A 72,089-nucleotide genomic window follows, 5' to 3' on the forward strand; every position below is an offset into this window, starting at 1 on the left:
GCTCTTAGTGATTCCAAATCGGAAGGGCGGGAGCAAATTAAAAACATTAGTTTGGAGATTTATAGCCAGATTTTTTTTGGAAATGAGAGTTCAGGATCCAATTCAGTTTACAGGTATGTAACAAGACCTCAAAGACAATTAACAGAATTAGAATCTAATATTGACAAAGCAGCAAACATAATTTTCTCCCTACAATTATCCCCATTTTTTTCCCAAGGATAATCACTGTAAAACTAATTTGTTTTCATTAGACTTGGCCTGATTATTTACATAAATACAACAAGAATAGTGATTAACTATATAAATAAGCTCTTTTTAAGACAGCTTTGTTGTCACTTGTAAACAATGCAGTAGGTTGATATTTTAGAGGATTGTTACAAGACTAACAGATTTTTATTGAATTTATGCAAATAACTAATTGTATTGCCATAAAAAGAATACACAAAAGTTTCTGAATTCTGGAAGGATCAGGTAGGGAGAAAAAGTAAATATTCATCCTTGTTTAAGAAGGTATGCTTTACCAAATTGTTGTATGTCATAGACAGTTTAAGAGAAAAGGTTTTCTTAAATCTGTAAAAATAAAACATTAAAGAATGAGCAAAGCTTCATAAAAATTATAATCATTCTTCATAGTTTATTTAGTTACATTTCATTAATTCTTGTTCTGACTGAATCCAGTTTTTCCATTACTCCTAGAAATTCCTACCCAGTTCAGTTTTCTTATCTTGAAGTTATCAGAAACCTTTATCAGAGTCCTTTCCATCAGTGGCTTGAAGATGAAGTACTTTGTAAGAACACCTTTGCAAAGCATCAGAGTAAAACAGTAACTCTGTAAATGACTAAAGACTTAAAAATGCCCATTATTAAAGATCTGATGAGAGTTCATTATAATGAAATTTACAAAGAAGTTTGGTTATTTTTGTGGCACACATTTTAAAGCAATAATATGACTGACAACATTACACCGGGACATATCAGATTTACAGGAATTTCACACAATTTCTGGAATACTTATAACATATACACCTATATCAAACAATATAAAAAAGACTTAAGTAAATTACTTCTTTGTTGACAATGCTTCCCATATAATTTAATTTAATATATCCAATATGCTTAATTAGTTTAACATATTTTTTTATAAGGAAGAACAAATCTTTTGAGATGTTTTAGGGTCCCTCTGGAAAATTCCAAAGTTGGTTTGAGATTAAAAAGACTTCATTTAGAATTTGATTTGGGGAAGTTTGTCAAAAATAACAAAAGGTTTTAAAACACTTGGCCAAATAGTCTCATAGGTCACTGTGAAACAATAGTTATCAATTTGTTATAGTGACAAAGTTTTGCAGGCAAATACAGAAAATTAAATAGTTGTAAAAAACACTTAGCTCTTTTAATAGAGAAGATTCAGCTTGCTTAAATAATCAAAGACCTGAAAAACATAGAAAATTATTTTGACAAAATATACAATCTTCATTTTCTAGTCAGACTATTTTAAAAGGTAAAGAAAAACATTTTACAATCTCTTATCAAGAGCAGATCAATAGTCCAGGATAACTTTGTGCTTTTAATAGAGAAAAAAACAAATTTTAATTTTGCACTAGCTTACCTCTGATATTAAAACTCATTGACTTAATTAACAGATTTAAACATAGATTTTATAAATTTTTAAGAAGCATATGCTTTTTCATAGTACATTTCTCAAGGTGACACAAAATGTTTACTAACAGACCCAAATATTTTAAGTTTCTTGGCAGCAAAAAGTGAAAAATAGATAAATCTATGTTCAGTAATTAATGTTTCAGTATTTTATCTTATCTTAGAAGTAATCTAGCTAATCAATGAATTTTCATCATTTAACTTAACTTTAAACCCTTAACACTTCAGGTTACCAAAAATGTTTGTGGGGAAACTTTTTGAAAAGTTCACCTAAATCTTTTATCTTACTTACTTATACCTATTTAATTTACTTGTTCTTAACAATTATGTTTAGACTATCCACAAAAGCTTTTTGAGACATTCAATAAGCCATCCAGCATCTCAAGCTATTTTTCTTGCTGAAAAATTTTGTAACAGAGATAACATAAACTTACTGGACTTTTAATAAACTTAGGTAGGTAGAAGAAAAGTTTTAAATGAAGGTCGGACAATTAAGTTCATGAACTTATCCTAGAAAAAGTGCTACATACCTCATTGCTGAATATCACTACGGTCACCTGCGAAGTACTCCCCTTGGGAAGCTGTGCACCGATGCCAGAGCTTAGTCCATCCTTCAAAGTAAATTTGGAACTCTTTTTCTGGAATGGCCATCAGAGCTGTCATCGTATTGCCGTTGATGTACTGAATGTCATCAAAATGTCTTCCTTTCAGTATTTCCTTTATTTTCCGGTAAAGAAAGAAGTCATTGGAGGCCAGATCAAGGGACTAGGGAGGGTGTTCCAACACAGTTATGTTTTTAGTGGATAAAAACTCCCTCACAGACAGTGCCGTGTGAGCTGGTGCATTGTCCTGATGCAAGAGCGATGAGTTGTTGGCGAAAAGTTCAGGTCATTTAACTTTTTCATGCAGCCTTTTCAGCACTTCCAAATAGTAAACTTGGTTAACTGTTTATCCAGTTGGTACAAATTCATAATGAATACTCCCTGTGATATCAAACAAGGTTAGCAACATCTTTGCAACAAGTTCGTGAACTTAATTGTCAGAACTTGTACGTCTGAGTTATTTTTATGTTGATAATCCTGAAGATATACCTACTTTAATTAAACCAAAAACCTTAAAATAGCTTTTATTTACTAAGACGTGTTTTCAATGACATGACCTTGAAAAACATTTCTGTAAGTTTCTGTTATACTTCCAAGAATTTAGTTAATATAAGCATTTAATTTTCTTTAAGCTAATTAGAGTGATCTTACAGACTAATTTTGGCAATACCATCCAGAGTAGAATATCACACAGCTAATACACACACACACACACACACACACACACACACACACTTGGGCAAGGTCTGACAATTCAATTTGAGACTTGTTGCCTTAATGTTGCTAACCTTTTTTTGATAGCAGAGGGATTATTCATTATGAATTTATACCAACTGGACAAACAGTTAACCAAGTTTACTATTTGGAAATGCTGAAAAGGCTGCATGAAAAAGTTAGACAACCTGAACTTTTTGCCAACAATTCATGGCTCTTGCATCAGGACAATGCACCAGCTCACAGGGCACTGTCTGTGAGGGAGTTTTTAACCAATAAACAAATAGCTGTGTTGGAACACCCTCCCTAGTCCCCTGATCTGGCCCCCAATGACTTCTTTCTTTACCCGAAGATAAAGGAAATATTGAAAGGAGGACATTTTGATGACATTCAGGACGTCAAGGATAATAGGATGACAGCTCTGATGGCCATTCCAAAAAAAGAGTTCCAAAATTGCTTCGAAGGGTGGACTAGGTGCTGGCATCCGTGCACAGCTTCCCCAGGGGAGTACTTCGAAAGTGACTGTAGTGATATTCAGCAATGAGGTATGTAGCACTTTTTCTAGGATGAATTCAGGAACTTAATTGTTCAAACTTGTGTGTGTGTGTGTGTGTGTGTGTGTATGTGTGTGTGTGTGTGTGTATGCAAAAACATACAGATTGTCGACTGAACAAAAATAATTTTCCAGGTAGTCTGCCAGAAAGAGGGTTTATTAGGGTAAAAGAAAAAGGAAAACCATTGCAGCAGTGTTAGAACTGCACCTCTGGCTTGCCACCCACAGGCAGCCTTACACTCCCCATCTAAAATGGCTACTACATACATTGACCACCTCCCCCACCCTTTTTGCAGGAAGTTAGAAACATAGAGTTTTAACAGGAATTCAAGACTAGAGAGTAGCAGGAAGCCCAACTCTGTCCATAGGCCTCCCAACTCCTGGATCAGTTCTCTTAAAGTGCCAGTTCATTTTTATCAAGATGGATGCAGAAATCTTTATAGCTTTTATTCTAAAATTTTAACCATGAGCAAGGTCCAGTAATACAAAATTCACTAGCTTATAAAAGGAACAGTTGGATCCAATTTTTTTTTCTTCAGTTTTTGGAATAAGTTAAGTTTACCTGCTCAGATGGTTAAAACTTTTTACTAATATTTGTGGAGAAAACACATGATTTTTCATTTGCCTAAATTTCAAATGACTTTTCTCCCCATTCATTCTCTTTCTGATAAAATTACCTCCCTGAAGTTTGTAGAACATTTACATCTCAAAGGCACAGAGAAAGAAAGAATGCAGTTTCCTCCAAGAAGAACTTTGGTTTCCTAAAGCAAGAATATTTACAATACTTACAAGACTTGTGAGATAAATAGGGGAAGTTTGGGGGCTGGTGAAAAGTATAGGTGGACTTTGAACTGTGTCTGGAATCACCACACTGCATTTCTGGGTTTGCAAAGATTTTAAGATAAGGGCAATTGCTTTTAATTCCTCAAATAATTGGGTTGCACATTAAATGACATCATAGTTTGGTCCACCCCTAAATCCTTTTACAAGGACTTTAGAAAGTTTTTCTTTCCCTCTGGGTACATTTAACTTAGGGGACGAGCCCTAAAAAAAATTCTATTGGGCTCTGATAGGCAGCTTCCAATTTGACCAAATTTCTGATCAGGAAAGTTGTTAAATCCTTTCAAATATCTTGTCAGGTTTCAGCTGGGAGAAGCAGTATGCCAATATTGAACAAATTCTTGGACTCAAAAGGTGTCCCCAAAGAGGATGCAAAGGATATTTTATTTTCTCCTCTCTTTATTTGGGTGATACAGAGATCTGGGAGAGCTGACTCTGGTAAAAGTTCTCTCCCTTAGCCATCTTCTCCCACTTTTCTCAGGAACTCATCACTACCATCAACTTTGCTAAAAAACAAAATTCAAAGGATTTTCAATCAGGAAGCATCCCGTCTAGCATATAGAAAGGAGATTCAAGGAGTTGTATAAAATGGAAGGCTTTCATAGGCAGAAGGGGGTGAATAAAAAGAGTTTCTAGAAAAGAGTATATTAGTTCAGGCAAGGTCATCTTTCTTTGGGGAAAGGAGGGGGGGGTCTGTATCAGGCAGATGACCTCACTAGTGCTGATCAGGAAACTCCAGATTAACTGATTAAGATTACATTTCTGGGAGAGACTAAAACTGCAATTAGCTTAGATAGTAAACCTCAGTTTGGTGATGTGGACATGGCACAAGTGACTCCATTTGGGGAAGGTTGTCTCTTTTCTAACAACCTAGTAATTCAAATTCTCCTTTTCCTACTATGTGTATGGATCTCTTTGTCCTTCCAGAAAATATGGTTATTTGTTGGTGTTTTGTGAATTTTCTTGATCCATAATTGAGTACTCCAGGCACAGAGAAAACACTGGAGATTTGATTTTTAAACATTAGTGATATTCCTCACAGACCATCAATTACAGCCTAATCCTTTAATGTTGGCTCACATCTATCCTCAGACCTTAAAAGAGATAAGGCAATTAGCATAGGATCCACTTTTTTCTTTATCAGGCTGAAGTTTAAACTAGTATCCTCAAGCCTGCCAATATCCCCTCAAAACAAAACCCAGGAAGGAGGGTCTATGAAAGCTTGGCATCTAGATGCCATGTTCATAGCACATGTTTTGTGAATCTGTCATTCTTTCTAACAATGCAAAGTTATCCCCCTTTTAATTGATTTATTTATTCAATTTGTTCATTTATTCAAGATTTCCTTCTATGAGCCAGATACTTACTGTATTGTGCTGGGGATACAAGTCTAAAAAAAATTGACATAGTTTCTATCCTTATAAAGTTGAGAGTCCTGTAAAGGAGACAATCCAAAAAATAGTCAAACGCAATGTAGAGTCTAGTAATAGGGTAATATTCAGTGATTGCAAGAATGTAAGAGGGGCCTATAGCCTAGAATTCTCCATATTAATAAGTTAAAGAATCATGGAGAAGAATATTCCATTTATTGAAAACAAAGGGCAAATTTTCAGAGGTAAGAAAAACATTTTACTTTCAAGGAATTTGAGAGAGAAAGAATCATAGGGTTGGACTGCAGGCTGGAGACCCTGGGAAGAATTGATGTTGCAACTCAAGTTCAAAGGCAGTCTGGAGGCCCCCCTTTTCCTCAGGAACCTGTCTTTTTCTCTTAAGACCTTCAATTGTTTAAATGAGGCCCACCCACTTTTTAAAATAAAGCAGTCTCCTTTAAGTCTGTTAATGTACGTGTTAATCTCATCTAATAAATACTTTCACAGTGACATCTAGACTGGTGTAAAATTACCCATCACAGGTAGCAAACAATTTCCAAAGCACCTTGTTAAGCCTTATTAAGGACTTTTACATTTATCCTAACAGTAGTAGAGGGCTATTTGGGATGGGGTTGAGGTAATTTCACAGTGATGATAGAGTAAGAGCTGCTATTTAGGAAGATGACTCTGGCCACATCATGCAGAAGAGAACACCAAAAAAGAGAGTCAGGAATGGAGAATAAAAGACCAGAGAGGAGGCTGTTGTCATAATTCCGTTGAAAGGAAATGATTTCTTGAACTAGAGAAGTATCAATAAGGATGGAAGAAAATAGATTCAAGATATTCAAAAGATTATTTTTATTTATTTATTTATTTATTTATTTATTTATTTATTTATTTATTTATTTTTAAGGAAGGGAGTAGAATCACTAAGACTTTATAATGGGTTAGCAGGGCAAGCTATTATACATAATCTGTGGGGTCCAGTTCAAGATAAAAATGGTGGGTCCCATGTTCAAAAAGCAGGGGTCTGGGCCGTCTCTCTCAACTTGTGATAGTATGTGTTACCTGCTATTTAATACCATTCTCCCTCAAACATGAGAATATTTGCAAAGCATGTGGAGACCCAGACAACCCCATTGTTCTATCAAACTTCTTTAACAAAACACAGATTCAAAGAAAATATTATTAAGAATTTCAGGACAGCAATTGCAGAGCATGAAACCCCAAGCATGAGGTCCTTCTGAGTATAGAACCCTGTATAACTGCACTGGTCACATGCCCAAGAAGCTGATCCTTCCCGTAAGATATAAAGGGTGAACTGAGGGGCAGGACAGAATAAAGACAACACCAGTTTTCTGTCTTGAGAAAGTTGGTGGATCATAGTGCCATTAACCAAAAGGAAAGCAGATGGACAGGTTTGGGGCTCAGCTCTGGGGAATGGATGCTTGCAGCTTTGGACTCATTGACTATATAGGAAACAAGTCCAGGATATAACTAGATATATGCTTTTGAATATCAAGAAAAGGAATTGGGGCTAAAGATATAAATGTGGACATCATCAGTGTATAGGTTATGTGAACCATTTATTCTAGAAGCAGGGAGAGGTTTGTGCTCATCCATGTCCACATAACCATTTTATAAAAACAGAGATCTAGAACTACCGTCATCTGTGGGCCTAGAAACTGGAAGCCCACTGGCTGCCATGGGAACAAACCTCCTCACCTCCTCACCTCCTCACCACTCTTACGCCACATGCTAAATAAACAAGAGCCATGAGCCTCTCTCACAGCTTGAGGAAAGCAAGAGAGCATATGGGAGACATCCTGGCTTTGAGTTCAGAAGGACCTGGCTGAGGACTTAGCATTTCCTAGCTGTGTGACTTTACGCAAATCATTTATTCTCTCTAAGCCTTTGCAATTTTCCTTTGTCAAAATCAAGATAATGAAATATCTCCCACTTTGTGTGTGTGTGAGGGGGCAAAACAGAATAGTGAACGTGAATGCTGCAAAATAACTACAAATGTAAAACTATGTTGTTACTGTGCTAGACCTGAGCAGCTGGGAAAACTATGTTAGCTCTTTCATGCCATCACACCCTAAAAGGTATATGAAAGCTGAAGAATGCCAAATGGCATACGAGTGCCTGCCTGCGGAGTACGTGATCGTGAGCAGCCATTTCTGGCACAACTTTATAAATGATGGTTGTTTTGCTGTGAGCCAAGCAAGGTGGCCGTAGATAGCTCCTAGTACCCTGTTTCCCCGAAAATAAAACCTAGCAGTACAATCAGCTCTAATGCGTCTTTTGGAGCAAAAATGTATATCAGACCCCATCTTATATGATATTATATTATATTATATAAGACCCGACCTTATAGTAAAATAAGACCGGGTCTTGTGTTAATTTTTGCTCCAAAAGATGCATTAAAGCTGATTGTCCCGCTAGGTCTTATTTTCGGGAAAACATGGTACCACTTCTCCCAGTCTAATTGTTTGATGGGGCCCACCCTCTTCTCTGCACACTGATTGCATTGTCTTTCCATTTCCACTTCTCCAGCCAGCCTCTGGCTTCAGCTGTCCAGGGCCTCATTTATTAGAGCCATCCCTCATCATTCCTGCCATGCTCTGTGTTCCCTGCAAGAGGCACTAGGTTGAGGAAAAATAATTAGTAATCCAGGCACCGCAGTCCTGATGAGACACCTGCAGCATAATCATCCAAATCAAATATTTGGCTCGGCTTCTTCAGATGATATATCTCTTCCTGCAACTGCTGAATGGCAGCTTAGCCGAGCTTGTACTAAAAATGAAGAACATATCGGAGGAAGAAGGGATCCTTCCTATTCTGTTATGCCACAGTCCGTCCCAGTGCAGCTGAATCCCAGTGTAGCTCAAACTCCACCTAGCGTGTTAAGAAACCTTCCAATCCCATCATCCAGAAGGGACAGTTGTGGGGAGGGAGGGGCGTGATGGGAAGAGACTAGTTAATTTACACAGTGATTCCAGAATGAATAATTATACCCAATTGCATTCTCTGAAAATCATCATTCTTTGACATAGGCGCTGGCAACTTTCTGAGTCCCTGGGAATATATTTGAGTTTGCAAAGCACTAGTTTATCCTTATTATTCTGCAATTGAGAAAACTGAGGCCCAAACCTCAGGTTTTCCCGGTAGATTCAGGACTAGAAGCCTGGGCTCATAATATTTAATTTAGTGTCTCCTCCACTAAGCTACACTGCATTTTGAAGGCAGGCCACATCCCTATCCCATAGAATTAAATACAGTAGCTCTGTCACTGCTACATTTATTCAGTATAGTTTCTAGATTGTTTGATGCATTCAAAGCTCTTTTCACTTAGAAAGGCACATTAGGGTTAAGAATTAGAGAAGATGCTAGTCTAGCCCATTTCTATAGCCTATCAAGTTAGCTGATTTTCTCAGCTTGTAATTTTTCTGCACCCATTGAAATATATTCTAAGAACCACATACAAAAATCTAATAATTTTTTTTCTTTGTTTTGGGTGTATGAAGTATCAATGCAAATAATGTCAGGAGAGCTTGGGTTCTCTAAATGTGTTAATTTCCCTTTTTATATAAGCCATAACACCATTTATATCCTTTAATAGGGATGTATCCAGTTGAAAATAAGTTGGTTTTTGTTTAAGAAGTTGTTTATTCTCTCTCTCTCTCTCTCTCTCTCTCTCTCTCTCTCTCTCTCTCTCTCTCTCTCTCTCTCTCTCTGTCTCTCTCTCTCATCAGATTGAAAAGGCCACAAGGGCAGGGTCTATGGCCATTTTCTTGTTTACAGCCATATGCCCAGCACTCAGTATTTGCTCAATAAATATTTTTTTAAAATTTTAAATAATTTGGAATTATCTGAAAAGAAATAAATTTGGTAGAGAGGAGGCAGATAGAGATTTATGTAATCCACCCCCCTCATTGTACAAATGAGTAGAGAGTCAAAGAAGTTGCTGTTACTTTACCAGTGTCACAATTAGTTGACACATTCCTTCAAGATGTATTTATTGAGCACATACTCTATGCTTGATAAGCAGGACTATGGTTACAGAGACTATTCAGACATATCACTGCTATCAGAAAACTCATAGTTTAGGGAAAGAATATACAGTTAAACAGATATTTAAATACAATGATGTAAGTGATAGGATAGAGCTGCAAGAAATACTGTACTTAAAGAAGTTAGGATAAGTTTCACAGACGAGGAAATCTGAGCCGTGAGTTGAAGAATAAATTGAGTATGTCAATCAAAGAAGGGTGAAAATCAGTCCAGGCAGAGGGAACAGCATTAAGACCTCAGCACCATAAGAGCATGGAAAGATCAAGAAAGAATAGACTAGTATGTTAGAGACATAGATGTCTTCAGAGAGTTAGGTATGGAGCCAGATATTAAAGAGCATTGTTTATTGTGTTAAGACCAGTGTTCCTTAAACTTTACTGAGAATAGAAATCACTCAGAGGTCTTGTTAAAATGCAGGTTTTGACTTAGTAGGTCTGCGAGGACACTAAAATTCTGAAACTCTAACAAGTTCCCTGGTGACATCAACGCTGTTGGGTTCAGACCTCACCACAAGAGAAAACGCACCCCCCAAAAAAGAAGCCTGCAGAGATGTATACATAAGGCAGTAGTTCTCGCATAGTGTTCCCCAAATTTTTCACCGCCTACACTAACATACAAAATGAGAAATTGTATGGGAGAACTAGCACTCTGTTTGCACCGTCACCTAGATGATGCTAAAAATCTGTACTGAAATTTGAGCACCACCAAACTAGGACAATAACATGATCCTATTTACTTTGTAGGAAGGTGACTCTGGTAGGAACCACTGGACCCCCAGTCCAGTGCTCCTTGCATTGCAACCCTAAAAAATTATGCACAGATCTCTTAAGTACAATACTTCAGATCCAAGAATATTCTGAGATTTCAAAATGACAGAGTTGTGAATGAATAGATTTACTTCCACTGCATTCAGAATCATCTTTATGATTACAAATAGTATGAATTTTCCTGTGTTTGATGACAGCTTTACGTGATTGTAATTGAATTACACATTTAATGAATATGAATAGAGAATTAACACAATCCTACACTCAGAAGTCAAAGTTGACCCCAACCAATTGATTTTTTAAACTGTTTAGAAACAACTTATGCAGATTTTTTTTATTATATTACCCTCAGGTACATCTGAGATAGAAGATGAGGAAGTGAAATATTTTAATAAAGTTTAGGCTTAGACTCAGGGAACATTTATGATTATGATTTATCCTGGAATCATATCACCAGATCTGATCATTTTAAAAGAATCCCAAGTTTTTTTAAAAAAACCTTATCCCCAGGTTTCCTCTGCTTTTGTTGTAAGTTGTATTGTACAATGCCTGAAATAATCAAGAGCAATAAATGAATGAGTGGATCAATGAATCAATTAATTTATAGAAAGGCAATAAGCAGATATGAACAAACGAAGGAAGGAACAAATAAATAAGACTTAGTTAGGGAATATAAAAGACTTATTATATAAAAGTCTAAAGCACATTAGAATCAACTGAAAAGCTTGTAAAAAATTTTATGCCAAGGCCTCACTTTAGGTTAATCAAATCAGAATCTGTGGCATCGAACCCAGGCATTATTTTATCAAACTTCCCTGCTGTTTCTCAGATACTAACCACGTTTGATATCTATTGGCCTAAAAGGTCTTAAATGTCTATTGATAGTATATTTTCATAGTTAAAATTGTAAATGACACTACATTTTTAAAAATCTTTTGGAGTTTTCGAAAGCCCGGCCTCTCACATTCTAAGCAGTCACCCTGGTGTGAGAAACAAGAATATTGACACACTTCTCTGTTGCTAGAACCCAGGATTGTATTAAAGCTATAAGAAGATAAGAACCAGACACAAACACAGTAAATTAGAGGATCTTTGGGTGGAAAATTCCTCCTTGACAATACAGAAAGTGACAGTTCTATAAAGGAAACTTTGAATCCCTTATTAAGATGCTGGTGACCGCAAAAGCATGCCTTGCCAAAGCATTTGTTTGCTCTCACACAAACCCACACTAAAAGTAATTTTCCAGACCATGAGGACAGGGTGCTGACTGTTTGCAGAAGCAGCAAGTGTGTATGACAAACACCTGTTTTAATTGTTTCATGAAGCATTGTAAAGGTTTTGCCTGAATCTAGAAATGACACAGAAGCTTCCATTTTGGCTCTGGATATTACAGATAGGCCAGATGGAATCCTGTCGACTATGTGATTGAGCTTATTTTTCATTTGAAAGTAGAAACCGTTGGGTACATCATCTGTAGGGTAATCTGGGAGGACATTTTTCTCTATTCTGTCCAGCAGACCATGCAGAAACACCTGTTTCATATCTTGGAATCGTTTGCAACTGCTATCGAAGAAATAAGTGTTGAAACAATATCATTAAGTCACTTTTTAAAATTCATATACTTGGGCATTGAAGACAATAGTAAATCTCAGAGCTTCTTTTGCCGTTTCTACCAACATAATGCTCAGAGCTTTGTATAAGTAAACATTTCTGTTCTCACTCGTACGCCAGGCTGATCAACTCTCCCAGTTTTCCCAGGGCTGTGAGGCTTCCTAGGATGAAGGAATTCCAGTACAAAACTCGGAAAGGCCAGGGAAAATGGGGACAAGTTGGTCACCTTATTATAGACACATGACCTTATGCATTTAGAGGCTAATTGATTTTTCAGGCACATCACTAGGTAGTAGAGTTATTTCTGGGTTTTCACTCAGCCATTTAATATATATTCACTTGAGCAAGTCAGGACTGTCAGGTATAGTGGTCCCCATTTGCTGAAAGTCGTTCTGAACCCAAAGACCATCCCAAAAGGCATGCCATTCTGTCACTTGGCAGTGACATCAGGAAACATAGCCATGTGCACCAGGAGGGCCCAGGCCCATTGGGGACAGAAGCTGCTCTGAAAGAGCCCAGAATGATATCTCTCGTATTCCCAATCATGGCCACCAGCTCCTAAGGTTGGATACAATATCATTTCTCACTATTTCAAAGTATGCCAAAGAAAAGCGAAGCTTAATTTTCAAAGTAGACAAGCATAATATCACGTTTTGGAACTGGTTTTGGAGAAACCAAATAAAAACATTTGACTCTAATCTGTCCTTATGAGACCATTGAGATGAGCCCTGGACCAGTGTTTTCTAACAGTGCTTTCTGAAATGTTAGCCTATAGTTCCTCAAACCTTAATGTGCATTAAAATAACCTGGGATCTTGTGAAACTGCAGACTATAATACTAGTGGGTAGACGTGGGGCCCAAGATTCTGTATCTCTAACAAGATCCAGAGTGGTTCAGAGCTTCTCAGAGGTGACCCATGAGGCTCAGGAGAGGATCAGAGGCGAGCTCTACCTCTTCCTCCTCTGCCCTTTTCAACAAGACCAACAGAAATATCACATAGAGTTTATTTGAAAATGCATTCCAAAGAAAGGAAAGAAAGAAGGAAGAAGGAAGGAAGGAAGGAAGGAAGGAAAGAAGGAAGGGTGGGAGGGAGGAAGAAAGGAAGGGAGTGTGGGGGGGGAGAGAGAGAAACAAAGTTTCAACATTAAAAAATGCACACCAGTGAAAAAACAAACAATTCTGCAGAAGCATGACAATACCTCCTCACAAACTCTTCTGCCATACACTGAGGTTCCCTTCAGGATGGTTAGGGTCTAGCTGGAAATCTAGTGTCTCATCACCTGTTCCCCGACATAACACGGCATGGACCCTATGGCAATAATGCCAAACCTATAGTTTCATTAAAAACGAAAGGGAAAAACAAACCTCTCTCCAACACATAGAGCAACCAAAGAAAAGCCCCGTAGAGGATGACACCATAGTCCCCGACTAAATGATGATTTTCATTTGTAGAACCTTCCACTTGACCCATGTAAACAGGAACAAAAACAGATGTTCAGCAGTCTGGTGCCTAGGGCCAATTTCAGGAGGGAGCAACTGGTACATGTAAGCTGTAGGTGGATGGGACCCAACTTAATTAGGGAATGTTTCAAAACGGAAACAGAATAGAACTGTTCCTGCCGAAGGGTCTCTTTGGAGCATGGTGCCTGTGAAAAGCCTTTCGTGAAAGTTTAAAGCGTCTTTTATATAATCAAAAAACTTATTAAACTTGGGCACAAACCCACTATGGGTTCAAAGACACCTAAGTATCTCTCTCTAGAGCAATATTCTCTAAGATTTTATTCAATTTAATTATTCATAGTGGAACTTAATGTTTTTTTGTATGTGTTGTTTTGGGGCTACAGTAATATTTTTAAAGGGCTCCGCAAGGTCGACTCTGAGACCAGAAGCTAAGGACTCCAGAATGCATTTTGCTAACTCATAGTTAAAAGTTGCCTGCATTCTTTGCCTCCCAGACATGGGACAGAGGCAGTTCAGATGGAAATAAAGTGGTTAATGAAAGAAGATATGTATAGACCGGCAGGAACTGAGAGAATTATGAAAATTAATTTTACATGAGATCTGGAAATGAAACCTCCTCTCATAATTCTAGATTGGTGTCTGCTTGGGGAGGCAAATGAACTCGGCCACACATAATGTGAAGAGAATTGAGGTTTGAAAGAAAGGCTTATCCTGGTGAGAAGGCAGGTTCTCTGAGCCTTGCGGAAACCAAGGACAGGTGCTGTGGCCTAATTTATCATTTAAATCAGTTCTTGTGGCTACGAAGGTGAACTCGGGTCATTGCTTAGAGCTCAGATCATGTGTTGAAAGGCCACTGATGAGTAGAGTTTGTGCCCATGGACAAGATGTGTATGAAAAAGTAGAATTCGTTGTTGATAATTTAAAATAAAACTTTAGACTCAAAAATATATATTAGGAAATAACGAGAGACAGAAAATCTGAGAGCAACGGGCCTTTACCCTTTGCTCTCAGTGGGTAGTCAGAGCTGAGTAACCACTCCCTTTATTACATCCATGCTTCACTCCGCGGCAGGGCAGTTTTGAATTCGATCACTTCAGTCAGTTGGCTTGCCTGCCTGGCCCCCATAAGCAGGTGAATTTCCAACCTTTGAATTGGAATTTCTCTTCAGAAACCCACGCTAGGATCAAGAAAAGAGAAAAGATAGTTATCAAGGGAATAATTTTTCTCCCCAAGATGACCCTTGTGCTTTCCAGGTGATAGGGACAGCAGAACAGAGCACTCACTAATGAAGTCCCATAAACAAGAAGAAAGCCACATGTAGAGATGGCACTTTCTTGGAGGCACTTAATTTATTAAACAAATGTTTAATGGTAAACTATACGGTGGTTGATACTGTGTTTTATATTTTCACTGTGGCATGTTCAAAAAATCCTGATATATGGCGTAGGCTGGATTCCTCAGACTTTCTTGCTGGTTCTCCCATCGATGAGGGAGAGGTGAAGTGAGACAGTGAATGGAGAATGCCAGTGCAGAAGGTGCCATGAGCAAGTTACCAGGAGACCTCTGGGGCATGGTCTACAACATCCCTCACACTTGTTCACCTGAGAGGCCAGGAAAATAAGACATATATCCACCACTCCCCATTGTCATTTGGTGAGGGCTGCTCCCAGGGCATCAGCTCCCCAGCCTACCCTGCATGTGGTCTGGGCACACATTAAAGACCAGAGAAAGCCATCAGGCAGAGCCATCTGAAGCTGCCAACATGCAGGGGAGCAGCAAGTGCTAAGGGGATCCGGGCAGGGCACCCATTGCCTCCACCATAATAATGATCACTGACTTTAAGAGAATGCAGTCTCATTGGGAAGACGATCGCAAGTAACATTTATTGAGCAAAAGTCTACATTCAAGGCATTGTATTAGGTTTTTTCTATTAGATCTTCACAAGTCTATGAAATTAGGTAATATAATTATATCCATTATATGGATAAGGAAACTGAGTCATAGAAGTATTAAATAACTTGACTAAGTTTGCCCCAGCTAGTAAGTGGTAATATTAGTAGTCATCCAGACAGGCTGGCTCCAGAGCCTGCGTTTGTAACAACTTTTCTCTATTGCTTCTCTCTATGACTCATGAACAAATAAAAAGAATAATATGAGACAACATAAAGGGATATCCTTGCATCTAAATGTACTCTTAGGAGATGCTTTCTTAATGGGGTAATCTCATTTCATGCAAAACAAAGACTTAATCCAAAGGAATGTGTGTCTAATTATAGAGCCACCAGAACTGGCAACAGTGATAGAGACTTGGAGGGACAGGAGGACCCTCAGCAGTTAGAGGCCAGGGGTGGAACTGACTGAGGGAACATCACTCTTCTTGGCCAGATGGCTTTGGACTAAAAATCTTCTGATCCCTACACTGAACTCTATAGTCCAACAATGCTGACTCCGAATAATCAGTAAATGAGCAAAGGCATATGAAGAAGGGTGTCCATCCTAGAATTATTCATGATCACAAAACATCCAACAGCAGGGAACTGTTCAAACTACAATATATCCATGAGATAGAATAAAATGCAGCCTATAAGGGATGGGAGAACATTCTAGAGATACCATTTCATGTGTGAACTCATTGGTTTCCAAAAACCTGTTTGTTTACCAACCCAGATGGACACTATAAAGTTACTGCTAATGCTTCCTACTTGTTGACATGCTTTAGCTCCAATACTTCGTTTTCTTCCATTCTTTGAACTTTGTAAATCAAAAATTTGTCACAGAAAAATGTCTGCATTTATGGACATGAGGAAAGATATGTATGAAACAGCTTTAAGTGAAAAGCAAGTTAAAAACAGTATTTCTGGTATGACACCAATTTTGAAATTATGTGTACACAGACACAATGTCAGGCATATACATCAAAATACTAACGGGTTATAACTGCCTGCTGTCTCACCCTGCTGTCTCAGGGTGATTTTTCTCCTTCTGTGTTTCTAATTTTTCTATCATAAGCATGCTTTCTCTCTCTCTCTCTCAATCTGTGTTTATATTTTCCTTAAACAAGAATTTAAGAATTTGGTAAATAGGCTGTAGCATGAGAAATTGGGGAATCTTCTCCCCAACCTGCAATCAATAACAGCAGTAGTATAGAGGAGTTTGGTACGAAGAGAATCTGAGGACCTGACTTGCTTCTGCCATTTGTTAGCTTAATATCTTGGCCGCTTGACCCCTCCTCTCTTTTATCTACAAAATGAGGATGACAAGATCTCCCACAGGGTAAATTATAATGCACTACCCTCGCTTGGAGTATTATTATCAAACTCTCTGGGACTGGTCTTCGTTCAGGCATAGTGGGACAATAAGGGAACAGGCTCTGAAAACTAAAACAAATGGAACACGTTGATGTCAGAGAAGATACTGTCAGGCCTGCTTAGAGCAGGGGGAAATGTGAGTGCCTGAAGATAGCAGTCAGCCAGCTGAGACAGGACACAGAGGAGCAGGCAGATGACACATCCCAATCAGCCAGACCAATAGCTTGACTTTCAATAGCCCCAGATATACTGGCTTGGATTGGTCATCCAACCTTTCATAGGGGAAATTCTCAGAGGCTAAGATCTTCCTGGCGAATTCATTTCTGAAGAATTATGAAATAATGGGTTAGTATCTGTTGTCGTAATTATGTGGGAAGCTAACTACTATTTTTCTTGATGAAGCTGACTCTCTGAGGCGTCTGATGGAAAAATGCAGCCTTTCACTGGATGATGTGAGTGGGGGAGGCCTTTGTCTTGCTCGGTGCCTTTTTTATCCCTGGTTTTTTGTTTTGTTTTTTTGTTTGTTTGTTTGTTTGTTTTTCTGCAGCTATGACTGCTGCTGTTGCTGCTGCTATTTGTTTGTATAATTGTTCTTTGACGGCCTTGGGCGAGAGAGTTGTTCTAATTATAAAAATCACAGCGCAGCTGAATCACAGGAACAGTCCCAAGTAATCTGTGTAACCATTTGACTGAACTTTCAAGCTAGCTGGGGGCACTTCCCCTACTCCCAGGAGGTCGGCGTCTGACAATGGACATAAAGCAGCCGCCAAATAAGATGTGGGAATGGTTGTGTGTCACAAGCGTCAGTTCAATTCTGGGCAGTCAGAAGTCAGGCTGCCCTCAGCCACATGTGATTGGCAGTGTGCTAATGCAGGCTGCCAAGCCGCACCCCGTCTTGTTAAAATAGGGTCCCAGATGCAGCCTGGCATAATGAAAGTGGATGTCTCATGGAACCAGTCAGGGCTAGGTTCAAATTACTCTCTGCTACTATAAGCTGCATGAACTAGGCAAGTTACGTGGAACATACTGTATGTAACTTTGCCTGTTGTCTTAGAATTCTAGCTAAAGCCCAAAGATGGGACCTGTCCCCTTTCCACTGCTCATCCATGCAGGATCAAGAGATGGTTTAAGTTTCCCTATGACTCACAAAATGACTCTTTGGAGCTCATCACTCCAAAATAAGATAAATCTAGGGATGCATTGAGGAAACTGATTGGGGAGGAAGGGTCTTTGAAGAACATTGTGTCCTAGTAAGAAATTCCCCAGGAGGAGAAGGTAAGAGGATGCTTTCCACTCCTTTAGTCATTTAACAAATTTGAATTGAGTCTCCATTAGGTTGCAAATACAATTCAAGCTACTAGGGATATAGCAGTGAAGAGAAACTGCTCACTTTCAAGGAAATGAGGAGGGCTCCCTGAGATGCATAGGGGAGATCTGGTTGTCAGTGAGAAGGGAGACTGAGATCTCATTTCTAGGTTCACCCATATAACTGGGATCATATAGGACTAAAGATCTTCTTGGGAACAACCCACAAGAACGTGATGTATGGGTTTTTCCATAGGCTGAGTGAATTCTGTGGAAGGTAGGTGGGTGTGAATCATCTTGAAAGGCCTATTCTCAAGGGCAGTAGCACCCATAGACCAGAGCAAGGAAGATTCTTTCCTGACCCCTGCACTTTAGCAGACTCCTCTATTCTTTTTCCAGCCTTGCTCCTCTCTTCAGAAGAACAGTTATTGAGGCCAAGGAGATATGCCTACCTTAGGAACACCTCAAGATCATGTCCTCTTCTAGACTGTGACCTGGGTAACTGGGACTGCCAAATTACCTTCCCAAATGGCCCCAGGTCAAACCTACTTCCAAAGGTAGACCCTCATTGTGTGCACATGCCTAGGCCCATGGGCTATTTAAGGGCTAGCTTTTTGCTTGTGGATGTGAGAGCAAGTGTGTCCACACACATATGTACAAGACTTCTTGGGATAACCAAGGGTGAGAGATGGGAGAGGTCAACAATAGGCTGGGGACTCAGGCTTGGAGCCAGTTCCTAGGTTGGAATTTCAAGGAGTGTGAGAATTCTAGATACAAACATGCCTGGTCCTCCAGGTTATGGTTAGTGTGGTTAGTATGGAAGGTTAGTATGGAAGGTGTGGTTAGTAGAGAATAAGAATAGCACATATTCTACTAAATAATCTGTAGCTTGACTTATAATTTTAAATATATCTAAATATTGAAAAGTGGGCTTCTCTTTGTACTTCTGTCTAGGGGCTCACAAATGTCAGGAGTGGCTTGTCTAAAAGGGTTCTCTGCCAGATAAGTCAAGTCCCATGGAAATAAGCTAAGAGGGAGAGTCATAAGTGGACAGTAGGAGGATCCCTCTCCAAAGTCAAAGAGCAAAGGTCAGAAGTCCCCAGAGGCAAGAGGAGGGAAGAGGGAAGTTTGGGGGAAGGATAGGGATGGCAAAGTAGGAGGAAATAAAGTGGTTAAGGGGTGTCAGGGATGAGGCCATAAAGAATCCTACAAAGCCTTCCACATATAGTTGGAATTTAGATATAGGCCTTTACAGAGGGCACTTAAAAGCCGAGAGAATCACAAACACAGCCCTGTAAAATGCTCTCACAAAATGCCCCTCATTCCTCTTCCCTGCCTTGATTCTAGCGAAAAGGGGAGCATGTACTAAAAGAGCAAGCCAGAATTAGTTCCCCATCATAATTTCCAGAGTCTGGGTTCACCATGGGTTTGAGTAAAGAGGAGAAGTTTTTATTTGGTGGGGGGAAATTGCAGTTTGGTTTAGATTTAATTGGACTTTTGAAAAACCTTTTTTTAAAAAAAGGCTTTTTGAATATCTGAAAAGGACTTGGAAAACTATTGGATCGGCCAAGATATTTTCCGGGAGTGAGAAAGCCAGGTTTGACAGAGGGGGTTGAACAGCAGTAGTGGGCAGGAAGGAAATAGCACTATTAATTGACTGTACCCCCTTCAGTTTAAAGTACTGTGGCCTTCAGTTTCCTCATCCCCAGTGATATACACCTACTGTGAAAAGATGTTCTGAAAAATAAAGATAACACAAGTAAAGTTTGTGGCATATTTCATGCATCTAGTGAGGTAGCTATTATAATTGCTATTGTTGTTATGAATAGAACTATTGTTAAAATTGTGTGCTGACAATATAGAGCTTCACTTCAGACCCACTCATCCTTTCCTGAGTGGCTCTGAAACTCTAGGTAAGTAGAAATTTCTAGAAGGCCCCCTCTTTGGATTCTGTGGGCATAAACCTGTCAGCCATCTACTAGGTAGTGATTGTTTCTTGATGTAAGAATTTCATCACTGAATCAGTCAACAGCAAGAGCAGTGCTAAGATTCATGGAGAACCTACTGAGTGTCAGGTATCATACTGGGGACTTTACATATGTTTTCACCATCAGCCAGTTCCCTGAGAAAAGTGAGAGAAACCCCCCAAAATGTGCCTGAAACCTAAAATCTACTATCTTAAGAGCTAGGAAGTTACTGCTTTATAGAGCCTGCCTGGGAAGGCTTTCAGGTTTCTGCAGCCAAGACCGGTAAGAGCTCTTTGGAGAGCACTTGTGATGACAGGGAGGGAGGGGGAGACAATGCAGGGAGGATGCTCAGCGACACCACCTTCTTCAGCAGCATTTATCCTGAGCCTGTGAGTCAGGCCCACTTTAAAGCTGTGAGAACTAGGGAATCTTCCATGATGAGGAGAATGGCTATTCACCTCCTCCTTGAAAGTCCACTATTTCAGTCAAACTTGCACATTAAGTTAGTGCTTCATTCAAGAGTCAGTAATGAATTTCAGAGCAAGAACCCAAAGCCAGAGAGCTGGAATACAGGTACAGACAACTGACAGAGTGGGTCAGAGATTTAATAAATCCGTGAAACACCCCTATCTGCCAGGGGTGTCCTTTAGGAAAAAGATTCTCCTGGTTTGCCTCGGTTGGTGGCCGAGGTGGCACTGACCTGGAATGGTAATTCACAGAGAAGGATTTGAGCAAGCAGCTTTTTATTTGAGGGCTACAGACCGTGTTCACCAGTGAGGACTGAAACCCTTGTGACCCCGTGTGTAGCACTCCTACTGCATGGTGTCTTGTCACCACAGGAAAAGAGAAAGCAAATATTAAAATGGCCTGGAAGACCATCCACAGGAAAAAAAAAAAAAGTATACATCTGAAAAATAAAAAGGGGAAAGTATTCAACCACCCCAGTAATCAAGAAAACATAAATTCCAATAGCAATTTTTTCAACAAACATTTCATAAACACCTACCACGTGCCAGGTTTTAAGTCCTAACAATTCAAAGATGAAAAGACGGGCCTAACCCTCAAGGAGGCCATAGTCTGATTGGTGAGAAAGACTAATAGACTCTAATAGCACAGAGCCACAAGGCATGAGAGAGATGGATTGGTACAATGTGCTACGAGATGTCATAAGAAGCCAAAAGAAGTTCTTCCAGATGTCCCCATTTGGAGTGACAATGGAGTGACATCCGATTAGAGATCTGAAAGACAAGTGAAGGTTAAATAACAAAGAGGGGTTAGAGGATGCCAGAAAGAGAGAAAGGATGCCAGAAATTCACTCTGAACAGAGGGAACATCTTGTGCAAAGGCCCTTAAGGAAAAGAATAGGGCTAGTAGTTCAATGCATCTGGAGCCAAAGATGGGAAGAGAGAGGTGTTGAGTAAGGAGCCTGGGGGTACAGAGTAGACAGATCATGGAGGGCCTTTGACACTCAGCTAATTCCAAGTTGTTTCCTGGGAACAGATGCGTATCAATGAAAAATTCTAAGTCTGGGAATGCCAAAAGCAGACTTGCATTTGAGAAGGATCACTCTCTTGCAGGGTGGAGAAAAGTTGTGGGAGGTCTGAACTAGCAATGGGAAAAACGGGAATGAGCCAGAATCACCCATGATTAAGAAGGAGGTCTTATCTTGAGACTTCTGTCTCCAGCTCCCATGCACAACGTGAGACACATTTTCTTGCAAGTGGTTTATTTGGGAGGTGAGCCCTGAAGTACAATGAGGGAGTAGAAAAGAGAGACAAGTAAGGGAGAAAGCCAAGGAATGGTATATTAATAATCAATCCGTGGCTAGGTGCAATTGACTTTATAGAAGATGCCCAGGAAACTGGGCAGTTTATCCACCAACCCTTGCCTTTAATTGGTTAATTTCTTGGCCTTTCTCAGGCCAGAGAGAAATCCACAACAGTGAGATAGAGGAGCTTGAGGTAGGAAGACACTAGGGAACTGTCCACACAAGCTACAGGGAACCTCCAGGGTGGGCCAAGTGGATATGGATGACAGCATGATCTCCCAGCACTTCTACATTTCTGTGGAAATTTACACAAGCCTGGGGTGTAAGCAGACAGTGAGTTAGACCCAAGGAAAGTGACAGATTCCCTCGGGGCTAAGCCTCCTTCACTGTGTCCACCAAACTGCCTGGCTTTGGGCTGGGTTAATAGCCCCTCATCTCCATAGGTGTCAAATATCTCACGATAATTACTATTATGATTATTTATTGAGCAGTGACAAGGTTCACATAAAAAATGTTTTGTAAAATAACGTTGTAAAAATGCAATTACTAGAATTTATTTCTTGAAACCGATTCAAAAGTCCTAGAAATTATTACTGATAACAGAAGGAATGTGCAATAGCCAACCAGCCACAGGTCATGTGCAAGCAAAATGTGTATTTCTCCCTTGGTTTTCACCCAGAAGAAGCTATAGGCACAAGAAATTATGGCTCAAAGCTAGATACTGCCTCCTCATTTAAAAATAGTTGGTAACTCTAGAAGATTGGTGCACATGTGAAATGGTTTAAATTATGGATTTGGGCATCATAAGACCAGAACTTTGGTCTTGTTTCTGTGCCTTACTGGCAGTGTGACTTTGGGGATATCATTTAACTTTCTGTTGAGTCTCAGATTATGCAACTATAAAATGCCTCAAATAATTCCTGCCTCCCTGCACAACGTCTGGGTCATAGAAAGCACTCATATTGGTCAAATGAATGAATGGAGAAATATATGCATAAAGCACTTAGCAAATAGTAAGAGTGGAAAAAAAAGTTAGCAACTATTATTGCTTCTGTATTTACAATAACCCAAAGCTGTTTAACAAAGTAGTTTCACTATAATTTGTATTGCTATTGCTAGCATTACTTTATAGATCATAGGAAAGTAAATTAAGCTAACTTGCAGAGATTGCTGAATTAGGAGTGGGAAAGACCTGGACCCAGGCCTTAGCTCCATCTCTAGCTGGCTGTTTGATCTTGAGCAAGTCACTTAACTTTTCTGAGCTTGGGAGCTCCATTGTCTGTAAAACAGGATGACAATGCCTAGCCTTCCTACCTTCGGGATAGGGTCAAAATTAAAATAAATTCCCTGAAAGCACTTATAAACTATGAAGTGCAAGGAGAGTAAAAACTTTTGTTGTTTTTCTTATGGTAGCTGGGGAATCTGCAAATGCCCATTCAGGGTAAGGCTCAAGGTGAAATTCTACAGAACAGAGAGGGTGGATTGGTCTCAGCCACACTAACATAATGTATGCTCGACCTGGGGGGCACATTAAAGTCTCCACTTCCTAGTCTTCCTACAATCATAAAATGAAAAGAGCTTAGCAATGACTTTTATTCCCATCTAACAGGTGAAGCTGTGTTGGCAGTCCAAGAGCCAAAGGAAACAAGCACATTAGACTTACTCATGCATCTATGAGGCCATATTTTGGTAGACAATTGAAGGAATTGCAACTTTTATTTGGCTGGATTTCACACATCTTCAAAACCTCAAATCTTTTGTTTTCCCAAGTACAAAGTAGGATGAACTAGAAAGACAATCTTACTAGGAGTAAAAGTGATAGAGATCAAAAGACAGGAAGCAAATTCTTAGCTCTCGGAAGCCGGTGCAAGGTTTAGCTAAGGAAAGCAGATAAGCAGCAGAACGTAGTGAGAGCTCTCACTGGGTTGTGGGATCCACGAAAGTTGAGGACACGTCTGAGCCTGGCACTTCCTAGCTGTGACTCATCCATCAAGTCACTTAACCTCTCTGAACTTCTGAGTCTTGTTTCTAAATTGTGGATACGAATACTTGATAACGTTGTTCTGGGAATTAAACAAGGTAGCTACCATGTTTCCCTGAAAATAAGACCCGGTCTTATGTTAAGTTTTGTTCCAAAAGACGCATTAGGGCTTACGTTTAGGGGATGTCCTCCTGAAAAATCATGCCAGGGCTTATTTTCCGGTTAGGTCTTATTTTCGGGGCAACACGGTCTAAAGGGTCAAGCACATCACCTAGCATGGACATATTATCCCTCTCTTCCACCCTCTCTTCTTGCCCTACCCTCTCAAAAATTAATAATCCGGGTGAGGGGGTGAGGGGAGAATGGAGAATCTGATTAGATTAAAAAAAAAAAAAAGCTTTCATTAGTATGTCAGGCAGCAGAGCATAGTGGTTAAGAACATGGACTCGAGGCAGATTGTCAGTGCTCGAATCCTGGCTCTGACCATTACAATCCACATCCCATGTTGGGCTCAGTCTCCACATCTGTGTCAGAGGGAGAATAAGACATAAGGTATGAAGGTATGAAGATTAAATAAGTCCGTATTTGTGATGTGCTTAATGCCTGGCACATAGTAAGTGCCACATATATACACTTGTGAACTGAAGTCCAAGCCTGTCTGCCAGTCAGAGCAATGACACTAGGCAGCTGCTTATCTGCCTAGAACTCAGGCGGAGAAGTACCAGTACTTCAAAAGGATCATTTGGCCTCATTTCTTGACTGACAGCTTCAAAATCATATGTGCTACATTTTCGACCATCCCCCAATGCTTCATAAATCTTTACAGAATTGGATTGTAAAGAACCAAGTATTGGAAAACTGAAAACCCTAATGTCCCAATCGATCACCTGTGAGTAGTTCAATGGCATTTCTTTAAGCCCTCTACCATCATCCAGGCCCTGTTGTAACAGTCCTCCACCTTAGACCCAGAAGGCAGAGGGCAATGCCATCTTGTGGTTTGTCCCTGTGCTTCTCTGGCTGCTGTCAGGTGGAAAAAAATAAATGTTCAAAGGAGTCAGATTATTCTCATTTAGTGCCAGGGTACGGAATCCAACTGTTGGCATTTACTTCCTTTAGCATAATCCCCACATTGACTACATCTAATTCTATGTTAGAGGGAGGGAGAGGAGGAGGTAAGGAAGCACGGTGCTGAAGGATGGGACATGCCACATTTTAGCCATACTACGGTCTCGATCTGGGTCAAAAAGGTAAATAGACACCTTTTAAGAAAGAAAACATGCTTAGAAATAGGCTGGTGTTCTTTTTCTTTCCTTGCATTCTGTGAATAAGATTCAAAGCCTCATCTCTCCTTGACCAACCACAGATAAAAACTGTTGGGTAAAATCTCCTCTAAGGATAGCAGTTGTCCCTAGTCACAGTCTGTGTCTGTGCCTTCCAACTCAGGCAGACACAGGCAGAGAAGGCTGAGTCCTAAAGGTCCTAACCAAGAGGGGGCCACCATGCCCAAAGAAAAGAGCACTTTGGAGTCTGAGCCACCTGGGCCATGAAAGAGGAACCATATCCTCAGTGCTGTTTCAAGCAGGTCATTATCCTCACACTGTCTTTTATTTCCTCTCTTCATGATCCTGAGCCAGTTTTGAGTAAGGCAGTCATAAGGCTTGTTTGGATTCCTGTGCACTCAGCTCTCTGAGACCATTAAAAGCTTGAGAGGAAACATTTAAAGCATGATTAAGACCAGCTGTGCTATACCCCAGCCAAGCCACGCGAGCCACCCTTCTGCGTGATCAATTCCGATGGCTGAGGCGAAAGGCATCCTATCATGGTCAGCAAACATGGCTAAGGTGGCTGGAAGGAATGAAGTGTTTGGGCCGCCGTCCATACAGTCACGCCAGCTCAGGAAGTGTTTCTCCCGCAAAGTACCTCTCGTGCCGACATCTTCCTGATGTTTTCCAAAATGACAAAATCACCTCAAAAGAAAGAGAAGAAGGAATGTTTAAAAATGCCATCTGAATCCTCTTTATGTGATACATTTGCTTCTTAGGCTGAATCTCACTCCTCATTCCAGCGGCCCCCACACCAGTTGCGATTTGGAACTCCCATGGTGTGGGAGATTATGAAAATGGCTACACTCCTTCATCCCTCCCTACGTCAATAACTGCACAGTGACTTTGTAGTTTGTCCCATGAAGAGGAAGAATTTTGTTACCCACCTCTTGAATCTGGATTTGCCTTGGACTTGCTTTGGCCAATAAGTAGATGGCTGCAGGCATGATAGGTTGACATTTCCGAACTCTTCGCCTCAAAGAATACTTCTGCTTTCTTTCCCTACCCAACTGCCTCATTCACAAGCCCAGGCTGGCCTGTTGGATGACAAAAGAGCATGTGGAACAGCAACAAACCATCCTAACTGATGCTGTCCTAGATCAGCCATCCCCTAGCTAACCCACCAGCTAACTGGAGATGCCTAAGTGAGCCCTGCTGGGAAGAAAAGGAGGCCCATCTCAAGCTTCTAACTCCCAGAATCATAAACCAAATACTGTAAATGTTTATTATTTTAAGCCACTAAATTTTGAGGTTATTTGTTATACAGCAAAAGCCCCAGACGCAGCTGATATTTTTCAAAATGACAAAATCACCTTAAAAGAAAAAGAAGAGAAAGAAGATAATTTTTATAAAAAATAAATGAAGAGTGGGGGAACTTCTGCTAGCTCTGTCTTTCCTCCAACCTCAGTCACTTGAGACATGCTTATTTTGCATCTCACCAGCCACACTAGCATCTCCAAGCATGCAAAGCTGGGGATTCCTGGGACGTCTGCCCTGTGTAAGACGTTTCTCTTCACTAGGATCTCCAGCCCAGACCGCCCATTTCTGTTCCTAGGGAAGTGAAAGTCCATTGGATGTACAAGCCATGATACCTAGCTACTACCCATTTCTTGTACGGTGATTCTCCCACAGAGGGGAAAGTGGTGTGCTCTGAATACAAAGTAACTTTATCAACATAGAACAGCACTGTTCTTATCTTTAGGGCTGAAAACCTGAGGCTCCAGAGGGAGCAGAAAGTCTTGGGAAGCAGCAGGTTCCCACGCTTGTATGCGTGTGCATGTATATGTGTTTTTATATGCACATTGCAGGTGGCGGGGTAAAAACCAACATTTATTGGGTGCCTACTATTTGCCGGACGCATGCTATGGTATGTCTCTGCTATTTTCAGTAAAATCTCACAACATCACTGTCAGGAGTTTTGAGTAGGAGCACTGACTTATAGGTGAGGACACTGAAATCCCAAGTAAATTGCCCAAGGTCACACAGCCAGCAAGCTGTAGAGTTACAGTTTGTCCTGTGCTACCACACCTAGAGTTTTTAAACTGTATTATTCAAATAATGAGGCTGCTGTAGAAGAGTATCAGAAGTTCTGCAAATATGTGAGTAAAATAATTTTCTTATATTCACCTACTTAAAAGACTGTAATAAAAATCCATACACCCCAAATACACTACATCCCAATATTTAACATATTACAGAATACCATTATTTTGTCATTCTAGGGTCTCTGTATGCATTTCATTGTATAGACTTCAGAATAAAGCTGTCCCTGATGTCTTTGACACATGTATGTTATATATGCTATTGCTTAGGAGTATAGGAAATCTATACTATTCTTTACCTTCCTTCTGTTTTTAAATTCAGGTCCATGCACATCAGCTTAAGTGAGTGAGCATACTGGTGTGCACATATGCACATTCTTTTCTTTTTAATTTTTAAATTATAGTTGACATACAATATATTAGTTTCAAGAGTACAACATAATAATTCAACATTTATATACTTATGAAGTGATCACCACAATAAGTCAATAATCATCTTTCACTGTAAGTAGTTATTAGATATTATTGACTATATTTCCTGTGCTGTACATTACATCCCTATGACTTATTTTATAACTGAAAGCTTGTACTTCTTAATCCCCTTTCCCTTTTCTGCCCATCCCCCACCCTCTGGCAACCATCAGTTGTTCTCTGTATCTATGAATTTGTTTCTCTTTTGTTTGTTCATTTGTTTTGCTTTTTCAGATTCCACATAAAAGTAAAATCATGTAGTATTTATCTTTCTCTGTCTGACTTATTTTATTTAGCATAATACCTTCTCTGTCCATTCATGTTGTTGCAAATGGCGAGATTTCATTTGTTTTTTTATGTCTGAGTAATGTTCCATTGTACCATATCTTTTTTATCCATTTATCTGTAGATAGGCACATAGGTTGCTTCCATATGTTGGTTATTGTAAACAATGCTCAGTGAGCATAGGGGTGCATACATCTTTACAAATTAGTGTTTTCATTTTCTTTGCATAAATACCCAGAAGTGGAATTGATGGATCATACGGTAGTTCTATTTTTAATTTTTTGAGGAAACTCCATGCACTAGTTTACAATCCCACCTACAGTGCATGAGGGTTCCCTTTTCTCCACATCCTCACCAACGGTTCTTTGTTGTCTTTTTGATAATAGCCAAAATGTTATTTTTTTAAAAAAAAGAAACCACATATATTATATTCTTGTATTGCAGTTTTTTCCCATCAACAGTAATGAAGTGAATCCCAACCTCTAATGTGGTATTGTAATCAGTACACAAAAATCAAAATGTTATTTCTAACAGGTGTGAAGTGATAGCTCATTGTGGTTTTGATTTGCATTTCTGTGATGATTAGTGATGTTGAGCATCTTTTCATGTGTCTGTTGGCCACCTGTGTATCCTCTTTGGAGAAATGTCTATTCAGGTCCTCTGCCCGTTTTTTAATTAGATTGCTTACTTTTTTGATGTTGAGTTGTATGAGTTCTTGATATATTTTGGATATTAACACCTTATCAGATTTATCATTAGCAAATATCTCCTCCCAGTCAGTAGGTTGCCTTTTCATTTTGTTGAGGGTTTTCTTCGCTGTGCAAAAACTTTTAAGTTTGATGTAGTCCCATTTTAAAATTGTTGCTTTTGTTGCTTTTGTACACATGCAACATTCTTAATTAAATACCAGGCTTAGCCTGTGCCCAGATCCTAGCATTGAAAATAGTTGTGCAAGTACTTGGGAACACATCACAATAAATCTCTGTTATGGATTGTTTCAAACTTTTTTGATAGTTTGAAGTGTTTTCATCCTGATGTTTTTATTTATGATCAGAGGGCAGGCATTTATTGGGAAAGAAGAGCCACAGTGAGGAGGGTCGTACAGTATCAATGTCTAACCAAGCTTGACATTATAGTTAAGGGAAATTGACGGCATGACAAACTGTGACATGATGTAGATGATAGTTAATCCTCAGACTCCTGGCTACCCGCCAAGTATTGGGACCACCAAACTTGCAGGTTGCTAAAAGATAACTACCCTCTGCTTGCAAAGTGGGCCCAGACAACCTCCTGTCTGGAGGAATCCTCACTGGACCATCTCTATCCTACCCACCCTTGCAGGGGGAAGAGAGGAGGAAAGCATGGAGCAGAAGCAGGCCTGCCTTGTATGAAAAGGGGGAAGTTTCCTTCTTTGCCAGAGCAGAAGAATCCTAGCTAAATTAAGCAGAAGGCCAGGACTGGTTCTCCTACATCTTGAGTCAGTGGGTGATTCAGCTTTGAGAGAAAAATTTCCCATTTTTATTACAGGCTTCTGTAGCAATTTAAAATGTCTTCTGAGATTGAAAAGCAGGCTATTTATAAAAATAAAACAAACAACAACAAAAAATCTGTTTCTATTTATAAACTATCTATGTGAATCCAGACTCCCTTTCTATAAAGGAAAAATAGTAATAATCAGAAACAAAGTCAATGAAGTTGGTAAAGTTTATCTTTGTCTTCAAATACTGTAGAATAAAAAGCATCTGTTTTAGGATCTAACAGATCTGAAGGTTGGAAGCAGCTGTTCCACTTACAAACTGTATGAGTTTGGGTAAGCAACTTCATTTCTTAAAATTCACTTTCTAATCTGTAAAGTGTGGATAATACCAATGCACAGAGTTATTCAGAAAATTTAATAAGCTAAACATGTGAAATTTCCTAGCACAACAAAGAAGGTGCCAAATAGATCTGTTTGTCCCATTTCTAGTCCTAGCTCCCTTTCCACCATGTCACTTGATATACAATCTTCTTTTTCTCCTACCCTCAACAAAATTTGTAAGTCTAATGAACTAAACCTATCCTGAGTTGCTATTGACACTTGATGATTTTAATTTTCACAAAAGTCTGCGTCTGAAACTGCATAATTTCAGGGTCAGATACTGAGAAAGCCAGACATTTTGGACAGTGAGACCTCTCTTGGCATCTCTATCTGGTTAATTAGTAGAACCATCCACAGTCTAGGTCAATAATCTTTAAAATGATCTTCACATCTGTTCAGTCCTGGGGTTGTACAAAACATCCCCCTAAGGGGCAGGAAGAAAATATTGGATCCTTTATTTACATTTATCTTAAAAAGTAAGAAAAAAATTACTCTTTCCTAATTCTTAACATGTAGTTTGATGCTAGCACTATCCATTGGCTTTTATGTCCAATGTCACGTGCAGGGAAGGGACAAATTTCTTTAACACAAAAGGGTTGACAATAACATATTTTCTCATTCATTCACTTTCATTTTTTATCTGGGTGGTGGCCCCAAAACTTTATTCCCGAGGATGAGCCATTAATGTCAGTACTGAGTTCTATAGTTTTCTATCAATACATTTCAGTGGACTAATGGAATTAATAAGAGACTCCCTGGGAATGTCCTGGATTCAGACCTATTCATCCTTCTAGTGCAATGTAAATTTCCCAATGATTATCAGGAAAAAAATCACCCCAGTCAGTATATTAATCCCTCTTTGTTGGTTTAAGTCATGAGGAGATCAAAATGGCCAAGTGGAACTTCCAGCTTCCAGCTCATTGGGACCCTTATATCTCCTTGGTGAAAGCATTCATTCTTTGAGAGAATGACCTCCCAAGGAGGAAAGCTCAAAGTTGCAGTAAAGAGAAGCAAAAAAAATGTGAATGTGTCATTAGGAATAGTAATAAGGAGCCACTCCTGTCTCCACCCCATTGTTCTCTGGTCTGTGTATTATTTGGCTTTGAGAAAAATGACAACAAATAGGTCACTTGATCATAAGTGACCCAACAAATAGGTCACTTGATATACTTTATTTTATAGATGATACCCCAGCCCCATGGAAAGTTTTTACTCAGCCAGTGCTACACCCAAGTCTTCAATAGACCATTCAATATTTTATAAGACCAACAGCCTTGGATGACAGAATATGTGGTAAAACAGTGAATTCCTTCGGCTGAGGTGATTGCTGCAGTAAAATGAGTTCCTGGTCAAAAACAATGTGGTGTGGAATACCATGACAGTAAATAAAGTCCATGCAGTGGTGCTAACTGAAATGCTGCAGCCTGAAAGGCAAATTCAAAGTATACTCCAGAAAAATCAAAGCAGTTTCCATGATGAAAATCCTTACTGCTGGCAAACTTACCCATGATCTCACTGGGCAAAGATCAGGTGACTAGAGCAAGAGACTGACTGATAGTCATACAGTCGGTCATCTTATTCATTTGATTATTGAGAGTCTTTTCTACAAAGGTGTTCCTTTGTTAAACATTCACATGGGACTCAAAAATCCTCAACTTTGTGTTTATTTCAAGAGTTCTATCCGTAAACTTCTTCCCAGACTTCCTTTTTCCTTCCAAACCAATGAGCGTGTAACCCAACCATTTGACTCTACCCGGGAATCAGGGGAGATCCCTACTTTTGCTACATCTTCTTCCAGATGAAGTGAACAACCATCAGGTGTGCTGCTCATTGGCAGGATTTCCCTTCCCAGTGTGAGTCAGGGTCACTTCTGCACAGGCAGAATTCCGAGAATGAGCTCCAGTGACTTCCACTCCCTTATAATCCCCTCCTTTTTGAGTGTGGGTGGAACTTGTGAACATGATGAGATATCACTCTCATAATTATGTTACCTTATATGGCAAGAGGGAGATCACCCAGGTGGACCTGATGTAATCGCACAAGCCCTTTGAAAACAGAGTTCTCTCCAGCTGGCAGACAGAAGTTAGAGAGACTCTAAGAGTGAGAGAGATTTGTTGAGCCATTGCTGGCTTTGAAGATGGAGGGGGCTATGTGGGAAGGAATGTGGGTGGCATCTAGGAACAGAGAGAGGCTTCCTTGCTGACAGCCAGAAAATAAATGCAAACTTCAGATCTACTGTAAAGAAGTAGATTCTGCCAACCAACTGAATGAGCTTACAAGTAGATTCTTCCCCACAGCCTCCAGATAAGACCCTAGCCCAAATGGAACATTAATTTTCAGCTTGTGAGATCCTAAAGCAGAGAATTTAGTTGGACCCACCTGGATATCTGATGTGCAGAACTCTGAAATGATAATTAAAAAAGTGTTGTTTTAAGCTGCTATATTTGCAATAATTTGTTAGACAACAATAGAAAACTAATACAATTCCAGAATGAAAGTGTAATTCTGCAGCCATCCTCTTCCAGGTGGTAATTAGAATATCATGACTTTTTTAACTTCTCAGTCAGTGAATCAGGGTACTCCTGTGAGACCAGAGAGATGGGTTGAGAGAGAGAAGGAAGTGTAGCAGGAGGAGGTAGGTATTAGTTTTCTTGGGCTTCTGTAACAAAATACCACAAACTGTGCAGCTTAATAGAAATTTATATCTCACAATTTGGGAGGCTTGAAGTCCAAATCAAGGTATCCGCCGGTTTGGTTTTTTTCTGAGGCCTCTCTCCTTGGTTTCGAGATGGTTGCTTTCCTTCTGTGTCTTCAAACAGCCTTTCCTGTGTGCACATACATCGCTGGTGACTCTGTGTGCTCAAATTTCTTCTTCTTATAAGGTCATCAGTCAGATTGGATTGGGGCCAACCTCTTTAAAGACTCTATTTCCAAATACAGTCACATTTTTGAAGTACTGAGGCTTAGGACCTCAACATATGAATACAATTCAGCCCATAACAAGGTACCATGAAAGTTTGAACCACTTGCTCATGAAACTTATCTGTGCCTTCTGGACCTGCTTGAGATTGATCTTCCATGTCATGAAAGAAGCCTACTGTATACTCCCAATTTGATGGCTTGTAGGCTCAGACAACAGTTCATAATAGGGTATTTGGGATCCATATAAACTTGGTGTCATATGGGCAAGTGTTAAGTTTCTATCAGGGTCTAGTAGCAAGATATTTTTCAAAAGATAAGTAACTATCTGAAGAATAGTATGGCTTTGCTTCAAAACTCTAAGGGTCTGTCCTGTGATTCTTTTATCAGGGCCTGATGGAGGCGCCATACATCATCTCTATTAGCCATAAATATGGAGTTCATTTTGGATCATATAGAACAATTGGCTAAGCAGCTTAAATGGAAGTGTTGACCTGCTATAGAGTTTTCTCCTGTTCTGGACGCCATGCAAAACTGGTGGCCTTATGTAAAACTGAGTCAGAACAACATGTCCAAATATTAACTATGTTTCTTCCGGAGTCCAAAGAAGTTCACCAGGCATTGTGCTTCTTTTTCTAATATGAGGGTACAAAATTGACAACTACATCCTTTCTATATAATATTTCCAAAGTCTTACAAGCATGATGTACAAGACTGATGTTATAAACTAATTCAATTTATCCCAGCCCATGAAAAAAAAAAAAAAGGATGTTTCAATTTGTATAACTAGGACATTATTCCCACTTCATCAGACTCATAGAAATGCGTTCTGGAGCATCCATTAAAACCTGTAGGCCTGACTCCAGCAGAAGCTATATGCATTAAAGCTAATCGGCAAGCTTATACTTTGGTAAGAGTAAAACAGAAACCTCAGTAAGCCTGTTATATAAACAGTGGATACAGATGGTAAAAAAAACTACCCCGAAGAACATGGATACTTAGTCAAGCCACTAAGATCAGGCCTACAACTAGCCCATATAGTGCCATTGCGCTAATTAGAAATGGGCATCCCATGCTCCAGGTAAATGCAGGCCTGCAGCAAAAAGCATGACCTGGTGAGAAGAGCACAGTTCCACACTCCACTCTTTCAGGAACCTTTATGCAGTGTGTGATCTGTACAACCATTTGTTCATAATATCTTTGGCAAAAAATCATGCATGAATTGCAGACACACATCAACCTATTTAGAAAATGCTTCAGAAAAGTACAGGCATCTGTATTTCTCTCCTGAGTTCCTGGGCTGCTGCTCCCTAACTTACGAGGGATGAGAGCATATGTAGGTAAAAGGAGAGAAACAGCCCCTAGTAACCCAGACATCCAAGTGACATTTGCTGGAATGGATTTGAATTTAGTTGAATCTCTTTAAGTTGACCTTGCCCAGATGCTGGATATGTTCTTTTTTTCTTTTATTATTATGATCACATCATCTGCAAAATGAAAATAAAGTAATAAACAACTATTTAGTTTTTCTAATTAATTAGCCACCAAGTAGTTTAGTTTCTATGATATATTCGATTCTAAACTAGGAAATATAAAAGTCCTGTAAGAAATAAAACCCTTAAGATTTTAACATTTTAGCTAATGAGATGTCATTGATGCACAGGAAATGATAGGATAATTCAGCCCTTAAACACTTATTTTTCCCAACTGGCAAGAAATATGAGAATGACATTTGTTTGAATATTCTGCTAGTTTTGTAAATATTTTTCCTCTGCAAAAGATATAGTTCTCATTTTGCCAGGTATATAAAAGCATTTTATAGCCCTCAATATTTTTTCTACATCAAAGTTTCATACAAGCCAAAACCAGTCTGAAACCAGTCTGTGAAATGGACCTGGGCAAGAGTGTTTCCTAAGTATTAATATTTAGCAGTGTTGCATACATCACTAAAGTTGTCGAGACAATGAGACATCCAGGCCCCATAATATTTCTAGAGCCAGAAGCCACCATACATGTCCACAGAAATAAATCAGTTGCAGAGATGAATCCCTTTGTGGCTTCTGCTCCACTCCATTTATCACCAGACAATCCTGCTAACTGCTCCATTGACATCCTCACCCTGACCTAGAGGCACAATCTCTGCTGAGGGGCAGAAGTAAATGAATCTCCTTCATTGCTAGCATTTCCAAAATGTGAGTCTTTTCCCTGACTGATGAGTCATTCTCCTCATACCCCCACCTGCACATGGAAGTTTGTTTTGAAGTTTGTCCCACTACAGTACTTCATCTCCCTAAGGAGATGGTCAACTGCAAAAGAAAATGAAAGTAAATGAAACTCTGAGAGCTTAACTGGGAGAGAGAGCTTAATCTATTTTGCCTTTCTTTGTTTCCTTAATGAAAAATCAAAGCACTTGACAGTCTCCCTTTAAAAATGAAGCTACAAATTGAAATTTTTGCTGAATGTGTTTGTCCACTCCTGTTCATACTATGGTCCTCAAGGTTAAAAGTATTTAAGAATCACCTGACAAAGTTGTTTAAAATGTGAATTTCTGGGCCTCAGGTCCTGAGAAACTGATACCCCACAAATGGGGTGAGACCCACTGAATTAGCCTTTGTAGTAAGCATGGTAGGTAAGATTCTGATGCAAGTGATTCTTGGCCTGCACCTTGAGAACACTGGCATTTGGTGATGGTGGTTGTTGCTGTGTTGTTGCTGCTGCTGCTACTGCTACTATTGGTTTTTTCAACAGCTGTTCACTTCATATGTAGCTATCAGCTTTTTACTCACTATTTGCCAATGGTGGGGGTGAATTTCCAAACTTTAGCCAGGATGTCTGGGACAGAGCATTAGACAGGAAGCAGGAAACCTGAGCCCAGGTTCTATCACTAAATAACTGTGTGACCTTAGGCCAGTCAGTTAGCCTCACTAGTGTTCTTTTGAAATAAATAATTTTCAAGGGCCTTGCCTTTTCACCTTAAAATATTTAGATATTACAAACCTCAGTTATAGAGACCAATCTATGCTTTATTTGTTTCATCTTTTGGAAAGCATTGGAAAGCTCTAATTCCTGGTATTGCAACCACCTCTTTGTGATCTATGTTAATCTGAAGAAGTTACTCAATCTCCCCAAATCTCTTTCTTCTCATTTGCACAAAGGAAAGATTAACTCCTCCTGTTTATCTCATGAGATAATGTTAAATTTAAATGGGATGAGAAATACGGGATTTTCAAAGTACTACATAGGTGTAATACCTCATGGCTTCTAAGTCAGAAGATGCAACAGAAGATCCAGTCATAAGGCTGGATTTGTCTCATAAATATATATTGAAGAAAGCCTGATGGAATTAGATTCAAATAGAACGGGAGGTAAGAAATGGAGACAGGGAGTATTAGACCACATTTTTAGGAGTTTCTCTTGTGAAAGGAGCTGAGAAATAGGTCAGTCACCGTAAGGGTATATTGGGACAAAGAAGAGGGAAATAAGTAAAGTGACGAATATTACAGCACACTTATGTGTTCAGAAGAGTGAACCAGAAGAAAATTAGATAGCAGAATGAAAGGGTCAAATTATAGGAGGCTATCCTCACATAGATGAGAGGGGATGATGAATCCAGAGTTTTAGGTTGGAGCAATCACAGCTGGTCTGTTGTAAACATGGAAAGGAATAGTACAGAAGCATAGATGCAGAGAAGTTGATAGATTATCAGTGGAGAATGTGGAAGCTATTTTTATTAATTGTATTTATGTAGTATAATAAAATCAAGGTCAATAGCTGAGACTAAAGAAGGAGATGGTGGTGTTGGAGGTTTGAGGAGAAAGAGAAGATGCCAAATGGTTATCTGGGATAGTGAAAGGTGAACTGAAAGAGAAATGAGAACACTAAGAATACACTTAAGGTTTGAAATCATGAATTTCAAGTGAAAGCATTCTGCATGATTGTGTATTTTTCTTCAGCCACATTCTGCTGTTCAGTTCAGGTGAGAGTAGGTATAAAATTAGATTTTTCAGGGTTGATATTTTCTGAACCATTGGAGTATGATACAGTGAATGAGTCAAGGAGATGAGGATATATGCAACACAGTGATTATGATGATGGATCGTTATATCTGAGCTTGTAAGAAAAGACATGTATCAATGGATTGGTAGCCCTGATAACTCTGAAGAACTAGAGTTTGATTACTAGAGGGAATAAACTAGAAAATAAAAAGTGGTGGCCAGAGAGTAGAATGTATGAAATTGAAGGTAGTAGCATTGGCAAGGTATAGGGAATCACCATGAAAGTGGGTCACTAAGGTGGAATAGAAGAAATATCATGGAATTTGAGGGGGCCAAGGAAGTGAGGAGCCAGGGTATTGGATGGACCATCTAAATCAGTGTTTGACTTCCCAAAATGCTGCATGAGTATGGTAGCGAGACCGACACTAGGCCATGGACAAATGTTTGTCTTCAGTAAATGAGGGGAGTAACTAGAAGGATAACAGGAATGGGCATGATAGTCCTGTGGCTTGTGTTTCAAAGGAATACATTTAGAGGGAGTAATGGGAAGGGTAGATACATGAAGAGACCCTGAGGAGTGGAGAAGACAACTCTAGTCCCAGTGGCATGTAGGTGATTTCATATGGAAATACAGACTTTTATTTCTCTTGGAAAAAAATAGAAATTCCATCACAGTTGAATCCATTTCCACAGGTTAACAGATGGCTGAAGTTGAGTCTGGCTGCCCCCTTTTTGATGGACCTTGTAGTCTCCATTTTTCCATAGTTCCTACCACATCCTTTCTTTCTTCTTCCTGAAGTAAGGTTAACTTCCACTTACTATAAGCTGTGTTTTAAAAAAATAGACCTAAACTCTAAGTGAATGTTTTATTATATTCTTATTTCTATTAAATAAAGGATTAAGAGCAGAAAAGAAAGTTAGGCCAATAGGACTATATGTTTAACTTAACCTTCTTCTCTTTTCTGTATTATCTGTTTGACCCTAGTAGGCATTTGACCTTGGGACTCCTGTCCTGAATCTAACTAATGAGTTTATCCGGGTTAAAATCTGCTAGAAGTTATTTTCTATAGACCAAAAGATAGAGTTTCTCTTATGTGATAATCTTATGGCTTTGAAATCCCAATTAGGCTTGACAGCACAATAAGAAATGAAACTCAGAAATAATCAAGTAACATCATTGTGGCTCTAAAAGAAAGTATTTGCCTAGAAAATGGATGTTATGAAGAGTAGATACGGCTCCATGTGCATTTCCATCCAATGCACACCAGTGCACACCTCCCACCTCACACCAGTCTTATAGCAGATAAGATTCTTGAGCAAGCGCAGAATTCTGGGTCCCTTGCCATGGTGGATCCCTCATTCTGCACTGTCGAGACCAACACACCTTGCATACACCTCCAAAACAAAGGACACAGCAGGAGCTGCATCCATTTACTCCATCATGGACCTGTGATCTCGAGTGTATCCTTGACATTGCTCAAAAGTTAAAAAGATAATAAAACAAAAGGAATGCAACCAAAATCAAGTTATCTCTGCCAATGTATCATATGTGGACCAGTCTTCCTAATCTCTTTGAAAACTGCCTTCTTAGAATTTTCCGCTTTATCAGAATAGGTTAGACTTGGGAGATTTATTTAAAATACTCCATAACAATTACAGAATAGAGATGGGTATTTCTAGGAGCCTAAAATATAAGGAGGATGTTCTCTTGTGCACTCAGTTGCCTGGAGCTGGGTTCTGGATTATAGCTAGGATCACTATATGATTTATTGTCCAAGCTAGGACACTTTCAAGAATAAAGCAATGTTGCTATTAAGATTACTCCAGGACAACAGGTGTGAACAGGACTTCCACCAAACTAGGTGGCATGGTCACCTTAATTACATATAGCTTACCTCACAAGACTTCAAAACATGTTACCCAGGGACCAGAGAGGAAAGACATGGAAAAGATTTAGAAGGATTTACCCTTCAACAGGGTTTACAGAGTTAACCTGGGTTTGTTCCCTCTTACTACTCACAGCTCAAAGCCAGGTTTTCCAAAATACTATATATTTAACAAACTAACTTCATTTGATCTCTGTGAAAAGCTTAGAGGGGATTTAGAGGAGCAATGGTTAGTCAGTTCTTCGGCAGCAGAATTTTATGCCTAGCCCTAAACTGTTCATTCCCCTCATTCCTTGTCTCATTCCCACCCAACTCTGCCTGCACCACCCTCAAGCATAACCCTGTTCACAGCCTAGTATAATTGGCAATGTGCTTTGTTGTTGGTTTGCCTTTCCGATGCCTTATCACTGGAAGGTCGCCAATGTTAGCATACCAGCTGCGTGCACCAATGATCTGATCTAGGATGGATGGGAAATCCTGCTGTATATGCAGGAGAGAGTGCACTAAACAGCTCTGAAGAGGAACTAGACAAATGTTTGAATAAGAAGCAACTGAAGGGTAACTGCTAATTCAAAAGAAGAGATGGTCCCAGCTGACTTTCTTGGCTTCCTTCCCTCCTAGATTTTTCTGCACTCCTTTGTTGTCTGTGGTTTAATCCTCAAATACAGTTCTGGTACTATCCATGAGGCAACATTTCTAAGTGCTAACATATTGGCTCAGTTATCCCAAAAGACGGTAACTGAAAATCTTTTTCCTTTTGAAGCTACCACAACTTTGGACAGCTTGCTTAAAAACACACATGTACGAAACGGTTCACCCCTTGCCTTCATGCTGAAGATTTCCTTCTCCTAAAGAGGCAGCATGATAAAACTATGGGACATGTAGAAAAAAATCTGTTTCACTAGTTCATATCATTTTTGAAAGTTGAGCTAAAAGAGATTTGTGGTAGGATTTTCTAATATGTTTTTATTTTCCACTATAAAACAAAGACCTATATTCATTTTTCGCCTCAATTTATGGGCTCAGCAAATAAATATCTAAAGCAACTTAGTGAAGTCTTAGAAACTTTTTCATCTAACTTTCAAATGTTTAAGTACACATATTTGTGTGTATATATTCCTGTTGCTAAAAGGTAAAGAACGTCCCTACCTTAGGATTCATATGGAACAAGTGATCGTTTTGTATCATGAGTGAACTGCTCCTGAAAATTGCATGAAGACTTTTTTTTAATCTGCTAACTAGTTTCATTGTATGTATGAAAATCCTCCAAGCTACTTTTGTTTGTCTACCACCATCTTCCTTCAATGGAAAGCAAAGACACAAAAGACAAGTAAAGCCCTGACTTGCTCTTGATAAATATGGCCCATATAGAATTCCGTACAACTTAGAGCGGAGACCATTATTTCAGTGAAGCCGGTGATTGTTCATTAGCACAAAGACTGTGTAATAAATATAATGAGAGGCTGCTGGGTTTACTCTATCTTTGTCATCTAAAGCAGTTCCATGAATAACTACAGGGATTTGTCTCTAAATGACTTATTTGCTTCCTTTCTAATAAATAACATGTAATTAGGGTAATACATTGTTTCCTAGTTATGTTAGCAATGTAGTGAAAGGAAACAAATGCACAATTTTAGATATGAAAGAATAGTAGATAATTTTTATATTATCCCTTAAAGTATTTACACTCATTATGCATAAGTTAAACTGCTGGGAGGTCTAAGTACAAAGCAAGAGCCGAGATTCTACATTTAATGAGTTTCTTTATTACTCAGGGCATGAATTACTACTCTGATACTATAAAACTGCAGCGAGTGCTCTGCATCTCAGATGAGATTCCCTTTGAGGAATGCACTCGTCAGTGAACTGTCAGCGATGGGATGGACTAATCTGATTTAGAAAGGATTAGGTTGGGAACTATGCCTCTGAATGTCAAGGTATCTACATCTCTCTACAGAGGAGTGGAAGGTTTAACTCTTCACATCCAGGGCCATGGTGTTAGCAGAGCCTTGTGAGATACAAGGTCACATCCATTACTGAGCATCAAGACAAATAAATTACACTGATGGCCTCCTCTGGTCTCCTGAGAGAAATCCATCTTCAGTCCCATGATACCAGGAAGCTACTGCCAAGCTTTGGCCTTGGAATTCAAAACATTCCTCTAGAAAAAAGAAAAAGAAGAAAAAGGAAAAAAAGGCCTCTTAATTATTAGAGAAACTGGAACAATATGTACCAAATCTAACCTCTCTTACAGCTCCCCACACTTCAGTGGACAAGAGTGACTAGATGGTTATTAGAGTTGGAAACGGCTGAATGTCTGGATACAGGGCAGAGAAGAGGAAGGCATGAAGGAGTCACATGTTAGTGAGCTGAAGCGTCTAAGTACGACTACGTGTTCATTATCTTTCTATGGTGATTGAACTATGGAGTCTATGATGGTAGAGACTCTCAACAGCTTTGGGTTCATTCCTTTTAAAAGCTAGGTTGTCTATTAATAAAACAGAAGCTGGTTCAGTGTGGTCTCTCATCTCTAAGTCTTGTAGAACAGAAAGCACTGGAGGGCCCCTTTTGCTCAATTCCTGCCCAGCTCACAGAAACCTGAGCTCTATACCACCAGTTCATGACAGCCCAACAGGTTCTGTGCACACATTTGGCATGTATTAAGGGGAAAGTTAATTGGAAAAATGATCAGGAGCTCCTGCCTGGCCTTGATGTGAGTCCCCTGAGCTGGGAATAAAGGTAGGAAAAGGGGTGCCTGAGAAGTAACTGTTGACAGGGTCTGTTGAGTATTTGCTTTGTACTATGCTTTGATCTAAGTTCTCCACACATTTTAACTCTTTCAATCCTCATGAAGGCCCTGTCAACAGGCACAGCCATCCCCATTTTACAGATGAGGAAATGAAAAGATAGAGGCTACACATTTTGGCCACTCCCCAACAATGAAGACGTGTCAAGATCCAAATTTGAACTCAGGAGACTGACCGCAGAACCCATGCTTTTAAGCCATTCTTTTGTCTCTCTGAAGGTGCCACGTACTTTCACGATTTACTCACCCACTAAATTAGAACTGGGTCTAATTTCACATTTTAAAAAGAAGCTGATTAGAAATGTTGAGCACTAAGGTTTTCTACTTGGGAAAACAAAAAACAGTAGGATCCTATTTATTAAAGAACACAAAATTCAAATTTGAGACTAAGAGTTCCAATGTCCCTCCTCTTATTTAGAAGTGTAGAGCCACAAAGCTAAACATTTTAGGTCCAAAGTGTCTGACTTTAAGCATATATATGAAAGAACTTATTTCAAAAAAAGTCATCTCAACAGAGAGCCAGGTAGAAAACTAAGGAAGTCTTTCTTTGCAGATCCAGTGTGGAGAGTTCACCTCTGTATATGGGAGAGAGTTAGTTAAGAATAGGTTTGGGCAAGATATAGAAACTGACTAGTTTTCTAAGCAAGTAATTGGAAAACATAAAAGACATGTTGGAACACATCCTTTAATAATACATTCCAGAAAAGTAATTTCTATTAATTAGAGTGTACATTATTAATAAAGTATTTGGAACTCTTACCTTAATTTAGGTGTTATCAGGAAATTAAAGTGCTACTAATTCCACCCTAAAGGTTGACGGCTGAATATTCAGAAGATAGCAGGCAAGTCCTGACAAGCTTTAAATGTACTATGTAACATGAAAGAAAAACCTCTGTGGCTCACAAAGGATATATCTGATTTTAAATAATGCACGTCCCATTTTTACTATTATCAAGCACATGCACCAGCTATGCAACTTCTCCCTTATAAATTCTTCCAGCACTTCCTCTAAGCAATTCTACCTATAACTGCACACCATTAGCTCTGCATTCTGGAGAGGTCATCAGCATTTCCCTTCACATCTGCTTTTTAGGAGGGGAAGGAAACCTACCTAAAGTACCCGCTTTATGCATAAGCAGACCTAAGGGGTTCCCTGGGACCCAGAATTCCACTCTCATTAATGCCTAAAATTTCTCTTCTTTGCTTGCTGCCACATATGTTTCCTTATTCCAGTCCTTTCACATATTGTCAGATTCATCTTCCTAAGATGCTAGTATCTGATACTGAGGGCTCAAGACTTTTTTGGTTTGGTTTCTGGGTGCTACACTCTGCACCTCTAACCCACTCCTCACATCATACCCCATGGCTCCAACTAGAATGTTCTGTATCTTTCTAACCCATCCAGGGGTTGTATCCAGCTCAGGTCCCCCCTTCTCTATCAGAAAGTGTTGATTCTCTCTTCTGAACTGCCATTGTGCTCAGTGTCTCCACAATCAGTTTTTACACTTCATAAAGCATCATGGTTTATTAATATTATTACTACTGTTATTATGTACACAGGGCAATAATTGGCCTGTGTTATTGCATAAAAATCCTCACAGCAGCCCTGACAGGAATTATTGTTCCCTCCATTTTACAGATGAGGAAACTATGGCACACAGAGGCTAAATAATTTGGTTAAGCTCACAAGGCTGATAGGTGGCAGAAGTGTAATTCCAACCCAACCAATATGAGCCAGGAGTCTGCATTCAACACTTGTGAACTCTCCTCCTGCTGTGGTTTGAACTTTGTGTTGTTATGTGTGGTGTTGTCACTTCACTTTTGCAGACTTATTCTTCATCAAGCCAAGGAAAATGTCAGTTTCTGAAATCATTTCTGAGCATCTTTACCCTTTACAGTGTCTCACACATTTGGCACTCAGTAAGCAATCGCTGATATTGTTACTATTGTTCTTTTCATTATCATTAACTGCTGGTTGATTTCGTTTATTTTAAGCATTTTCCTTTTCCTATAGTCCTCTTTCAAAATGCAAGTCCTCTCTGTGCTCTGAATATATTGTGAGTTCCCAATATCTTTATACGGACTCAGTTATTAGATTTGACAGCCAGAGAAAGAAGCAACAGAAGGGATGGGAAGCTTTGAAAGGACAAGCAGAGGTGATGTGATGGCCATTGAACGCAAGCCACCTACATCCCAATTATCCACCTGCAGCTGGCTCTGCCTCGTGACATATTGTTCTTGATTAAATGTACAATCGCTAATAGAAAACATTAACTAATGGATATTAATATTAATTTGTGATGAATAGTCATTGGCATGAGTCTCTGCGGCTTGCCTTCTGACCATCTAAATTTGATTTTAAAGAATCTGCATTTATGTCTATGGAAAGCCTTTTGAAGACCATGGGAGCCAAGGGTGTAGAGTGCATATGGAGAGAATAATGTTCATTATCTTATTAAACCTCAGTTCCTCCCAGGGAGGTTAGGAGACAGCTGGCAAATTTTATCCCTCATTTGCAGATAGAGACTCTTTGGCTTATGGTAATTCTATAATATGCCGTAAGTCCAGAAGGGAGCAAATGGAAAGATAAGAATGAGCAGCAGATTCTCTGGTACTGCCTGGCAGCTACCTGGAGCCATCACATACTGAGAAAACACAGGGGCATGATGAAAAGGACCAGTACAATTAGGCTGCCCAGGACAGAAAATAGAGCACTTTCATGCCTCTTCAAAGCATGTATTCTTTATGCTAGCACCTAGCACAGTCGAGTACATTCTATTATTTGTTGTATCTTCACCAAAGATGTTGCAAGCTCAATTATAATGTACACTTAGGCTGTGCCTTAAAGTTTTTAAAGCCCATTTATAAATCTGATTTCACTTAATTCTTAGGTTCTTTACAAAGTATTTTCCCAATAGCTCCAATTTTTATGATCGTCTGCCCCTTAGTGTTTCAACTTGCAGAGTAAAATGCTCGCTCAAGTACTCGCTCAAGTACACCCAGCTAATAAGTGGAAGAATCAGAACTGCCCGTCAGGTCTTGTTGTGACATGGTCTAGGGTTCTCTCCACCACCTTTTGAACTTTCTATTCCTCTCTTTGCATCCATCTTCCCTGTAGATGTCTCTCACAGCATGCAGACGAGTAAGCGTTTGCTGCTGCTGACAACTGAAAAACACTCCCCTAAACACTAACTTCTACATTTGGCCTGCCGCTGTGCCCTCCTTAAGGTAAAAAACAAGGTTTTTGAGTTTTAGTTCTTCCCAGCTCTGGACTTCTAGTATGAACAGGGACTGTTCGTAGGACAACATTGGTATCTCTTGGAGGCAGAAATGATTCCCTTTCTTTCTCCAGGGAATATCCGTGGAGCGTCTACTGTGTGCCAGTTACTAGGTGCACAGTGATAAAGAAAGAAGCACAACCCAATCCCAGGCCTCTCGAAGCTCACAGTCTAGTGGGCAAAGTGGAAATGAAAGTGGGCGAACCTACATGTTGGTTAGAGTCATATGGCCATTTACGAATTCATTGAACTAATTCCCTATATTTTAGGAAGTCTCCTCCCCAGGAGGCTGAGAATATGCAAGGAACTTACATTTTGGTTCCATGTCTGGCTCCAAGCCCCTCCTTCCACTGAATTAGTTCAGTTTAGGAAACTTTTCACTGTTTGGTATGTGTTAGTTCTGCTCTGCCTCACATTTTCACTACACGTGATATGCAGCCCTTTTCCGTAATTTACACACACACACACACACACACACACATACACACACACTCACCACTTATAGCACAGCTATAGTAAGTGAGTGAGACTTAATGGAAGTTTTCAGAGACAGAGATGTACATCACAGGAAACCGGACAACTCCATCTTTTAAATATATCTAGAACCTGACCATTTCTCACGACCTCCAAATCAACATCACTTCTCACTAGGAATATTGCAACAGCCTCCTAACGGGTCTCCACTTGCCTCTATTCTTCACACAGTATGCAGAATGATCCTTTTAAAATGTCAATCAGATCAAGTCCCAGTCTGTCCCCACCCCCCCAAATTCTTTCCCAACTCACTCAGCATAAAAGCCTATGGGGTACCTGTTAATAGCTCCCAGTAACTTGCTGACCTTTCTTTTCCTTCCTGTCCTGCTCCAGACTCAATAGCTTCCAGAAGGTGCCTCAGAAACAAGCATACTCCCTCCTCAGGATCTTTGCATTTTCTGTTTCCTCTGACTGAATCATCCTTCCCCAGATTTATGTGTGACTTTTTCCCTTGCTTTCTCTAGGTTTCTACTAATCATCAGTTTATGAGTAAGATTCCCTCCCCCCCACCTCTGAACATAAATGTGACAACACTGCCTAGCATGTAGTAGATACTCAATAAAAAAGCTGTGGAAGAATAAATAAATGAAAAGTTAGAAGTCCCGGTTCTTAAAATATAGTTGCTAGGCATCTCAACAGCTTCATCTTGGCCTCCCCCCTATTGTGTGAATTCAGTTCCTCTCTGCCTGTCCTTTTGGCTACTCTGTCTCTCCTGTGCCTCTCCCCTCTCAAGAACATGTTCTAGCTACATGATTTATTACTTGTGAAACCTTAGGAAAGATATTATTTCCTTATTATAAATTACAGATAAGAATTGTACCTCCCTGAAAGGTGCTGTTGTGAAAATTAAGTGAGTTGATACATGGAAGGCACTTAGACCAAGCCTGGCACATAGTAAGTGCTCAGTTAATAGTCAGAGAAAAAAATTCAAACCAGAAACTTCTCTTATTTTTTTATGCAGAACAATTCATATAATTCCACACCCTAAATCTAGCTCAGCTCCAACCCCAACTTTGATTATCCAAACCCATCAAGACACGCCACAGAACCAAAGCATGTTTCATCCAAGTAATTCCCAACCACTTAGAAGGGAGAACACAAAAGAAAACCAAACTAGAGGTCGGGGAAGTCTTCTCCAAGGAAATGATGGTTATCTAAGACCTAGAGAATAAGTAGGAATTGCACACTAAAGAGAGAAAAATTGCAGGCCAAAGAAGCAGTGTGTGTGTGAAAGCCCAAGAAGTGAGATCATGGTGTGCTCCAAGCCCTGAAAATGGAGCTCAGTTTGTACCATAAGGTCAGAGCAAAGGTTGGCCACCAGCTAATTCCACAAATGTGGTCTGGAGACAAATTTTGGAGCTCTGTAATCTGAATGCAAGATTTTGATGTTTTCTCAAAGGGAAGGGGAAGAGGCCATTGAAACTTTTATGTTTGATAACAATATCTGACTTGCCTTACTGAAAGATCATTATAAATGCAAATCATAGAAGGGATCAGACTCATGTGGCATTTACTAGCAGACCACCAGGTAGCTGGGCCAGAGAGGGAAGTGTCAGTGGAGAAAGAAGGCCATAAGCTCCTGTACTCTACACAGGCATTTCTTTGTAGCCCTTCAACCCACATCTCACGGTTATATAATGGCACCACCACGATAGCCCATAAGAAGTCTGTTTTAGAGTCAGATAGAGGTGGCCCTTTCTCAAGATTCTGACTGCCTGCTATCTACTGGGAAACTGTTTGATTCACTTGCTAAAAGGCAAGTTCATCCTTAATAATAAGTAAGAGTATTTCCTGGACATAACTCCTGAATGCTTGTTTCTTCTCTCATGCACTTCTTGACCATTTCTTTCTTACACATGTTCTTGTCTCTACAAACCTCTCTACTTTTATGTTAATCCAGGACCCTAAAGAAATATTTGGCAGCTAATGACTGATTCAAATAATTCATGTTACGTTTCATTAATTTTGGCAAATCTAATTTGTCTTGGCTGTGAGTGACAGCCATCTAGAACTGTGCCCCTGGAAAATCCCTTGTGTACATGAAATTGATGTAATTCCACTCATGAACCCAGGTTCCTAAGGCAAAGCTCCCACTAGGTGCTACTCTGAATTCTTATCTTTTGTATCCATGTTCTGTTAAAAAGATAATCTGCTTCCACTTAGAATGATTTATTTTTGCCAAAGTGCCTGGGAATTAGCTCAGCATGTAGCTTGCCTGGCCAAAAAGTAATTTGCAGCCCAGAGCTCCAAATTTGAGTCCTTATAAAGTGGTGTAGTGTGATGTGAAGGATGGTCAAAGGGCAGGAAAACTGGCTCAAGGTCTGATCTTCCCAGGGTTAAGTTGATAGCCTTGGGCAAATCTCAGCACCCTCTAAACCTTGATATAAAGAGCAGTGGCTGCACGTTATTTCAAACGCAATCTTACCAGGTCTTCTGGCCAATAATTAACACTAAAGCTGCTCTGGAAGAAGGGCTGGGGTCTGGATCCTGTGCACTCGGCCTCACTCTTCACACTTTACCAGACCCTAAGGTAACACTTCTTGAAACCAAGCTCTGCAGGATGCCATTTGAAAACTTGGCCAGATCTCCTCAAAAATCGCTGCCACTCAAAGCCTCTTTGGCTTATGATTTGCATTCCAGAGCATTAAGTAGAAATGATTACTCCAACTTTAATGTTTACCACTGTGCCTACACTATGGCTATATCACATGATTTCTGTTCTTATTAACTCCATCTCTTGATCCCTGTGCAATATGACTCAACAAATACTTATTACGAGAATAATAATATGTTATGTTTGAATAACATTTGACAGTTTTTTAAATTTTTTTCCCTTCATTTTAAACTCTTGTAAAAATCTGCAAGCTGTCTATACAATTGATACCCATCTCTGACAACTGAGGAAACGTGCAAAGAGTTTAGGTGACTTGTACAAAGGCACAAGGTCAGAATTTTGTCTTTGTGGTTGCTGTTGTTGGCTGGTGGTGATCATAACTTGCTCCATTTTGGAAAAGATTTACAATAATATAGAGAAAATTATCTTTCGACATCTTATAACACCTTTACAATATCTTTCCTTTTTTATTTTACAATAAAAAAGGTAAATAATTAGATATTAGAACTACTAAAATTAAAATTAAATCAAAATAAAAGATGGACGCCAGCAATGAGGAAAGAGAAAGATACACGTTATAGGTCACTTAACTACTATGAGGAAGAGAAAGGACTCCAGACAAGCTGTTCGTGCTCCATGTCCAGGGCTTTTCCTAATCCACTATACTGGTCTTTCACGCTCAGTGCACTGTTTTAGTACAATTAGGAATGAAGAGACAAGCAAATCTCTGCTCAAACCTTCTAATAAGGATGCATGTGACTGGATGGTTGAAAGCCTCTATTCCTTGGGCTACAGACATGAAATGGTCTTATTTTTTCTCATAAATAATGTCCAGTCCTCCTCACTCAACCCCCCTCCCTTGCGGGGTCATCAGTTCTCTTAATAAAATCTCAGTTCAATTCTATTAACTTTTCATCTCTTTTGGTTATTAGAATAGTCTTATGTTGGCTCTTCAGGATTCAGTCCCCTTCTTAAAATCTAAATGTTGCACTTGATTTATGCCATGCCTTCCTCTTCTACCAATGGCAGGCTGGGCAGGAGTGTCCAGGTCCAGGCTTGACCCATAGGAAATGCTTGTTGTTATGCAGGTTGTCCCACTGGTATCCCTCTCATGGGTCTACCATCTCTCTCTTGACTCTCTCTCCTTGTTCTAGAATCATTGGAGGCTATACTGGTTCACTAATATGACAATTTTCAAGCAAGAAACCATCATTAGTCTTCAACTCAGAGGAAGAGAAAGACAGTTCAGGCACTAGAAATATTTATGGAGAGGTAAGGAGATGAGATCCGCTTTCCAAATTGTTTTCTCCCAACAGCTAACTTCCTCCTCTCTCCTCAAGCCTCCTCTTTCAGCAATGATAGATAAGGGAGAAGAGGGCGGTATTGATGGAGACTGTTACTTTCAAATACACCACCTGGAAGCAATTCCAGGAGATGTGTGGTCCAAAAAGTGAAAGTTCTATAGAGTACCTATTGCAATTCCTGAAAATCAGGAAAAGTTCAATGAGCAAGAAGGTTTATCCTGTTAGAAATGCCTGAAAGTAAAATATTAAAATTAACTAAAAACACAAAAGAGTTACAAATTAAATTCAACTCTGAAAATCTTCAGCCCAAAGTACAAAGCTAATTTTGGTCTTTATGTTAGGGGCAGGGCTGGTCTAGGGTGAGGTGAGTGAGGCCTTGGCCTCAGACACAACATTTAAGGGGGTGCCAGAAAGCTCAGTAATCAAGATTAGTAATATTTTAGTGCAATATTTTTAAAAATCATAAGTAATACAAGGATCCAGAATGAATGAAATATCAGAATTTTAAATAAAGAAGCATCAGTAGAATTGACTTTTTTTTTCTTTTTGCCTCAGGCTCCAATATGGCTCAGCCTGGCACCAGTTTAAGAAAATAATAAAATGAATAGGGATGCGGCAGCTCTAGGCCCAAATATCAGCTCATCTCTTCTCTGTGACAAGGGGGAGAAGAATTGAAAACACAGGCTGAAGTGAAAGAGAAAATACTTGAGTAGAAATCTAAAGAAGTAAGGTTATGCAATGTCCGAGGCTGTGGACACTGGTGAAAGTTCTTGGACAGTCTGTGAATATCTAGGGTTTTCTGTTCTCTACCATCTTATCCATAAATCCCGCATTTTAACGTCTGCTTCAACCTGGTCCAGAACTCACCTGAGAGAAGTTCAAAGCTATCATCTCTAGTCTCATACCCTGGACCTCTATATTTCCAGAGGATTGAGTCTATTATTTGTATATGAACAGTTCTCATAGACATTGAGTCTTCAATATGAGTGTGTGTATTTTATTGTTTTGTTATTTTTAAAGGTTTTTATTAAAAATAGAGCTAACACACACTATTTTATCAGTTTCAGGGGTACACCATATTATTCAACATTTGTATATCTAAAGAAGTGATCATCATAAGTCCAGCAACCATCTGACAGTATACCGTGCTATCACAATATTATTGACTATATTCCACATGCTGTACTTTACATCCCCATGACTATTTGTTTTATACCTGGAAATTTGGACCTCTTATTCCCTTTCACCTTTTCCCCCTTTTTTAAATTTTCAAATACAGTTGACATTCAATATTATTTTATATTAATTTCAAGTGTACAACATAGTGGTTAGACAGTTATATAAGTTAAGAAATAATCCCCCTGGGCCGGCCCAGTGGCGCAGGCGGTTAGAGCTCCATGCTCCTAACTCTGAAGGCTGCGGGTTCAATTCCCACATGGGCCAGTGGGCTCTCAACAAAAAGCCAATAAAAAAAAAAAAAGAAATGATCCCCCTGACTAGTCTAGTACCCACCTGGCACTACACATAGTTATTGTTAGGTTGGTGCAAAAGCTATTGCAGTTTTTGCAATTATTTTTAACCTTTTAAACCGCAATTGCTTTTGCACCAACATAATACCGTATTATTGACTATATTCCCTACACTTTGTTTTATATCCCCATGACTATTTTGTAACTACCAATTTACTTTTAACCCCTTCATCTTTTTCACACACACACCCAATCCCTCTTCCCATCTTGCAGCCATCAAAATGTTCTCTGTATCTGTGAGTTTGTTTCTGTTTTGTTTGTTGATTTTCTTCTTAGATTCCACATATAAGTGAAATCACATTGAAAAGTCTTTCTCTGTTTGACATACTCCTCTCCACACAACACCCTCCAGGTCCATCCGTGCTGCCACAGATGGTAAGAATCCATTCCCTTCCATGGCCGAGCAATATTCCATTGTATGTATATTCCACTACTCTTTATCCATTCATCCATTGATGGACACTCAAGCTGCTTCCACATCTTGACCACTGTAAGCATTGCTGCAATGAACATATGGATGCGCTCACAACTTTGAAGTAGCGTCTTGGGTTTCTTCAGATAAATACCCTGAAGTGGGATCACTAAGTCCTTCATTGTCTCTTCTTATAGCCTTTGTTCTAAAGTCTATTTTGTCTGGTATAAGTACTGCTGCCAAAGCTTTTTTCTTCTCATTTCCATTTTCATGAAATATCTTTTAACACCACTTTACTTTCCATCTGTGTGTATCTTCCAATCTGAAGTGAGTCTCTTGCAGTCAGCATATGTAAGGGGCTTGTTTTCTTATTCATTCAGCCCTCATATGTTTTTTGGTTGGAGCGTTTCATCAATTTATATTGAAAGTCATTGTTGATAGATATGTAGCTATCACCATTTTATTATTCATAATTTTGATTTTTTTCCGTCTTAAAGAAGTCCTTCTAACATTCCTTGTAATACAGATTTGATGGTAATGAACTCCTTTAGCTTCTTCTTGTCTGAGAACACTGTATCTGTCCTTTGATTTTAAATGATAACCTTGCTGGGTAGAGTAGTCTTGGTTGTATGCCCTTGCTTTTCATCATTTTGAATATTTTGTGCCAATCCCTTCTGGCCTGCAAAGTTTCTGTTCAGAAATCAGCTGACAATCTTATGGGAGCCCACTTATAAGATACTAGTTGCCTTTCTCTTGCTGCTTTTAGGATTCTCTCTTTGTCCTTAACCTTTGCTATTCTAATTATAATGTGCCTTGGTGTGGGCCTGTTTGGGTTCATTTTGTTTGGGACTCTGTGTTTCTAGGACTTGTATGTCTATTTCCTTTGCCAGGTTAGGAAAGTTTTTAGTCATTATTTCTTCAAATATGTTCTCAATCCCTTGCTTTCTCTCTTCTCCTTCTGTTACCCCTATGATGTGAATGTTGTTATGCTTGATGTTGTCCCAGAGGTCTCTTAAACTATCCTAAATTTTTTGGATTCCTTTTTCTTTTTGCTGTTCCAATTGGGTGTTGTTTGCTATCTTGTCTTTCAAATCACTGATTCAATCCTCTCCTTCATCTAGTCAGCTGGTGATTCCTTCTAGTGCTTCTTCATTTCAGTTATTGTGTTCTTCACTTCTGACTGTTTTTAAAAAAATGTTGTCTATGTCCTTTTTTATGCTAGCTATCTTGTTGTTGAGGTTCTCACTAAGTTCCTTGAGTATTCTTATAACCATTGTTTTGAACTCTGTCTCTGGTCGGTTACTTGCCTCTATTTTGTTTAGTTCTTTTTCTGTATTTTTCTCCTTTTCTTTTATTTGAGACACATTTCTTTATTTGTTCATTTTGGCTATCTCTCTGTGTTTGTTTCTATGTATTAGGTAGGGCTTCTATGTCTCCCAGTCTTGAACAGGTGGCCTTATGTAGTAGGTGCCCTGTGGGGCCCAGTGGCAGACTCTCTGGTCACCTGCTCTGGGTGCACCTGGAGTGGCCCTTCTGTGGGTTGTGTGTGCCCTTCTTCCATAGTTGAGCCTTGATTCCTATTGGCGTGTCAGTGGGTTGGACTGACCCTTAGGATGACTGCCTGTGGTGTTTGGCCACATCCACATCTTATGTGCTGCTGTGCAGTGGGCTTACCCCACTGAGTGGGATTCACTCCAGTGGGCTCTGGTGCCTGTGAGACAACCCTTTGGGTTTGCTGTTTGTGGTGCTAATTGAGTGGTGTTCTGCTGTGGTCTGAAGCTAACTTCAAGTATATTGATTCTGGGGCATCTTACAAGGGGCTCCAGTGCAGGCCCAGGTCACTCATGCCTGTGACTATTTGGGGACTACCTGATAGGAGCTACAAAGGGATCCACAGTTGTTTGCCTGTGCTAAACCTGGAGACACGTAGGAGAGGCCATGCTATGAACCAAGGACGTCTACTACCAGTAACGGGCTTGGAGTAGTTCCACAGAAAGCCAGGACACCCTGAGGCCTTTTTCCACTTGCCAGTTGCCTTATGGTTAAGCCGCTGATAGAGCCTCGTGTGGTATGCAAGTGGAGTGAGGCATGGTCTCTCGGAGTCACTAGAGTGGGAAGAGTTGTGGTCACCAAGTTAATGTAAACTCTGGTTTGGTGCCAGTGCTGAGCCTGAAGCTTCTCAGTAAAAGTCCCAGATCCCACCAAGACCAGTCAACATTTGCTGGAGGCCTGCCAAACTCCATTCGTTTTCTAAGAAAGAGTGCGATGCAGGTGGAGCTGGCTGCTGAGGGAGAAAGTGTCTTTAGCATTGGGGGTGTTGGGTGGGGCAGAGTCCCATTGATTCAGCGGAATGGAACAGTGGAGCTCACCAGGCCAATCAGGTTTAGACTTGGCCATGGTTGGGGCCAACTCAACACAGGAAAGATCACGCTGGCCTTCTGGCTGCACTGGAGGAGGACCTCACACAGCGAAAATGCTGAGTGTCCAGTCCTCCCCTGAAGCCACACACCTCAGTCTTCCCCTCCCCTCCCCCATAGATCTCTGACATCTCCCAAGTCACAATCCCTTTGCTAGAGCTCAAGGTGCATGCCTGCAAGTCAGTGAATCTGTGTGTGAGCCATTTCAGAGAACAACTGAGTTTTCCAAAGCCTTCTGTCCCACCCGGATGGTCAGAATCCCCATTGTTCTTCACAGCCAGATGTTGTAGGGGTCTGCTTTCTGGCACCAGTACTCTGGGCTGAGGAGCCTAGTTTGAGGGGTTGGGGTGCCTCGCTCTTCTCGGGGAAACCTTCGTGGCTGAGATATCCCTCCTGATTCTCAACTGCCGCAGAGAGGTTTGGAGCCTGTTCTGCCCCTCCTACCAGGTTCACACGGCTTCTTCTTTATATTTTTAGTCATAGGACTTCAGTTTGGCTAGACTTCAGATGATTCTCCACGTTGATTGCTCTGTAATTTAGTCGTAATTTTAATATGCTCACTGAAGGACGCAGGCACAGTGTTTATCTACTCTGCCATCTTGGATGAGTGTGTCTTTTAAAGAAGTAAAAAAGAAGAGGTAGGGTTACCAGAGCATAGGAACTTGGAAGACAGATCCCCACATAGCTGGCACTCAAACCTTTTTGAAAGTGCGGAGCTGGGCAGCTGGATGCTGGAGGCTGGACCTACCCTGTCCTCTATTGTTAAGAGTGATACTCGCAGGAACTGGAAACAAAAAGGAAGTCACCTCTCTCCTTTTCCTGTCTCCCAAATTCCCTCTTGCACCTCCATTGGCAGAACCTAACTAAAAGCAAGCTGACAAGTGCTTCTGGGAAAGGTGATTTGTAGACCCCGGCTGCAGCCTCACTGAATGGAGCAGTGTATAGAATATTAAGCTGGGAGCTGGGAGACAGTAGGTCAAAAAGTAGCACATAGGAAGGAAAGGACAGCACAGCAGGTAGAAATGGAAGAAATAACTTGGGAGGGAAGGCAAAAAGATCAGGTTAAGTTCATGCCCCTGTGTGGCTAAAGGATATGGTTCTGGGGGAGAGGGAATAGCGTTTATAAGAGTAGGAGAGGAAACAAAGTTCATGTTGTAAAGAACCTCACATATCTTATTAAAGAGTTTTCATTCTTTAGTTATTAGACAATTATAGAAGAAATTTTTTGTTGTTGTTAAATGCTCAAGCCATATTTAAGTAGAATAAACACATATACTGGCTGTCACCTCAGGATTTGCCATCCAAAAGTGTTCTGGCAAGTGGCTTCCACATTTTCATTCCCTTTGGCAGCCAGAACTTTGTGATAGGCCATGCTGGGTGAATGTGGAGTGGGAACGATGATATATTCTTTCTGCATATTCCGAATGTGGGGGCACTGGGGCAGAAGGACAGGTGAGGGATAGTCAGAGCATCACAGAGAAGGTTTCGTCCATGGGGATAAGAAAAAGAGAGCAGGGGAGGACAGAGCACTAGCCAGTTCATTTACTGAAGGATTCTGGCCTTTTTCATTGAAAGGGTTAAAGTATATGGTGTCAGAGAAAATTGCAACACTCAATTTTTTATTAATACTGTGGTCTCTACAATAGATGTTACTAAAAAACATTAAAAATAAATCTTTTTGAAGATATATCTGCCATTTATCTTCAAATCCCCAGAACTTTAGCTCTTAAAAATAATAAATGAACCTGAGCAAGAACAAATCATGTATTCCTTACATCCATGGTCAATCATTTAGAATGTTTTCTTTTTCATTAAGCACTGTATATAAATATAAATTAATGAACTGATCTTGCAAAAATGATATGCTTTTTTTTTAAAGGGACTATTTCTCTGTGTGTCACTCTTTCTTCCATCTCTATCTGTGTAAGGGTGTGTGTCACTGTTTCCTTTACTGCCATATGTAACATATAGAAAGATTGCAAACTGCAAATCCTTCAACTAGGGTCATTAGGCTTATTGGGATCTTCTCATTTTCACTCAGTGGAATTGTCTCTACAACAGGTTTCCACTAGGAGAACAGGTAAAAAAGAAAAAAAGAAACAATGTTAAAGTGCAGTGTTCTGGATGGGAAGTTTCCTTTATCCCAATGAATTAGTGTCAAAGTTATTTTTGTCAATGGACATAAAATAATGAATCAAGGAAAGCGTCTCCTCTAACTTAAGAGACATCAATGTAATGGCAACTTGGTGGAATAAGATGGTGAGCTGTCGCCTCTTTGCTAGAGTGAGAATAAGAACTGTGGAGTCAGGAAGGGAAGAATTGTCTGTCCTGCCGGAGGCCATGCACCATTTATGATGCTGACTGGGCTGTCATACCAGAGCCCTCACCATGATACTGAAGATTGGTGCCAATTTATAGCAACACAAATGCGTTGAACAGGAAAGAGAGGGCTTCTAATCTCTTCAATTTTCTTACATTACCTAGGGAAGGCCAGGGAATTAAATGAAACAGTAGCTGATGTCAACTTTAGAGGGTCCTGAATGCATGACAGGAAAAGTATTAAAATAGCTTGATAGTTTTATTGTATGTGTGTGTGTTAATCTTGCCCCTGAAAGAGGAACAAGGGTAGAAAATTCTGCCTTTTGGTTATACCTATTCCTCCAGGGAAAATGCTACACTAATTCTGTTTTCTTGTCAGAGATTCATAAGCAGGCAACAACAGTAGAAATAGAGAACACAAAACGTAAGGAGACAACCTGAAGACACTCTGACATGCATATTATCTGCATAATATAATTTACAATCGGTATGATTTTATGACTTATAGTGAATCCATTAGTCTGCTCCTGCCAGCAGCATATATCAGGAGAATATCTTTTAAAAGATGAAAAGTAACCCCTGGTCACATTAGGTGAAACAGTCTCTGACTAAGTATAGGTTCTATATATACATGTGTTTAGTTTGGATAGAATTCAAACATCCACGACTTTCCAGGGCCGTGGGTCACAGAAACAGAGCAAGTCCAAAGCCAAACAAGCCCTACTAGGCAGACCTTCTCAGAATCATATTCCATTTTCCAATTTACTAAATTGTTGGTGAATGCCTACTAAATTCCAGGAACTAAATCAAGTACTAAAAATACAAAATTCCATATGTTGTTCCTTTCTTTAAGGGTAATTCATTAAAGAGCAGTGCTATAAAAAAAAGTTAAGAGCTTCAGCTTGGAGTTCAAATAACCTGTTTAAAATTCTGATGTAGATTCTTATTAGTAGTGTATATTTGGGCAAGTTATCCTTGCTAAGCTGTATCCTCTTCTGACCCAGAGAGTAAGTGTGAGTAAGTGTATAGTAAGCATTCAACAAATGTTCATTTTTATTAGCTCTTAATATAATGTCTAAAACGTTATGGTAACACAGATGAGGAAGAATCTAATTCTGTGAGGGAAGGAGAGTTAAAAAAAGGAGGTACGATATTTGATCTATATTTTAAAATATGAATAAAATTTGCCTGCCGGAAGTGATGATCTTAAGAGTCTAAAGATATCAGTTCAACTCAACTAACTCAGTCAAGCAGTTCTCTCCCTTAGTTAGAACATGGAGATGAGAGGTCAAAACCTGAGTAAAAATGAGAGTATCTGTGCCTAATATAGAAATGTCACTTCATAGAAAGAGAAAATTGCTATTCAATGACCACAGGTCATACCCTCAAGCTCTACTTAATGGACATTGCTGATCAGTGGGCTGTTTGAGGGTTAATAGGGTAGGCTAAACCCATGGAGAGTTTAGCATTATCAGGAATTGCTAAAGATCGCAAGTATTATCTTTCCACAATACTTGGAAGTTATCAAATTAATAAATCAGGAGGCACTTTATTCTATTTTTATTTAAAACTATGATCACAGGAAAATTTCAAGTTGAAACAGACATCATTCTGCAGAAAAAGCATTTGACAAGATACAACATCCATTTATGATTAAAACACTTAATAAAATAGGTATACAAGGAAAATACCTTAACATAATAAAGGCCATATATGACAAACCCTCAGCTAATCTCATAATTAACAATGAAAAACTGAAAACTGAAGCCCTTTGCTCTATGTTCAGGAACACGACAGGGCTGTCCCTTATCACCTCTGCTTTTCAACATAGTGTTGGAAGTCCTCGCCAGAGCAATCAGGCAAGAGAAAGAAATAAAAGGCATCCAAATTGGGAATGAAGAAGTTAAATTGTCACTCTTTGCAGATGACATGATGCTATATATAGAAAACCCTAAAGACTCCACCAAAAAGCTATTAGAAACAATCAACGAATACTGTCAAGTTGCAGGCTACAAAATCAACGTACACAAGACAATTGCATTCCTATATACTAACAATGAAATCTCAGAAAAAGAAGTAAAAAACCAATTCCTTTTGCAATTGCAACAAAAAGAATAAAATACCTAGGAATAAACTTAACCAAGGACGTGAAAGACCTATATGCTGAAAACTACAAGACATTTTTAAAAGAAATTGAAGAAGACACAAAGAAATGGAAAAACACTTCGTGCTCAAGGATTGGAAGAATCAGCATAATTAAAATGGCCATATTACCCAGATTTAATGCAATCCCATCAAAACCCCAATGGCATTTTTTAAAGAAATAGAACAAAAAAATCATCAGATTTGTTTGGAACCACAAAAGACCCCGAATAGCCAAAGCAATCTTAAGAAAAAAGAACAATGCTGGAGGTATCATACTCTCTGACTTTAGCTTGTACTACAGGGTTACAATAATCAAAACAGCATGGTATTGGCAGAAAAACAGACACATAGACCAATGGAATAGAATTGAGAACCCAGAAATAAAACCACATAAATATGGACAGGTAACTTTTGACAAAGAAGCAAAAAACATACAATGGAGAAAAGACAGCCTCTTCAATAAATGGTGCTGGCAGAATTGGATAGCCATGTGCAAGAATGAAACTGGACTGCTATCTGTCACCATGTACCAAAATTAATTCAAAATGGATCAAAGATTTAAGCATAAGACCTGACACAATAAACTGCATAGAAGAAAACTTAGGTACTAGACTTATGGACCTTGGGTTCAAAGAACATTTTATGAATTTGACTCTGAAGGCAAGGGAAGTAAAAGCTAAAATAAATGAATGGGACTATATGAAACTTAAAATCTTCTGCACAGCAAAAGAAACCATCGACAAAATAAAGAGGCAACCAACTGAATGGGAGAAGATTTTTGCAAACAGTGCCTCTGATAAGGGGCTAATATCCAAAATATACAAGGAACTCATGCAACTTAACAAAAAAACAAACAACCCAATTGAAAAATGGGCAGAGGACCTAAAGAGATATTTCTCAAAAGAGGACATACAAATGGCAAATCGACATATGAAAAAATGCTCAACATCACTAGTCATCCGAGAAATGCAAATAAGAACCACAATGAGACACCACCTCACCCCAGTTAGAATGGCTATCATCAACAAGACAAATAGTAACAAGTGTTGGAGAGGCTGTGGAGAAAAAGGAACCCTCATACACTGTTGGTGGGAATGCAGACTGGTGCAGCCATTATGGAAGGCAGTGTGGAGGTTCCTCAAAAAATTAGGAATAGAATTACCATATGACCCAGCAATCCTACTCCTAGGTATCTACCCAAAATATCTGAAAACATTTATCCATAAAGACACGTGTGCTCCAATGTTTATTGCAGCTTTATTTATGGTGATCAAGATATGAAAACAACCAAAATGTCCTTTGATAGATGAATGGATAAAGAAGTTGTGGTATATGTACACAATGGAATACTATTCGGCGGTAAGAAATGATAAAATAGGATCATTTGTGACAACATGGATGGATCTTGAGAATATAATGCTAAGCGAAATAAGTCAGACAGAAAAAGCAGAGAACCCTATGATTTCACTGATATTGGTATACAAACCAAAAACAACAAAAGAACAAGACAAACAAATGAGAAACAAAAACTCATAGACACAGACAATAGTTTAGTGGTTACCAGAGGGTAAGGGGGGTAGAGGGGTGGTAGATGAGGGTAAAGGGGATCAAATATATGGTGATGGAAGAAGAACTGACTCTGGGTGGTGAACACACAATGGGATTTATAGATGATGTAATACAGAATTGTACACCTGAAATCTATGTAACTTTACTAACAATTGTCACCCCAATAAACTTTAATTTAAAAAAAAAGAAAAAAACAGACATCATTCAATTTATTCAATAAATTTTTTGAATAGCTATTATGTACTAGAAACTATGCCAAGCCCTGTATATAAAAAAATAAAAAACAATGTAATTTAATATCTAGAATTTTCCTTTTGCAAGGAAAAGTGTATAGACCTAAGTTAATTCAATCTGATGATATAAAATTCATAATGCAACAAAGTTTCATTATAGTTTATAAACATCTAAGAGTAACGAATAGGCAGACTTTCTAACAATGCATGCAAACAGTATAGAAATTGATCAAGGAAATAATTTTATAAAAATTTTAATAACACAAGAATAACAAACTTCACTGGATTATTTTAAAAAGAGCATAAATGGGTCTGTCCGGTGGCTCAGGCGGTTGGAGCTCTGTGCTCCTAACTCTGAAGGCTACGGGTTCGATTCCCGCATGGGCCAGTGGGCTCTCAACAACAAGGTTGCCAGTTTGATTCCTCGAATCCCGCAAGGGATGGTGGGCTGTGCCCCCTGCAACTAGAAAAACAGCAACTGGACCTGGGGCTGAGCTGCGCCCTCCACAACTAAGATTGAAAGGACAACTTGACTTGGAAAAAAGTCCTGGAAGTACACACTCTTCCCCAATAAAATCCTCTTCCCCTTCCCAATAAAATCTTAAAAAAAAAAGAGCATAAATAAAAATGTAGTGCAACACAAATACAAATGGATTTCAAAGGGTTAATATCTATTATCAATTTTTTATGTTAATGAGACACACACATACACTTTCACATTAGTGAGACCCTGCTAGAGTCAAAGGACAGACAACACGTACTATATGAAATAGGTCAACCTTACTAGTAATCAAATGAATGAAAATTAAAATGTGGTACTATTTTTGTCTATCAAATTAACAAAAGAAAATAGAGGATAATCCAATATACTGATGAGGATGTGGTGAGACCGATGTTTTCATACACTGCCGGTTGTCAGTAAGTTGTAATGACCTTTCAGAAAAGTAATGTGGCAATACATATTAAAAATCTTAAAACTAATCCTATTGTCTGGTACTATAATTTTATTATTAAGATGTATTATAAGAAATTGTTGAGATTTTGGTAATGATTTACAAATAAAAAATCCCAACTATTTTTATACTAGTAAAAAATAAATAAAAATGATAATAACATAGGTATCCCCAGCAGTAAAATAGTTCAATAAATTCTGGTATACACTCCTGCTGAGATGCAATATGCTCTTTTAAAAAGGTAAATTTTACAAGGGTTCATGATACAACATTTTGGGGGGAAAAGACAAGTATGAGGAGATTTTAGTCCGCAAACGAAGTCAAGAAAAAAAGGTGTTACTATTGTCCACATATACACTGAGAATCAAAAATACTCTAAGACACATTATTTGTATTAATTAATGAGAACATTTAGCAAAATTCTTCAATATGAAATCAATATATAAATACACAAAGCATTTTAATTTTCAAGTAATAAGTATGTAGCAAGGGGTAATTCATAAAAAGACCATTTACAATAAGAATAAAAAATAAGAATAAATCTTATAAAGAATGTGTAAGAATTCGGAGGAGAAATTTATAAAATACAAATGCATTAAAGATAACTTAAATAAATGCAGTGATATACCTTGTTTATATATAGTAAGATTCACTATTGTAGAGATGTCAGCATTCCTCAAACTGATTTATGAATTTAGTGAAATTTGCATTACAATCACAACAGAAATTTGACAAATGAACTCAAAAGTTTATGTGGAAAAAAAAAAAGGCAAGAACAACCAAAATATTCTTGAAGTAGAAAAACACATAGTATGGAAGATCAGTGATAAAGGAAAAAAATGTCCTGAGGTAGTTGGGTATCTAATAACATAATATGGAATTGAGTCTATACCTCAACCTATATGTACAATGCATAAAAGTATGAATAGCAAGACTTTAAATCTTTTAGAAAAAGAAAAACCAGAACATTTGATGTCATCAAGCCAGGAAAAGATACCTTCAATAAGACAAGTAAGAGCACAAGCTATAGTGGGGGAAAAAAAAATTGATGTACCGTATTTTGCTATGTATAATGCACACGTTTTTGCTCAAATTTGTGAATGAAAAATAAAGATGCACATTATACATGGGTAATACTAATTCCGTATCTATATAAATGTTTTTAATTCTTTTATTTATGCTTATGAGTTAAAAGTGTAACTCTAGAAATCAATAACAACACCCCTATACAAAATAATACCCTGGAATATGATAATTGGTTTTATTGAACTTACGATGAACTTGCAACGATAAAGAATTCTTGGCCTACTAGGATGCATAAATATCCTAAATTTGTTGCTGGTACATAAAATTTCTTGTACTTTATATTTGTTCTTGTGTTTTGTAATTATTTGTTACATAAAATTTCTTGTGCCATGGTATGTTAAAAAAATAAATGCTAAAATTATTTTATATAATACAAAAAACAAGTACCTAAATGTAAACAAATAAAAATTTGAATTAAAAAATTAAAACAAAAGACTTTCCCTAAAGTTTTGGGCTAAAAACATGGTTGTGCATTATACACAGCATAATACAGTATTCAGCTACATTAAATTTTAAAACTGTTGTTCATCAAAAGATATCATTTTTAAAGTTATTTAGAAGTCCACATCCTGGATTTTAAAGGATGCTTACAACACATATAGCTGGCAAAGAATTGATTTCTAGAATCTATAATGAACCCTTAAAATGCAATAAAAAAAAAGAAACCCTAATAGAAAAATGGCTAAAAGGACACGAATAGTCAATTCAGAGACTTGGAAACAGGAATGGCTTCCAATGTGTGAAAAGATCTGCAACCTCAGAAGTAGTCATGGAAATGCAAATTAATGAGATCAATTTATAGACACTCCAGTGTAGCAAAAATTTTAAAGACTGATGATATCAAATTTTGGTGAGGAGGTGGAACAATAGCAACTCATCCTTCTGGTGGGATTGTGAATTGGTAAAGTTAAAGATGTGATTTAAATCAATACAGGCTTACCGCAGAGATATTGCAGGTTGGGTTCCAGACAACCACAATAAACTGAGTATCACAGTAAATCAAGTCACAGGAATATTTTGGTTTCCCAGTGCATATAAAAATTATGGTTAGACTATACTGTAGCCTATTAAATGTGAAGTAGCATTATTATCTTAAAAAACCATGTATATACTTTAGTTTAAAATACTTTATTACTAAAACATGCTAGCTATCCATCTGAGCCTTCAGCGAGTTGTAATCTTTTTGCTGATAGAGGGTCTTGTCTCAATGTTGATGGTTGCTGACTGATCAGGGTGGTAGGTGCTAAAGGTTAGGGTGGCTATGGAAATTTTTAAAAGTAAGATCACAATGTTATTTGCCACCTCAATTGATTCTTCTTTTCACAAACAATTTCTCTGTATCACATGAAACCATCTGATAGCATTTTACCCACAGCAGAGCTTCTTTCAAAGTTGAAGTCAGCTTTCTCAAATATTGCTGCTGCTTTATCAACTAAGTTTATATAATATTCTAAACCTTTCGTTATCATTTCAACACTCTTTACAGCATCTCCACCAAGAGTAGATTCCTTCTCAAGAAACCACTTTCTTTGCTCACCCATAGCAAGAATTCATTCAAGTTTTGTCATCAAATTGCAGCAACTCAGTCACATCTTCAGGCTCCACTTCTAATTCTAATTCTCTCGCTATTTCTACCACATCTGCAGTTACTTTCTCCACTGAAGTCTTGAACACTTCAAAGTCATCCATAAGGGTTGGAATCAACTTCTTCCAAACTCCTATTAATGTTGATGTTTTGTTCTCTTCCTGTAAATCACACATGTTCTTAATGGCATCCAGAATGGTAAGTCCTTTCCAGAAAGTGCTCAGTTTCCTTTGCCCAGATCTATCAAAGGAATTATTGTCTACAGCAGCTATATAGCCTTATGAAATGTATTTCTTAAATAATAAAACTTTAAAGTCGAAATTACTTCTTGATCCAGGGGCTGGAGTAAGAATGTTGTATTAGCAGGCATGAAAACAACATTAATCTTGTACATCTCCATCAGAGCTCTCGGGTGACCAGGTGCATTGTCAATAAGCAGTACTATTTTAAAAGGAATCTTTTTTTCTTAGCAGTAGATCTCAGCAATGGAGACGGTTGAGAATTAAAATATGTAGTAAATAATGTTGTAAACAGATGTACAGTCATTTAGGCTTTGTTGTTCTCTTTATACAGCACAGGCAGAGTAGAGTTAGCGTAATTCTTTAGGGGCCTAGGATTTTTTTTGGAATGGTAAATGAGTATTGGCTTCAACTTAAAGCCACCAATTGCATTAGTCCCTAATAAGAGAGTCAGCCTGTGCCTTGAAGCTTTGGAGACAGGCATGGGCATTTTTTCTCTAGCTATGAAAGTCCCAAACTACATTACAATCTGCAGCTTCACCTTGTGCTTTTATGTTATGGAGATGGCTTTTTTCCTTACACCTCATGAACCAACTTCTGCTAGTTTCGTACTTTTCTTCTGAAGCTTCCTCACTGCTCTCAGCATTTGTAGAGTTGAGAAGAGTTAGGGCTTTGCTATGGATTAGGTTTTGGTTTAAGGGAATGTTGTGGATGGCTTGATCTATCGCAACCACTCCAACTTTCTCCATATCAGCAACAAGGCTGTTTTGCTTTTCTATCATTTGCGTGTTCACTAGAGTAATACTTTTAATTTCCTTCAAGAACTTTTCCTTTGCATTCACAACTTGGCTGTATGAGGCAAGAGGCCTACTTTTCAGCCTGTCTCAGCTTTCAACATGCCTTCCTCACTAAGCTTAATTATTTCTAGTTTTTGGTTTAAAGTGAGAGATGTACAACTGTTACTTTCACTTGAACACTTAGAGGCCATTGTAGGGTTGTTAATTGGCCTAATTTCAATATTATTGTGTCTTAGGGAATAGAGAGACCTGAGGAGAAGGAGAAAGATGGGGGAATGGCCCGCTGGTGGAACAGTCAGAATACACACATTAATCGATGATGTTCACCATCACTTATGGGCATGGTTTGTGGTGCTGCAAAACAATTATAATAATAACATCAAAGATGTAACTTTACTAACCATTGTCACCCCAATAAACTGTAATATAAAAAAATCACTGATCACAGATCACCACAAAAAATATAACAATGATGAAAATTTTTGAAATATTGTGAAAATTACCCAAATGTGACACAGAGACACAAAATGAGCAAATGCTGTTAAAAAAAAAATTGTGCCAATAGACTTGTTTGACACAGGGTTGCCAGCCTTCAGTTTGTAAACAAAACAAAACAAAAAAAGGCAATATCTGTGAAGCACAGTAAAATGTAGCACAATAAAATTAGGTATACCTGTAATAGAAGTGAGATTTTAAAAGGAATAAGAATTACCATAAAGGGTGAAAAATATAGGTAATGCCCCTCCAAAAAAGTTTGAAGTGCTAGAAGGATAACAACTAGCAACTAAATTATTTATGTTTAATTCATAATCCACATTTTGGACAAGAATAATCATTTTCTTAATTTATTCTCTGACAATTTTTAACATAGAGTCTTTTAAGGATTTTTCCCCCCAGGAGTTTATATCTCCAGCTTTGTAATGATTATAGTAGCGGACACTAGTTGTCTCATCTATCTCCAAATTCCTCTGAGTAAGGCATTTCCTCTTCTGGGACATGTTAGCTCCCCTGTTCAGGCATTCTGGGCTGACATTATTTTAACAACCTCTACTTCACTGGAGATAGATTGTTCAGGGACTGGGAACTTGATGTCAGAGGTAATAAGTCTCAGTCCTTCCATGGCTACACATAGTCTAAAAGACATCAGCCTCGTAGTTATTGGCAGCTGTGTTTCCACTAATGTGGAAAAATCTAGACTGAGAGAATAAAATTTGTACATGTGGAGAAGCACAAATGAAAAAAGGAGATAAATACTTTAAGAGAATGTAAGTTCCTATACTGAAGCCTAGGTACAAACTTGCCCTATTGCACTTTTATTATGTGAGCCAATATCTTCCATTTGGATCTAAGCTAGTCTCGATTAACTTCCTTTCTTGCAATCTAGAAATTCCTAACAATAATTAATTTGAATTTATAATCAATTTACCAAATTTATCATATGGCCAATTTTGTTTTTAAATAAGTACCTCAAAATGTGAATGAATAAAGGCAGTTCTTATAATGAGACTAAGTCAAAATTGATAAATACGGTCACATTTATATTTGAAAAATAGAATATTTAGGTTATTTTCACAAATATATATATAATGAAAAGAAATCAATTACAATGAGCATTTCTGAGAGACATTTGATGTGTTATAAACTAGTTGTTTTTGTAATTTGCCTCTACTATGTGCTTTTCAAATAGTCTACGTTTTTCTACCATTGGAGATACAAATAGCTACCATCATTTTAAAAGATACCTTTATAGCATTTACTCTTTAAAAATTATAAATATTGTAACTAACTCAAAGTTGAGATTAATTGGAATTCTTGGAGTAATGAAACTACAAAAAAAATCTAATAGAAATTTAAATCCAAGTGACAGAATGGAAAAAAAAAAAACAAGTAATACATAGGTTTAACAGACAAAGAATATAATATCAAAAAAATGTTTTTAAATCCTGCAAATCAGAAATCAACAGATAGAAAAACTGCATGAATATGAACAAAAATATGAACATACACAAAAACAATTCACAAAAGAAAAAGTACAAATAGCTTACAAATATACAAAAATATACTTAATCTCCTTGGGAGTCAAGAAATGGTAAAATAAAACAGTTAAACATAATTTTCAATGATCATGTTAAACTATATTTTTCAATCATCGTATTAAACTACCATTTAAGTATTAAATGGCATCATACTATAATAATTGTAATAACTATGAAGCAAATAAAATCATAGTTTAACTGGCAAAAAATAAAATAGTGATATCAAATGTCAGTTACAGTACAGGGACAGAAATATTCACTCTCCCATTGATAAAAGTACAGTGTATAGTCATGTGCCACATAACAATGTTTTAGTCAGCAATGGAGGACCAAATATGTACCAGGTTGTCCTATTAGATTATAATGGAGCTGAAAAATTCCTATTGCCTAGTAACATTGTTTGTGGTGATGATGGTGTAAACAAACCTACTGTACTACCAGTGTGTAACAATATAGCACATTATGTATAGTACATAATACTTGATAATAAATTACTATGTCACTGATACATGTATTTGCTGTACAACAGTATGCCGTGTTACACCGGCAGTGGCCACATGCATCTCATGTCTACCACGTGTCTTGATTGCATGATTTTCTCTTGTGCTTGATTTTTATCTACTCTTGTTTTGTACAGTAACATGCTGTACAAGCTTATAGCTTAGGAGCAACAGGCTATACTAGATGTGTAGTAGGCTATACCATCTAGGTTTGTGTAAAGTAACACGCTATAGTGTTTGCACAAGAATCAAATCACCTAATGACACATTTCTCAGAACATATCCCCGTGGTTAAGCAGTGTGTAACTACATTGGTTAAGGTCCTTCAAAGCCAATTTTGCAAGTATCTACTTAAACCTCACGTACTTTCTGTACTGTAACTCCTTGGTGTTCCCTAAAGAAATTTTCACATATATGGGGAAAAATAGCGTGTTTAAGGCTTACAGTCCCTTATAGCACTGTTAATGACAGCAAAAAGAGAATGTAATGTAAACCTCAGTGAGGTGTTAAATTACAATCTATATAGGTGTTACATATACTGTAGACTACTATACAACAATTGAAAAGAATGATTGATTTATGAGTACTGACATGAAATATTATCCAAGGCATATGGTTATGTAAAAACTACAACTAACAGAACAGCTATTACAATATATTCAACTATTTTAACTCTTAATTTATCTTAGTATAAACTTCTAGATGAATGTTCTTTCCATTCAATAGTTTTAGAAATGTAAATCCATCGACTTCTGATATCTAGTTTATGTGAAGTCTTCTGTCAATTTGTCTGTTTTTCTGTAGGTCTTTTATCAAAACTGTATTAATTCTAGATATCTACATTTGTATTGTAATGTACCTAGATGTAGATTTATTGTTATTTATCTAGTTCAGCCCTTAGTATAAACTTTAAATCATTTTTTTTCCAATAATTAAAAATTCTCAGTTTTTTTTTTTTGGAGCACTAATTCACTTCTGCCTCCTATTCTCTATGGCTGGACCTCCTATTACAATTATTGTGGAGCCTCTTACTCCATCTTCATTTTACTTAAATTCTCTTTTGTATTTTTTTAACGTTTTATTTCTCTGAAATTTGTTCTGGATGATTTATTGTTATATAGCAATTAATTCTTTCTTTGATTGTAAGTCTTATTATTCTCACTTATTGATTTTTAAAATTTAATTGACTATGTTTTTATATCTGTGATTTCCAATATATATTTCTCTTCTAAATTAATATTTTATTTTGTTCTGTTTTATGGGTTATTATTCTTTTGTCATTTTTAGAATCTTAAACTTACAGATTTTAAAGTCACTATCAGATTGCTCTGTTATTTGGATATTTTTATGGCATCAATTTTTCCAATTATTACATGTGTTGCCTTCACTTTTAGAGTTCTTTTTCTCATGCATTTTGCAATTTTATTTAATAAGTAATTTTGAATTAGAGTTTTCTCATATTCCATCTTGTCTTATGGTTTTAAAGATGCCTCTGCCTAGCCCCCAGTGTACAACTATGTCTTACAATGGTATTCTAGGAGGTCTGTCCTCTGTTGGGAATACAGAAAACCCAGTCATTGAGCCAGCAGGCACCTTGGCACAGTTCCTCATTATTTCATCACTTGCTCCCTCTGACCACATCGGTTTTATCACTGAATAAAAACTACATCCTGGGTAGTAGTCATAGCTGTTATCATTCTTCTTTATCCATTTCATGTGAAGAACACAATTCTTCTCCAGCCATATGTGTAGGACACTTTTAATCTACCTACCTAGCAGTAGTTTAATTCATGGTCAACTCTGTCTATGTGGGATCCCATGATGCAACAACCTGCCACGTTAGCCCTCATCTGCTTTTGTCACATTTCTCTTCCACAAGATTTTCATCATATATTTTAATCTCTATTTTGTCGTTTATGTTTATTTTTGATTGGGAGTGGAGGAGCATTTAAAGCAGGAACTCATAATGCCATTTTTACCAGCTCTGTGAAAAGAATTGAACAGTTGAAAAGAAACGAAAAATACCATATATTCCACTGCCTTCTGAGAGGATGGATAAACAGGATGTAAGGGAAACATTTATGGTAGTTTGACTTATGAGAAGTACTAAAATGTTTGATTTGTATCAGAAAGAAAAACTCTGATCTAACTAAATGAAGCTTTTACTGGGGGAAAAAAGATTAATATCAATAAACACAACAAATATGTGAAAGTTGCCAGAATTCTTCCAAGAAAAAAACAATTGATGTATGTATCACAACTTACCTGAGTTCGCAAAAATATTATAAACTGAATGAAAGGACTGAGTAAACTATACATTTCAAAGAATGTTCCTTATTTGTTTTATAAATTTGCTCTATTTAATGTCATATAAATTGAGAATTATTATTTGTATAACATACTCAAAATGTTATGTTTTGATATAAACAGGGAATATATAAAATCTGAAAGTATCTCCATAGACTCAACTTGTGCATTTTTTGCTTTATTAAATTACTGTCCTAAATTAATATTGCCTTAACAAATTTAATGAAAAGTACTTGATTGGACTTGTTATTTGATTAAATCTTAATCAAATATTGAAAATCCTAATTAAGAATGATTTTTATCCTAAAACAATAAAAAATGTTGATTAACATTAATTTTGGTAAATGTTATCCATAAATGTTGCCTACAGAAAACGTAACTTTCTTAACATCAAAAAAATGAATTATTGTAAATTCTCAACAAAGATGTGTTTCCAGTTTGACCCAAATCCAATCACCTCTCCTGAAAAGAAATCTTCCCTTTCTCTAGCTCTGTGAGTGTGTTTGAAGAACATTTTGTAAAGAGCATGCCTTATTATCCTTTGAGGATATTAGTCTATCTGGTATTCATCCTGGATTAAACAGCCCTGAACCCTCATCTTAATTTCTTCCCTTACATTCAGATATGTCCCACACCATTTAAGAGACTGCTTTAAGTGATACTGCTGCTGCCACTGGTGGTTTTAGTCAGCTGTTTCAGTTTGATGGCAGCACACTAAATTAACTCTAAATAGAGACAGTAAAATTAATTCTCACTATACCCCTCAGCCATCTTCAACTATAGCAAGCACCAGCATTGGAAATAAAACCTTTTTCTGTCCCACAAAAGTCTTAGTGCCCAGCAATGCAGAATTATAAAGAATACATTCCCTTTAGAGGCAAAAGTATGTCCATCTCACCTGTCCTTTCCTACTTTACTACAATTTGCTGTACCACTTCTTGCATCCATGAATCAGTTCGAAAACTTTTCTCCCATATTCCTAGAAAGAATTTACTAATGATGCATTTACAGGAGTAGGATGATTGGGAGCTTCAATATGGGGATAATGGCTTCAAAGTTTCATCCTTACCTCCAATTTGGGCTGCAACTTCTGGGTGTGACTTAACCTTTCAAGAAGAACACACATTCAGTTCTGCTTGCTTTACTTTCCTGCTCTGCCAGTGGGTTCATTTGAGTCAGGGCTACTCAGCTTTCCGTATGAAAAGTGGATTCTAATTTACACACATCTTTTAATCTCAAAGATGGGGTGTAAGAAATAGAAATGAGTGACACAGAGTAAGAACAGACGATGAACACGTTAAGTCAATGAAGGAAATGAGAAGACAGGGCTAGCAGCAGATTCTTGCTTAGGGTTCAACTACATATCATTCTACCATTTCAGTCATAGACTAATAGTCAGTCTGGAAGGTTGCCTGAATTTTTGGGAATGGTTGAATAGTACTATGTTTTTCCATTGCTTTTTCTTCATCACTGTTTTATTTCTATGTTTCTTACATCTTGTCATGGCATTATTGTCTACCTTCATCCTTTGAAAACAGACCTATTATTAAGTGATTGGTATGGTCATCTGAGACTCTAGTTGTACTGGCAAATGCTTTCCATGAATGCAAGGACACAGATTGAATTACAGTTGTCCTTGGCCTTTTTATTAATATAAATAAGAACATAACTATACTATACAGATTTACTGTTATTTTTATACTTTAACATTATAAATTATGAAAGTTATAAGGCTAAAGAAAATATTCAGAAGGGGCTTACGTTATACATGGAAGGCCTATTCTGGCTTTTAACTTTTGATTTAAAAAAACCACTATAATCTATCTCAACAAAGGAATCTATTGCTCTCCTCACATTGACCTCCTATTGGCCACCTCAACTATGAGTTCCAGGGGTAATCATTTTAGTTCTAGCAGAGTCCTATAACCACATTTTCAGACATAACCTAAGACCACCTATTTACACTTGTCATAATGCAGTAAATGTCATGCGCATTTTCAAAAATGACAGAATCATTCAGATGACATCTTCTTACCAGAAAGATAACTTATCAAAGTTGGTTTCTGAAACAATCAATTTATCTTTAGCTTCAACCCAATAGCCTCAGTAGCAATGCCCTTTTAGGTAGGAAATACCATGACATTTGATCTAGCCAGGGAGGCATCATATGTGAATTTACTTCAAAAGAAAGAAATGATTCAATACTTCCTTTGCCAGAAGAGTAGCATTGAATTACTGTCCCCAAAAATGAAATGATGATTGATGAACGAATTAACCTCCAAGATTTCCTTACAGAGAGATAAGAAAAGGGATGAAAAATTCACACATACTACCCAAAAGAATAACTAAGTACTCATAGCAAACGAGCTAAGGGATATGGGTAATGTTAAAATGAATAATTTGACAATATAAACTGCCATTGGAGGGTCTATCATTAAATTGTCATTAAAACAGCCTCCTGTTACTGTGAGACTTTTAGGAAAAAAAATAGGGTGAAATGGAATCATCCTTTGTAAATCTCAAGACACGGTCTCAGGAGAGGTTTCTTATAATATTAGTTCTAGATGAAGAGGACAACAAAAAGCACACTCTCTACTATTGCAGCTATTAGGCAAACAAATTGATGAAAAGCCACAAACATTTCTAGACAATCTTGTTTATTTTAGAACAA

Source organism: Rhinolophus hipposideros, assembly GCF_964194185.1.
Source record: "Rhinolophus hipposideros genome assembly, chromosome: 11".
Lineage (NCBI taxonomy): Eukaryota > Metazoa > Chordata > Mammalia > Chiroptera > Rhinolophidae > Rhinolophus > Rhinolophus hipposideros.